The sequence below is a fragment of the Malania oleifera genome, chromosome 6 (assembly GCF_029873635.1).
Source record: "Malania oleifera isolate guangnan ecotype guangnan chromosome 6, ASM2987363v1, whole genome shotgun sequence".
Classification (NCBI taxonomy): domain Eukaryota; kingdom Viridiplantae; phylum Streptophyta; class Magnoliopsida; order Santalales; family Ximeniaceae; genus Malania; species Malania oleifera.
Window position 1 is genome coordinate 95789929 of NC_080422.1, and position 72089 is coordinate 95862017.

The 72089-nt window shown below is 37.2% G+C and overlaps 3 protein-coding genes across 4 annotated transcripts; 1 reads left to right on the top strand and 2 right to left on the bottom strand.

Moving 5' to 3' along the window:
- Window positions 1-14250: 14250 nt before the first annotated feature.
- On the bottom strand, window positions 14251-17468 carry LOC131158840 (rho guanine nucleotide exchange factor 8). Its single transcript, XM_058113747.1, has 7 exons — window positions 16875-17468; window positions 16472-16594; window positions 15987-16141; window positions 15821-15895; window positions 15458-15730; window positions 15055-15375; window positions 14251-14959 (listed from the first exon to the last, which is right to left on the bottom strand). Exons 1-7 carry the CDS (start codon window positions 17158-17160, stop codon window positions 14513-14515), a joined length of 1680 nt encoding a protein of 559 aa, XP_057969730.1. The 5' UTR covers window positions 17161-17468; the 3' UTR covers window positions 14251-14512.
- An 11895-nt stretch (window positions 17469-29363) lies between these two features.
- Window positions 29364-33573, top strand: LOC131158839 (uncharacterized). The gene is made up of 4 exons (XM_058113746.1): window positions 29364-29670; window positions 30083-31873; window positions 32187-32328; window positions 32740-33573. The coding sequence occupies exons 2-4, from the start codon at window positions 30089-30091 to the stop codon at window positions 33369-33371; spliced, it is 2559 nt and encodes an 852-aa protein (XP_057969729.1). The 5' UTR covers window positions 29364-29670; window positions 30083-30088; the 3' UTR covers window positions 33372-33573.
- Window positions 33574-34766: 1193 nt separating this feature from the next.
- Window positions 34767-35680, bottom strand: LOC131158841 (dynein light chain 1, cytoplasmic-like). Of its 2 annotated transcripts, XM_058113749.1 has the most exons (3): window positions 35637-35680; window positions 35211-35489; window positions 34767-35035 (listed from the first exon to the last, which is right to left on the bottom strand). In XM_058113749.1, the coding sequence occupies exons 2-3, from the start codon at window positions 35346-35348 to the stop codon at window positions 34883-34885; spliced, it is 291 nt and encodes a 96-aa protein (XP_057969732.1). In that variant the 5' UTR covers window positions 35349-35489; window positions 35637-35680; the 3' UTR covers window positions 34767-34882. The 2 variants fall into 2 exon arrangements, with proteins under 2 accessions (XP_057969732.1, XP_057969731.1); XM_058113748.1 differs by having other exon boundaries at window positions 35211-35680.
- Window positions 35681-72089: the final 36409 nt, after the last annotated feature.

Here is a 72089-nt window from a genome sequence, read left to right on the forward strand (position 1 = left end):
TTACTACATTAACTCTGAATTGAATCTCTAGTTGACTTTATGTGAGTATATTGTTCGTAATGGCTATATAATGACGAAACTGGCATGAGTAACTTGTTTCAGAGTGCATGAATTGTATGAGTTTGTGTGTAATCTAGTTATATTCATGTATGTGAATTGGTATGGTTGTGTCGCATGTGCATTCATTTTATATTTATTGGAATTAGTGTTGTGGGTACCGCCTTGAAATTCATTCACGTTATTTGCTAGAAACTAGTAAAACGTTAGTTCGGGGGGGTGTGATTACACGCCTAAATTGCGTAATTAGGTGTTTTAATTCATGCATTAAGGACTATATTTTTAATTAAATGTCTAATTATGCTCAATATTTTAACATTACGCTCTATTTATAATATTTTGGTTTTATTGAATAATTTATGAATTTTTGGTATTTCATTTTTGCAGGGTAAGTTATGAACGTTAAAGTCGATGACACTTCGTAATTCAGGCATAATTCCCCCCATCGAAGCTTCGATCGAGGTGATTCGAAATTGTATGGAAAGCCAAGAAAGTGCTCTAACTTTCTTGTTTTGAGCTTTGAAAGTTACAGGCTGTAAGAGGGCCGAATTTGGGCTTGTTCGCTGGGAAACAAATAAAAGAAAAAAAAAAGAAACAAAAAATAATAATAATAATAATAATAATAATAATAATAATAATAATAATAATAATAATAATATTAATATTAATAGTAGTAGAAAAAAGAGTGATTTGACTCGGCCATGCAGCCGGGTCCTTTGGTGTGCGTTGGGTAGGGTTCTCAGAAGGGGGTTCCCCTTATTTTATTTTTGCTCTCCAGCAGCCTCCCTCATTCATTCATTCACACGGCCTCCCCTCTCTTCTCTTCAACGTCACTCTCCCTTCCCTTCCTTTGATTTTTTTTTTTCTTTTGGCTTGCTGCCATACCCGAGAGCAGCCCCCTCTCCATCCTTCCTCTCTTCTCTTTCTCTTTCAATTCTCTTCTTTTCTTGCTCACTTGAACTCCCTCATCTCTTCCAGCTCTCTTCCATCCTTGTCTTGCGCCTTTGTGCCTCTCCCTGCTGCCCCTCCATCTTTTGGCTGCTGTACTAAAAGAGGAAGACTTGAAGCTCCATTGCTGCTGTTGTCTGCTACAAGCCGAAGCCTCCTGCTTCAGCCTATGGTTGCTGTTGTTGCTCTCCTCCACTTTTGCTGCTGCTAGAAGCTCAACCCAAGAAGCCCTTGTTCTCCTGCTACATCCACGACTGTACTACTGTTGTTCATCAACTCACGGTCAACCAGTTTTTTTATTCTTTCTCTCTCTCTCCCTTTATTCTTCCCTTTAAATACTTACTTGAATATTGTTACCTTTCTTTAGAATTTCAATTAAAGTTTTAAGTTTTTAAGTGCATGTTGGGTTATTATTATTAAAGTTAACATATTTTTTTTTCTTATTTACCATCATTGTTAGAGTTAATCGTTGTTGGGTTTTAATTATTTCAATTTCAATTTAAGTAAATTCTGAATGTTTATCGTGTTTCCGCTTATTGATTAGTTGTTAAAAAGTTAAATTGGATTTGCGTTCTGGATTGCATTAAAATTTAGTTTTTGTTCGAGTTTGTGTCTGATTGATTTTTTTTATTTCACGCTTAAGCTACGTAGGAAAGTCATCCTCTTTAGGATTTTTTTTTTCCGAAGTTCAACGTAGGATTTAATTCTTATCTGGTTAATTAAATATAGGGTTGTTTCTTGTTGTAATTTAATTTAGTGCGTGTTAGAATTTAGAATTTAAATTGCATGTTCTTTTAATTAATCAAAAGAAAATTTCAAACATCCCAAAAAAACCGAATCTGAATTGTGTCCAGTAACCTTTTTGTTTCTTATTTTCGGTTGGAATTACGTAAAATTTGATATTAAATTACATTTCTTGAGGAGACGATATGCCCTTTGGGCTAAGTATTACACGACAGAAGTTTTAAACTTGGGATAGCTTTTGAGCTACTTATTTTTCGAGTGAGTAGAGTTTTTGGTTCATGTGCCAAGTACTCAGCGAAAGGTACCAGCGTTCCAAGAAGTGCTTTGATGGTCTAGGGTTTCACGGTGACAGCAGCGATGTACGAAGTGCTCCGACGGCCAAGCACCTGCGACTGAGACGTCCAATAGCTGCAACGGTGATTTCATGAACCGTCGGGAAGAGATTGGAATTTTGGGGGATGCCGCATGCCAAAAGGAGTTTGCAGTCGCCATCACAACTCAGCTCTCTCTCCACAAAAGGTTGGTTTTTTATTTTTAGGTTTTCAATATGGAAAACAGGTAGTTGCTAGCCATGGCCACGCTACCTCTAGTAGCTGCTACCAGAGGGTTGAGGGGAGGTGCTGACGATGGTTCACGGGTTGCAGGGAGTGGTTCAGAGGATGATATGGTCAAAAGGGGGAAGTTTTTGCTAGTGAAAAATCGTTTGTAGAAGCATTGAAGAGGCCAATTCCATCGTCAAAATTCAAAATCCCTTTGAGGAAGACGGAACTGATTAATGGGGAATTAGATTTTGTTTTCTCGGATGTGGAGATGGAAAGGGCTGCAAAGGATTTGAAGTTTGCGTTGGTGCTTAAATTTCTTTCAGTAAGGTCGTCTATCAATGTCCTTTGGAGGCATATTATCCAATCTTGGGGTCTTTCTAAAGTTCCAATGATAAGTTTTATGAACAACTATCATGTTTTGTTGCATTTGGTAAATGAAAAGGATTACATTCATACATGGGCACGAGAAGGAAGATGGGTGGCAGGGTACCAATTTCAGCTATTTAACTGGTCTGTGAATTTTGATGTTAACAAGGAGCCATCGATTGCACCACAATGGATTTTCTTACCAGGGTATCCTTTACATTTATATAGACTTGACTATTTATAGAATTTTGCCACTATATTTGGTAGATTTTTGGGTACGGATAATGCCACATTATATAGAACATGAGCCACTAGTGCAAGATTGTGTGTTGAAGTGGATTTGCAAAAGGATCTTGTGGAGGGTTTTCCATTGGTGGTAGGACAAAAGCATAGTTGGCAAAGGGTAATATACGAAAAGAGGGGTTTCTATCGTAATAAATGTTGTAGGCAAGGTCACACTGATGTGTTATGTCGGTTTGGAGTAAAGCCTAAGTATAAAAGGAAGGTAGGTATGAGGAAGGAGAGAGATGGGATGGTTTGGAAAGAAGTGAGTAGAAAAGGAAATGTGATAGTAGAAGAGGAAGGTCCTGTTTTATAGATTTAAGATCAAAGGATGTAGGAAAAAAAGAATGAAGATATAAGTGGTCCTTTGAATGTGAATGAGAAAAGTAAAGAAGTTGTGAATGAGGTTTGTAATGAGGGTACACATAAAGTGGATCAAGTGAACTTGGTAGAAAAGAATAGTGGAGAGAAAGCTGAATTTTTTCAAGATCATAAGTCAGGGGGTGTTAGGGGTGCAGGTAGAACTGGGTAGTTGTTCTAGGACTGCCCAAGAAATCATAGTTTTTAATGAAAGGGGGGGGGGGGGAGAAGTTGAAAGTGATAAGTATGGGGAGGAGTTTATTGTGGAGGAGGTGGATGAGAGAGAGGGGAAAGAGGAGGGTGTGGTGTGTACGAATAATTATGATGTATTATCTGAGGAAGATATGGAGGTTTGCATTGATACTTAAAAAAAATATTGTTCTGATCCAAGTAATGTATTAGTGGGTGTATCAGAAGGAAGAAATAAAGAAGATGTGCAAGTGAGAAATTCCAAGAGGGTTAAGGCAGTGCCTCAAAAATTGAACTTATGATTGACCAAGTTATGTTTTGGAATATAAGAGGGTTGGGCACATCAAAGAGAAGATTAAAACAAATTGTGAAAGATCAGAAAGTTTCGATTTTGGTTGTTTTTGAACCTTTTCAAGATGTTGAGAAGATATGAAGGTGGGCGGTGTATTTGCAATTTACTAATTTTTGTTCTAATGTAGAGGAAAGTGGGAAGATTTGACTATTATGGAAAGATGATGTTTAGGTTGATTGGGTGGGTGCTTCAAATCAATGTTTGACAGTTTTGTTAACAGAGGATAGAGGCTTTCTGCTTTTTACCTTTGTGTATGCTTAATGTTATCATATTGAGAGAATATAATTATGGGAACAACTTCAGGGGATTTCGCGTTTTGATGTGGCTTGGGTTGTTATGGGAGATTTTAATGTAATTCGGTCAGATGAGGAAAGAGTGGGAGGTCGACCTCGCTTCGGTTCGTCTATTGCTGAATTCAATGGTTGTATTAATAGATGTGGTTTATTAGATCTTAGATTTGAAGGAAGTCAATTTTCCTTGTGTAATGGCCATCAAGGATTGACGAGAAGTTGGGTGAAACTTGACAAGGTGTTGATTAATAATGTTTTTTTCCATAAAATACGATGAAGTTAAGACATCATTGTTGAAAAGAAATACTTTAGATCATTCTCCTATCATATTACAGCTGGGTGCGAGTATGGAGAGGTAAGGGCCAGCGCCTTTTAGATTTCAGAACATGTGGAGGTCGCATGAGGATTTTTTGAAAATGGTTAAAACATCTTGGAGAGAACATATAGTGGTGGATTCAAGATTTTGTAAATTGGCGAGTAAATTGAAAAGGCTAAAACAAAGGCTTAGGGTGTGGAATAAACATAATTTTGGTCGTGTTGGTGGTATCATACAAGATTTGGAGGAAATGGTGGGAAAATATGAGAATTTACTACAGTCAGAGTACTCAGAATTAGTTGAAGAAGAGTTCCTTGTTTCTAAGGTTGAATTAGAGGTATGGTATATAAGGGAAGAGACAAGGCTGGTATAGCAAGCAAAGAAGAAATGACTGTGACGCCCCGATTTTTGTACAATTTTTTTAAAAAACATAAACAATAATAAATAAATTTTCACTCGTCATCCACAACATTCATAAATCGGCCACGTCAACAACCCTATTACCATTCATATGACCCGACCCGTATTGGGTACCAGGTAAAGAGTTATTTCATTTATACAACCTAACAGCGAAAAACAGTGTATACAAATCAGTCAGAATACAATACTCAGAGTATCAACATACATATATATACATCACCCTCACAAACTCAGAAACAACTCAACTCTAGGGGAATTACACCTCCCCTAGTCCAAAAACTCACCCTGTGTGTCAGGGTCCCAGCTCCCTATAGTCACGGAGCTCTATTACCTAGTCTATCACTGTTCCCTGAAAAATTTAGATAATTTGAGTGAGACACATCTCAGTAAGAAGAAATAAATTATTTACAGTGTATAACCATATGAGTTCATTTATAATACACTTTACTTTTCAAACCATTGTTTCATCTGAGAAAATACACTGATATACACATTCTCATAATCATATAGGTATACAACACAAGCTTTTATAAGCTTTAAAACCATTTCTTAAATTCAATAATTTCCAACACATATTTACTGCGAAATTCCTGAGAATAGGGAAGATTACCCACCCATACAGGTAGCTTCCCTCTACCCTAACACGTTATGTAGCCAAGTATGGCCACCTCTAATACCTATCAGGGCACTCACCCTGCTCAGTAAGCTCTCAGGTGGAGAGTTTCACTTCGTCTCAATTATTTATTTTATAAAACACACACTCTTTCATTTCTCATAATCATTTCTCATTCTAACTCATTACATATCTATGTATACATAAATTCACATTTATGTAATTTACATAATACAATAGATCACATAATTCCCACTCTCAACACATTCACGATTTTCATACTGAGCATACCTCCCCAACGACATCAGTAGGAACCTCACAACACAATTTCCATACTGAGCATACCTCCCCAACGGCATCAATAGGAACTTCACCACACAATTTCCATACTGAGCATACCTCCCCAATGACATCAGTAGGAACTTCACCACACAATTTTCATACTGAGCATATCTCCCCAACGGCATCAGTAGGAACTTCACCACACAATTTCCATACTGAGCATACCTCCCCAACGGCATTAGTAGGAACTTTACACACACAATCTCCCTACTGAGCATACCTCCCCAACAACATTAGTAGGAATTTCACACACACAGTCTTCATACTGAGCATACCTCCCCAACGGCATCAGTAGGAAAGGAATACCACCTACCCGCAATTATTATACGGTATTAGTATATCATCAATCATATATCAGTATATCTCAATTCAGTTTAATATAAATATTCTCATCATTTTCTCTATACATTTCATCATCTCATAATAATATATATCGTGTTTCACGTATTTCAACATTTCTCAAAATACTCATATCAGTAATTCGCAAATTCTCAATTGTCATGCAAAATCATTTATACTCACATATAAATATCATATTTCATTATTTTCCACTAATCACAACGATAATTCTCATATCAATATTTTTTTAGAAATTACTTATCGTTATATTTCACATTTTTCAATATAAGTCATATACCACACAGTTTTCATTTAATATTCACAATTTAAAATTACTCACATGCCACACAATTTATCCAATATTTATATCATAATCATTTTCAGGCAAAATACCATATGCTCATTTTCACATATTAATTTAAACAATAATTCTAAAAATGCTGCTATAATTTATTCCCTTTACCTGACTTGTTGAGGATCTCGTTAACACCCAAATCTTACGGCCTTAGCGCCCGAAACCCAACTCTTGCAATTTGCATTTTTTCCAGATTAATTGACCTATTTTTTCAAAATAATACCCATCTAACATTTCCTACACTCCATATACCCCAAATTAACATTTAAAGTAACATTTAACACCCCAACTTAATTTCCTGAATTATGTCTACGGGTCTTGAACTTACACCTGCGGAGCTCACCGGAACCCTAAATTTCAGAAATCCTACTTCAACCCCACATGCTCAATATTTTAGCATTTCTAAATTATTACTAATTAATTAAAAATAAGCCCCCTAGTACGCCCATATCCCAAATTTAGGATTTTACCAATGACGACCTCACAAGAAATCCGTTCTGCTAGACTTGTAGAGAATCATCCCTAAATTCTCGTAGTGCTGTTCGATCTTCGATTGGGCTTATAATTTGCAAGAAATTGAGAAAAAAAATGGAAATTGGCTTACCCCAGGAGATACGCCTACACTACTCCCACCACCAATCTAATCATGTAGATATGACGGCAACGAAAAATGGAGTCTAGAGGTATCTTCCGATTTCCGATCGGGCGAGAATCCGTCACGGAACTGAGGAGAGGGGGAGAGAGAATGAGAGGAGAGAGAGAAAGAGTTCAAGGGCTCCTACGCAACTTTTGTTTTGAAGATAACTCTTGAAGCTTTGAAGCTTCAGGAGTGAATAATAATAATAATAATAATAATAATAATAATAATAATAATAATATTTAATTAATATTAATAATAATATATTTTATTAATAAAAATAAAAATAAATTTTAATTATTTTTTTATTTTTTATTTTGAATTTAATTAATTAATTTATTATTATTATTATTTTGGGAATCACCCCACTAATCTTCTATAATCATTTTTTTAGGGTTATTACAATGACTAATTGATGGTGACCAAAATTCAAAGTTTTTTCATGTAGTGATTGCGCAAAGAAGGTGTAACTCTTGTGTGAATTCAATGGTGCTTCCTGATGGTTTGGTGCTGAAAAATATGCAAATGGTTCATGATGAGACTGTGAATTATTTTGAGCAATTCTTGGGGTAGAATAGTTCAATGCAAAAACCAAATCTGGATAGTATTATCCAATCGGCGGTTTCTGAGGATTCTATAAGACAGCTGAAGGAAGAACCGACTGAGGAGGAGGTATATGCAGTTATATCTTCTATTTCTGTGGACAGTAGCCTAAGACCGAATGGTTTTGGGTCTTTTTTTTATCTTACCTGCTGGAAGATTATTAAAAATAATGTGATGGAAGCAATAAGGGTGTTCTTCAAAGGTGATATGTTGCCTTGGTATTTTTGTTCCTCTTATATAGGTCTTATTCCAAAAGTAAAGGATCCTCAGTATTTTGATAAATTTCGCCCGATAAGCCTTTGTAACGTAATCTATAAAATTTTCTCCAAAATCCTTGTTGGTAAGCTATTGTTGGTGATGGATGTTTTAATATCACTTGAGCAAGGTGCTTTTGCGAAAAGGATGAATATTTTTGAAAATATAACGCTTGCTCAAGAGATGACAAAATTATTATATAGGCGAGTAAGAGGAGGTAATATGATGTTAAAACTTGACCTAAGCAAAGTGTATAATTGAGTGGAGTGGCAGGTGGTAGATCAGATTTTCCATGCTTTTGGTTTTCCAGATTGTTTTTGTAAGTTGATTCAGAATTGTATTTCTACTCCATGGTTTTCTATTATGATGCATGGCACTTACAGAGGTTTCTTCAAGTCAAAAAGTGGTTTGAGGCAGGGGGATCTGTTGTCCTCGTATATTTTCATCATCATGGAAGAAGTTCTTTCTAGATTAATTCAAAAAAAATGACTGAGAAGCGAATTCTACTGTTTGCGCATCCAAGTGCTACTCCTATTATATCGCATTTAATGTACGTGAATGATGTTGTTATACATGCTAATGCTGGTAAAAAAAATTGTTAGACAGTTAATGGAGGTGATCAAGGAGTATGAAAGTTAGACTAGCCAAAGGGTAAATAAAGATAAATTAGCTATGTTTATCTCAAAGAAGTTGGGTGCTTAGAGGAAGGGAGAAATTCTATAAGAGACTAGTTGTAATAACCCGAGAAAAAAAAAATTTAATTAATAAATTAAAATTATTAATCAATTAATTAGTTAAACATTATTAAACTAATGTATTAAATAAACAAATAAAAAGAAATAGTAGGAAAAAATTAAGGGTAATTATTAATTAATTAGTTAGTTAATTAAATATTATTAAATTGAATTAATTAAATTAAGTTAAATGGTGATTATATATATGAATATATAAGGATAAAATATATATATATATATATATATATATATATAAGTTAAGTTAAGTAAGTAAAGAAAAAAAAAAGGAAAAAGAAAAAAAAATGATGAAAGCATCTTCAAGAAGCTGAAGCTTCCTAAACAACAGACGCCTCTCCTTCTCTCTAGCGCTTGTCCGTCACTTCCTCTCCATCTCCTCTCTCCCTTCCCTCATTTTTCGATGGATATTCGACCGATTGGGAAACAGAAGGTGCCGTCGGGTTCCTAACTCCGCCACCAACATTTCTACAGAAGCGGATTTGTCATAGGAAGGCAATTTTTTCTAATTTCTCAATTTCTTATTAAATTTGCTGTTAAATCGATAATTGGGTACCACAACGGGATCCTAGTTGTGATCGTCATCATTTTAGCGTAGGTAATTTTTCAATTGGGGTTTTCTAGACCCCACTCCAAAGCGAGAGTGAGATTTGAAAATTTTGGCAAATTGGTTATATTCGCGGGTATAACTATTTATTTGAAAATTATAGCTCTAGGAAATATTAAAATAATATTTTATTTAGGATTAAATTAATGGAATTAGGATTTTTGATTCAGGATCCGGGTGAGCGCCGCAGGTATTTTTCGGGGTCCCTATTGGCGTAGTTCAAGAAATCAGGTAAGGGGAAAAATATATATTAAATCAGAATTTTTATGAATTTAATGAAAAATGAATTGTGTTATATATACATGTGTATGCTTTGGTATGGGTTTAAAATGCCAACCATTTAAATTATGTTTTACCGAGTTTAGGGTTGTTTATTAGATACGTATATGCGAAAAATAAACTGATGAAAGTAGAAAATATTTTCAAGATAATTATGTAAGAAATGAAAGGTATTTTCAGTATATAAATATTAAATGTTGGTTGGCTTATTTTACAAGCAGTGTATGAATTTTATTACTAAATTGTGTGGCATGAGTAAATGTATGTTTTATGCAAATATATGTTAAATGTATGAGATGCAGATTAAGTAAGTAATACATTGAGAATGAAATATGATATGAACTATGCTGCTTGTGTGTGTTAATGCAACCATGTAAAACAACTAAAAAATGCTGGGTAAAATAGCTGAAAGAAGTTGGGTATGTAATGAAATGATATGAAAATGGAAATAAATGAAACGAAAATGAAATGTGAAATGTGAACAATCTAAAGTGGGAAAGAGTCACTTAAAGTGAAATGAAATTGAATGTTAAAGTTATGAACATGAACATATATGAATGGTTGTGTAATGATAGAAAGAACAATATATTATGATACTAGAAGTATCTATGCTTGTAGAACATGTTACGATTGGGCGGGGCGTACTCTTCACCTGAGGGCTTGCTGAGAAAGGCAAGTGCACTAGTAACTTCAGATGTAGCAGTAGCTGCATAACGTACTAGGGCAAAGGGAACCTACTTATGTGGGCGAGTAGATTTCTCTATCCTTAGGGCCTTTGCCGGTAAGCTATTGTTGAACGGTGTGAGTACGAGATTAATTTATCACTTGAGGGCTTACTGAATAAGGTGAGTATCCTGGTATGCTTTAGTTGTGACCTTTGGGTTGCCTAAGTATCAGAGCAGAGGGATGCTACTTGTATGGGCGAGTAATCACCCCTATCCTCAGGTAATCTCATGGGTTAAATCTTTTGCATGTGTTTGGTTAGGATCAGAAAATGATTTCAGAAATTATGTTATTTTCAAATGTTAAATATTATGTTATTATATAGACTCATGTTGGCCACACACTGTTTTAATATATTGTTTTTTTCCTTACTGAAATGTGTCTCACCCGAATATGATTATTTCTTTTTCAAGACATCCTCGAGGTCGGGCTTAAAGAGCTCGAGGGTTTTTAGACTTTTTGAGAAGTATTAAAAGAAAGGGTATATACTGATAATACTTTGTGGAATGTAAATATTTATGTTTCATGTCTTTATATTTTAAGGCTGTTGAGTAAGGAATGATTGTGAAAATACTGAAATGTTTTGGGAGTTATGTAGATTTATGGAAATGCAGGTGATGGATGATTACTATGGATTATAGATAGGAATTACTAAACTTTGGTATTATGGTATTATATGTACAGAGATTATATTTATGTTTTCACTACGTATATGTTAATTATGGATTATTAGGGATTTTATTAGGTATAATGCATCGGACCCGAGTTTAAGGGTTCAGGGTGTTATACTGGTTTTATTGAAAGTAAATTTTCTTTTACGTATTTGGGAGTGCCGATCGTGGATGGTGAATGAAAGGCTGCTATTTTGACCCTTTAATTCAAAAAATCAATAAGAAAATTTAGGGCTACAAAAGTAGACTGTTGTCTCAAGGAAGTCGTCTGATTTTGTTGAGACATGTGCTTTCGAGCATGTCACTGCATCTGTTAGCTGTTCTAAATGCCCCGAAGTTGGTGATAAAAAAGATTCAAGGTATGCTTACCTTTTTTTTTCTGGGGATTTAAGGATGGGAAAGAAAAAATAAAATGGAGGGCTTGGAAGGAATTGTGTGTTCCTATGGAGGAGGGGGGCATAGGAGTAAGGGACATTTCGGAAGTGCAACTGTCGTTGTTTATGAAATTTGCTTGGTAGTTATTAACACAAAATTCTTTATAGGCTAGATTTTTTAAAGCTAAATATGTTAAAGGACATATTGCTCTTTGCATACCACATGGATCATATTCTTCTTTTTGGAGGAAAATTCTACATATTAAAAGATTTGGTTATTAATAATGTGTGGGATGTGGAAAATTTGCAAAGGATTCTGGGTTTTAATAAAGTGGAAAAAGTGATGGAAAGAGTTGGAAAACTTAGAAACTCTTCAGACATACTGTTATGGCTCCCGAAAAAGAATGGTTGCTTTAATACAAAGTCGGCGTGGAATGTTATCAAAGTTAGAGCTCCAAAGTTTGAGTGGGTAAAGTGGGTTTGAAACAAATGGTTACCGAAGAAAATTGCTATTTGTATTTGGAAGGCTGCTTTTGAGTGCTTAAGCGTTGATGAAAAGGTGAGAAGGGTGGAGGTATCACTGGCTTCAGCATGTTATTGTTGTGAAATAAGGCAATCATAAGATGTGGAGTATGTTTTGAATAAGGGAGATCTTGCTGCTGATGTATGGAGGAAGGTTTCAGTGGAGGTAGGTGTACCTTTCCTTAGGCACCAAAGCTGGAAAGAAAGAGTCCAAATTATTGAGAATTCCACATGTGAGTTTGTCCCACATTGGAAAATTAGAGTGGATGATGGGTGCTTATATACATGGTTGGACCCAAGACCCAATAGGTTTAGCTTTTGGGTCAAGTTGGTATTCACTCATGTGTATCAAACTCACCCATGGGCTCCTCCGGTCCTAACAAGTAGTATCAGAGCCGACGGTTTGTAACTCTGAGTGAGCGACATCATAAAAGTCAAGATGGGAAGCTAATTCTCCTGACGTGCTAATAGTTGGAGGATCAAGTGTGTGGCTGAGACCAATAAAGATCATCTAGGCTGTGGATGGATCCGAATAAGGTCAAGACCGCACGTGGAATGCAATCTGACGCACGTAAGGCGCTAGTGGTAAGGCCCACTTGAGCAACTGTTGGAGAATTGTCCCAAAAGGGAGACGGTTTCCGTTCAAGAGGGAGTAGCTGGAATTCACAAGTGAGGGGGAGATTGTTGAGAATTCCACTTGTGAGTTTGTCCCACATTGGAAAATTAGAGTGGATGATGGGTGCTTATATACATGGTTGGACCCAAGATCCAATAGGTTTAAGCTTTTGGGTCAAGTTGGTGTTCACCCATGTGTATCAAGCTCACCCATGGGCTCCTCCGGTCCTAACACAAATATGGTTTAATAGGGTTTTCCGATACTCTCGATTGAGAACATTGATGGGTTTAATTCCTTATTTAGTAGTTTGAAGGTTGGGGAGAAGAAGATGTGTTGCTAGAATAGAAGGAAAATTAGAGAGTAATACAGATGTGTGGCTGTCCATTAAGAATTGGGTGGAGGTTTTGAGTAAGAACATGACAGTTATGACTCATTTAAATGATATTGATGTTCAAATATTGCAAAATCTGGAAGTGCAAATTATGAATAAAAAGAATAAAGCTATATAAGGTGTGAGATGGCTAAAACCGAGGTAAGGGAGGTTGAACTTAATTTGGATGGGAGCAGCTTGGGGAATCCAGGGTCGGCGGGTGGTGGTGGCATCCTTAAAGACTGTACATGTTCCTTTATTTTTGGTTTTTCAAAATATTTTGGTTCTTGTTCTAATAATGAAATTGAATTGAAAACAGTGATGAAAGGAATAAAGCTTTGCAAACAATTGGGTCATACCAGTATTGACATTGAATGTGATTCGAATATTGTAGTAAATTGGATAAAATCCAGTAAATGCCCTTTATGGTATTTAAGGGATTTTCAGGAGTAGCTCAGTGGTTTATTAGAGGGAGTAGGTTTTTCTATAAATCATTTGTATGGAGAAGGGAATAAAGTGGCAGATGCTTTGACTCGACAAGGTGCCATGGGAAGGAATAGTTTATTTACAAATAATAGTCAACTTCCAAGAGTTATCAAAGGTTTGTATAGATTGGATAAGATGGGAATGGTTTATATGAGGTATATTTAGTTGGTTTCCTTTTGGTTTTGGTATAGGTTTGTTTTCTTCTTTTGTTTGGTTTGATGCATGGGGTATTTTATTAGTTATTATGTAAGCCCCAAGTGTCTTTTTGTTTCCACGGTATTCCTTCGGAATAAGTGAGAGTTATTAATAAACTTGAGACGAGGCCGCTATGTGGGTGGCTTCCGGTTCTTTCATTATAAAAAAAAAAAAAAAAGTACTCATTTAGAAACAATGACGTAGTATTTGGAAGGATGGATTACAAGGTATAGATTTGAATATGCAAATTTAAAGGAAATTTAAAACAATTTAATATTATAATGTGTCCAAATCAACACAAATCCAAATAAAAGGTCCAAATTCCATTCTCCCAAACATAGTGTGATAGACTTCTACTTTTGGTATTTGATGAAAGGGAACATAAAACAATAAAAGGTGCATGTTAACAGATGAAGTATAGAGAGTTCATTCAGAGTCAACCTTTGGTAAAAAGCAGTCCATATAATACCATGACAAATCTAACACTATTTACAACAAAACTGCAGCTATCTTAAGCAATGTGTGTTTAAGTTTGAGAAAGTGCCTTCTCAGTTAGAACTAGTAAAGAAGCAGTGATCTGATCCAGAGAGTAAATTGTTTCTTTACGTAGGACTAGAAAAAACGTTTAAGAATTTTGTGTCATGCAAGAAGTCGGTATAAACACATTACAGTAGCTACAAGAATACAAAGCCAGAGAGCAGTTTTCTTCTGGACTTCACACACTGGTTAGACACACTCATACTTCTCTATCCACATGTGGATGGAAGAACAAGATGAATACACAACCAGTAAAATAACTTGATTCTGAAAATATTTACATTTTGATGTGCATGTGCTGTCTCATCTACACTTGTCTCATTGTCTATTATATTTTTCCTTCTTTTCTTTTTTCCTTCTATGGCTGCTACTGTTAATGTCGCGATGTTGGACTTCTTGGGCAACCTAAGTGATCAAGCTTATCTAAGTATGAAACTTTCAAGTTGGTCACAATATTGGCGGCTTTGGTCATGAGCTTTCCATGCTCATCTTTCAACAGCTCCTCTAAATTGCCCACTGATTTGTTCTTCTTTAAGTCAGCCTCTTTTTGGTCCAGTTGCCACCCCATGTAATCTGATAGTGTCATTGAAGTTGGTGTGTCTACAGAACTCAGCCTCTCTGTCTCTTCCTCAGGGTTTGGGAACTTCGGTGACCCCGTCAACGGTGTGGAATCCATGAAATTTTTTTTTTCAAGTTCTGTTTGTGAGGGGTTTTGAGTGAGAGAGTCAGCATAAAGGACATCTTCAATTCGAGACATTACTGTGAAGGCTAAGCTTTCTATGATCCTTGAATAGCTCTCTAGAATGGACTGCCCAACATCCTGTGTAATTCAAAAATATGATAGCTTAGTTAAGGCTTGGAGCCTTGAATTAGAACTTTAGCTCAAGGGTAGAATGCAATGTTACTCATTGTTACCCGGTTATATTGGATCTTCGATATGTCGAGTGCAGATTGAGGAAGTCCTGGGAACCGCTGTTTGATGAGGAGCAAGATGGTCTCTGCTCTCTCTTCGAAAAGTTCCCTCTTCTCCAGGCTTATTGCCGATCCCCAAGCAGACTTTCCATCCTTATTGTGCATTTTCCTCTTCCAAATAACGATAGATGCTTCGATCCTGTTCTTGAGGTCAAGCACTTTGTGCTCCGTTGACATGTCCATGGTCGAGAGGAATTGCTCGGGGTCAAAAAACTCAACCGTAATGTTCTTATAGATCGAGTCACCAAGGCTTGTTTTGCCATTCTACCAAAACATAAAATCAATCAAAATTACAAAGGAATTCAAATGAATCTAGTTTGTGTGTGAAATATTTTCTGTGCTATACCTTGGGGAGGGATTCGATGTAGCTTTCGGGGATTTCCATCTCCAATAACACTTGGGCATTTATGGCCATTGCTGCTTTTAGTACTTGGTTGACAGATTCCTTCTGAAAGAGTAGCCATTTGCGTGACATATCCGATAGGCCATCTGGGGGAACCTTGACAGTGGGTAGCCACCACTTGTCGTCCTTTCTTTGGTTGCCACCTTCCTCAGACTCCTTATCGTCTCTGGAAGCGTACCAGAATTCATTCTGGTCTCTGAAGTTATCCAAGTAGTCCTGTTCATTGTAGGTTGATTAGAAAAGAGGAACAAAAATTGAAAGCTGTAAACTTCTTAAGAGTGAAAAGCAGGAGCATCAAATACTCACAATTAGCATGGCATCAAGCTTGCGCAAGGCGGGAATGTTCATGTGCAAATCATTTCTTTGCCGCGTTACCATTACCTGTAAAACCAGGAAAACATGCATAATGTGGCAAACTTATATAGTCTCTGTATTTGAATTGTGTGTGAGAGATAGAGAGAGAGTGAGATACCTCTACATCTTTTCCATCACTGGATTTCTGCTGAGAGGCAACAAATTCGACAATGTGATCAGTTACAGATAAAAGCCAACCGATTTCTTTTCTCCATCTTGCTTTCCTCTCTACAGACATCGGCTCTAGCTTCCATTGTTCTCCAAAAACAGAAGCTGCATTGTATCAGAAACAAAGCAAAATCAGCATATATGAATTAGAGCTCCCATTATTTGGCTCTATTCCTGTTATGGTTACCATCATATATGCAATAACGACAGCCACCCCAAAATCTAAACTTAAAAGGCCAAATTAGGACATCATGGAAAGGAGAAATTGTAAATTCCTGGACATTTTGTAAAAACATGCCAATATAATTAATTAAATTTGGAATTATAAGAAAATAAAGCTATTGCACAATTTTTTCTATAATTCATTGTTCTCAATTCCATCATTTTAACACAGACAGAACGGTTCAAACATGAACGAAGAGAGAAACAACATACCGGCGAGATTTGTAATGGCATTTGACAAAGCTAAAGCTGAAGAAACACCCTTTCCGCCACCCGACATGTCCTCCCCCAAAAGCAACTTAGCAAATCTTTCCTTCAATTGTTCCACATCTGAACCTAACAATGCCAAATTAAGAGGACCGTCAATCCTAATTTCCAAAATCGATGCAACGTAGACAGCAAAACGACAATCAATTCCTAGTTTTTCCCATCTCTTAATGAGTTGGCTAAAGCAATGCATTTGGATGTATTGTACTGTTTGTGGTTCTAGCATCATAGAATGAACGTGGATGTCTTTTCTTATATTTTTGTAACTTTTAGGCTAATCCAATCAATATTTGTGTTCTGGAATCTGAAGTACAGATACTTTTTCAGAAAGATGGATTATGAATTTCACCTGCGGGAGGCTTGGCAAGGGGGCTCACCGCAGCCACCCCCGTCCCAATATCGGTCAAGCGCGAAACGGGACTCTTGTCCTGTGACCGATTAAGCGAGCTTGGCATTTGCTGGATATCTGAGAAGGGGCTAGCTTTCGATTGCCCTGCATCATCCTCGGCCCCTTCGTTATCCGAACCGTAAAACACAAGACTCTGCGCTTGCCTTTCGGGGATCTCAAACATCCTTTTGAAGTGAAAAGATTTTGACTTCTGAATGCCATGGTTTCGATCAAAGGCTCGAACCATTTCGAATTCAAACAATGTTAAAATTGTGTTATATTTCTTGTTTGGAACAAAGGAGTGGTATCAATTTGAGAATTGATCGAAGAAGCAAATTAACAACGGTGGGGAGGAGCTAGTAGCCCCGCGGGAATGAGAGCGGGGGAAGGTTTCTCGTTTCCTCTTTCTTATCTCTTCTTTTTTCTTTTTCTTTTTTATTTTGTTGAAGCAGATGATAACTTTATAGGGAGAAAGGGGAAAGAGGAGAAACCCTTCTCCCTGGTGAGGAGTTGGAGATGATCACAGAGATCAAAAGGGTTTTGGTTAATTCGCAGGGGAGGGGGATGAAGAAGAGAAGGCTGGGTTGTTTGTGCAGTTTTCATTTTTGGATGCAAATGGAACGTGGGGTGCATGTTTGAGGAGAAAAAAATTGTGGTTGATTTAGGCAAAAACCAAAATAAACAAGTTAGGACAGAGAGACAGAGTCCCCTGTTTGGTTTGTTTTTGGAGTTTTGATGAATGGATGGTTGGGTTTTCATTTTAAAGGTCAATAAAGCCAAAAAGCCCGGGAAAGACATCCAGTGACAACCAATCTCTCTCTCTCACTCTCTCTCTCTCTCTCTCTCTCTCTGCTTGCCAAATTACAAAAATGACTATGGAAGGACAAAGATGAATATCCACACTTCCTTCTTTGTTGTGATTTCATCTTTAGCCATGGAGGGAAAGCTAGAATTTCAATATCCTCAACTTAGAAGAAGATGGAAACAATTTTTCGTATATTTTCTATGCATATTATGTATAACATTTGTAAATGTAAAACAGAGCACACTGAAAAATTAAAGGGAGAAAATACTATTCAACAAGGAGAGTTTAAAGAAGGAACTGTGGGAAGATATGGGAAGGGACATAATTCCATTTAATAAAATAAATTTTAAACTAAGTTGAAATCGATTAAAGTCATTAACTTTTTGTTATTTAATAATTAGTCAATGAATATTAATTCAGTGCAAAAAAGATCGACCAACTATCACAATTAATTGAGTCTATTTTTGCAACAAAATTTTTTTTTAAATAATAAGTTAAAATCATAAATACCCAAAACTTTTTTATTCAACAATTCAATCCACCAATTTTAATTCAGTGTAAAACAAATATTAAATATCAATAAACACCGAGTTATATTATTTTACTGTTGACTTAATTTTCGTTTCATGTTAATTATTACAATGTTTTTTTTTATAGTTTTATCTTTTTGAAGATGACAACTTTTTTATTTTGTACTATTATGAAATTTATCAGCTAAATATTTAAAAAAAAATTAGTTAAATTTGATAACGCATGTCACCCAGACTGCACGTGTGTGTACATGTATTGTATTTAATTAATAATATTATATTTTATATTTTAGAATGCATATAAAATATTTTTTGTCAAATATAGTTTAAAAATACTCCACCAATTAAAACTTGAATTAAAGAAAGTATAAATTTTTTATTCTCTTTTGGAGATATATTTATTAAAGAAAATTTGATAAAATATTACTTGATATTATTTATGTATCTATAGGAATATTTTTGAATTTTAAAAATTATTATTTAAGTTATTTGAAAATTAATCGATGTTTCCAAATTTATTTTAGTAAAATCTTAAATCTAAATGTAGGAAATATTAAAAAGAAATGGAAGGTATATAATAGCATTTAATAGAGTATTAAAAGTGGGAAACACTGAATCATATTTAATAAAAAGAATTTCAAATTTCAAATTTTTAGCTTTCAAAATCTTTCTACATGGGAGATTGCGAATGAGGAGAAAATTGTCTTAAAAAAATAATAAATAACTTTTCATGAGATTTGACATTAAAAAAACAAAAAAAAAATTCTTGAGGTTTTAAATGACTCTGATATATTTATACCTATTTATAAATTTATACGAAGTAAAAGTTTTTAAAACTAATTTTTAAATTATTTTGACATTGACAAAATTGAATGACATAAAATATTATTTAAATTTAAAAACTCATCAATAGGTATAAATTTCATTCAAATATATATTTTTTTTTAAATCCTTAAAAAAAAAAAAAGCACTATGCTATCCCCCTCCCTAACTAAACTAAGTGCAGTATCCCTAGTTCCTTTTTAGCTGTTGCTATTTTAATTCATGTGTTAGGTGCGAAAATGGTAGAATAATTAATTTTTTAAAATATTATTGGCTACCATTCAAATGAATTGAGGGAGAGGATGTAAGTGTCTCGAATGTCAAAAAATTACATAAAATATTTCAAATCTCAAGAGAAGTTCGTATCTTTTTGTCAGGACTCAAGAAAAATTAATATTTTTATCTTAATAAAAAAATGCAAAAAAAAAAAAAAATACATTCACCTTTCCCAAGACTCGACAAAAAAAAAAAAAAACAGGAGCATTTCATAAGGTTTTAAACTTTTTATTGACCTCTTTTAAGGTTTCAAAAATGTCACTAATTCCCTGATGTTTGTCAAAGATAAAAATCTCCTTTTAAAAAATTTGTCTTTTTTCAAAATATAAGAAGAGGTTAAAAAGAAATCAATTTTGAAATTAAAAGACTCAATTAAAAATAACCAGTACTTGAATTTGAAATAAGATGACTCAATTTTGAAACTCGGGACTCAAGGGCTTAATTTTAAAAAAGGGCCCCATTTTTGAAATAAACTAGGACTCACTTATCAAGACTTAAGACTCGTTCGGATTTTCAAAAAGGGTCCTCCAATTCTCGGGATTCAAAGTCAACTTTTATTACGTCGGGTCTTTTCCAAAAGGGCTGATCAAAATTGGGGTGTCTACATTGACACATTTTAGAAATACACCAACCAATCGGATTGAGAATTCTAAACCTTTGGCCAATGAGATATTATTTTTTTGTTTTTTTGAAAATTTGAGAAAATTAGGATTGAATTTGGAGGCATTTGAAGGCACAACGATGTTCTTTAATACATCAATATAAATTATAAGAACAAAAAAAAAATTTGACAAATTAATTTATGTTAGCAAAAATACTGTTTATGAACAGTATATATCTATTTAATATTTTCTAATAATAATTCGATTACTATCTTTTTACTTATTTACATTTTTTGCTATTTTATAGTTCTTTAGTTACTGAAATTTGCAAGTGCAAAAAAATAATTATAAATGCCAAAAAAATTATTTTAGGTTATTCCATCAAATTTCATATTTTCAAATCCACTTATGAATAGTTTTTTTTTTTTTTTACCCACTATTATATTAGGGTATCTAAAGTTTATTTTTCATTTAAAAAAGCATGAAATCTAGAATATTGTGAGCAATACATCAATATTGCATAGGTCTCTAATGATTATATATATATATATATATATATATATATCAATAGTTAAGTAGTAGAGACATGTGCAATACATACTATTTCTATATATATATCAATAGTTAAGTAGTAGAGACATGTGCAATACATACTATTTCTCTTTGGATTGAAAGGATATTTTGATTTTAAAATTTTAAAATTTTGACAATTGCATCAATTGAATAGTTGGGTCTTTGACTATTTTATCATTTAAATTAAGTATTAAAAATAATTTAATATTTTTTGTCATAAAAAAAAATAGTACCTAAATGATTAATTAAGAAAGAAATAAAATCATTACATTTATTCCCTTTTCTTTACTCATTATAATTCTTAATTCGCATTTACTTAATTATAATGTTTAGTAAGATAGCAAGTGATTCAAAAAAAGAAAAAAAGTTAATAAGTTTAAAATAATAAATTATAAGATGTATATATGTGTGTTCCAAGAATCAAAGAGGATGAATTTGACAAATTTATTATGACTTACCTTTCCCTTAGAGTGATGGCTTTGAGAAAATCATGAACACATGACTTAATACTTTTACTAAAAAAAATTGTAGGCCATTACATTATACTCAAGTTCTTATTATTTAATTGTATTAGCCTCGTTCATATATGGAAATTCCTTTTCATTTTCTATTTTTAAATTTCAAATAGTTATAAAGTACACCTTATTTATTATCCAATATGTATAGGAAAGTTTTCAAATAAGAACTTTTTTTTATTCACTTTCTAAATTTTCTATGTAAATTCTTTTTTTTTCAAAAAAAAAACTGAAAATAAAATGGTATGTTTTAATTATTTAAAAATATAAAATTAGAAAAAGACATTGACAACTCTTTAGGCTCTAAATATTTTTTAATTCATAATAACTAGGAAGCATTTAAAAGCTTTGGAAGGCAAAGACCAAAGTTAGTCGCTTATTTTGCATTCACATATGTAATTGGATGAAGAAAATTGAATAGCGTGCAAAGCAATGGTTGACCTAGAAATTTTCCTTTGGGGGCAAAAAGCATATAGATAAAAAATAAAAAATAAAAAACATATACACTAACATTTAACATTAGGAATAATTGTTTCAAATAAAATTATTTACCAAAAATTCAAGTCTTTTATGTTTGTTATCTTCGAAAATGTCGACAAATGAGTATTTTCAGTATCGAGAAATGAGTATTTTCAAAGGGTGACATGCGCAGACACCAAGAAATGGTCAAAGTCATGAAATTTATTAAGAAATGGTAGGATCATGGCCGGGATACCACTTCCTAAGGTGTCAAAATATTTTCAATTTTTTAAAAAAGAAATTTTAGACATAGGATGAAGAATCAATTTTAATTGCACGAGTTATGCGTAACGCACTCCCACTCAATCACATGTCTAAGATAATAATGTATGCACATCACATGTCTAAGATAATAATGTATGCACCAAATGGCATCTCAAATTAATTGTTCATGAGTAGGTTTTCAAGCATGTACATAAACAATAATTAATGTTAATGCTGATAATATTATTGTTATTATTATTTTTATTGGTATTGTTATTTATTTTGTGGGTCCTTACTGTGGGTAGTGTGCATCAAGTTCAAAAGCCCCACCCCATCTCTTAAATTCATATATTAATGGTTTAATACAGTCAAATGATTTGGCCTACTACTCCAAAGACTTAATGCTAAATCTTTCTTGCCAGATTTTTCCAACCCCACACCCTCTCCTCAGTTAAAAATACATAGATACAATGGACAAAATATTAAAGAAATTAATTGGTGTCTCATAGGACATGGTGCCACATTTTAGTTTTAAACTATGGCAATTGGCATGTCCACAACATTCTCATATTATATTAACTGATGATCCTTCAAAACTGGCAGCAACTAATGAATTGAAAAAGATAAATCAATGTTCATAGTACAAAAAAAATTTAATCTCACATTTGATTCCATTAATTTTGAAATGAAAAATTTTAAAAACAAAGAGGAAAAATGTTTCAGAGGACAAGGTGTTGCTGCAACTCTGTCCTCTCACTTGAGCTATTAGGTGTTCTTTGAATGCTTGGATGGATTAAAAAAAACTTACTTTCAGGGGTTGATTCTTCTTTTAGATTTGTGCTGGGACACTTTGGAGGGAAAATTCTAATCCCCTTTGACAATTGTGAGTCCTCCATTAACCAGTGCATTTTTTCAACTAAAAGATTCTCAGACAGAAGGGTTGGAGCACAACTACATAGGTTCTGCTCAAGTTCTAATCATTTTGAAGGGTAAAAAAAAAAATCATGTAGTTTTGGAAGTTTCCCTGACTACCATTTTGGTATACTTGCCTCCCCTCACATACAGTTGACCTCTACCAACCCAGGGAAAAAAAAATGCAGTTGATTTCAGACACTGGTGTCAAGTAAGGACAACATGTTAACCAGTATTCTTTTCTTTTCCTTTTTTTTTTATTTTATCAACATCATCATGAATTCATGATTATGATTAGTTTTGTGATTGGCAATTTGGGTTTTTTTTTTTTCTTTCAGTTTTTGGGAACAATTGTCAATGTCAATCACCATAGATCATAATGTGGGTGGTTGGTTTCCTTGCAGGAAGGGAAGAGAATGTAGTTTAGGTTTGTGTCTAAAAAGTAAAGGTCTCAACTTGGCAAAGTTCAGTGGCATCAGGCACCCAGTAAGTGAGCTGCATGCCCTCAAAAAGTTTTTGTAGTTAAAAGAACCAGCAGATCACTTGCAGTGGCATTCACTTCCAATCTATGGTTCCAAAACATTACTACAAGGCAATATTGGTTCAACCGAAAGTTGCACCTCAGCAAAGCTCAACATGTGGATGCAATGTTTTCAAAGGTGAAGCCATAAGGTGAGAGGCGTTTTAACCCTTTAAGAGACGAGGCTTTAAGCCATTTGAGAACTTTATTTTCAGATAAAAATATACAAATAAATTACACATATCTTTAAAAATAAAAAAATAAAAAAGGAAAAGCACTAATAACATGTAAAAAACTCCGATATAATTTGCAAACTACTTGATCATTCAAAAGCTGCTAACTTGAATTTATTATATATGTCATGACAAGAGATAGATACAACATTTCAAAATTCAAATTTACTTTCAAGATCTAATATACAACTCTCAACCATTTTGGTAAGTGTTAGAGATGGAGCCAGAGACAGCTGGAGATGATGCGTTGCTGAGTCAAGAAAATGCGTGGAATTTTCTCTTCATTATCATCCCCATTGTAACTCTCATTTGTGATTAATTTTTATCTTAAATGTAATTTATTCCAAGCCACTATAAAAGGAGGGCTGTGGAAGATGTATTATATTGAAGCACAATAGCTCAGAATAGCACAGAGAGTGCAGAGAGAGCTGAGAGGAAGAAGGGAGGAAGAGAGAGAGAGAGAGAGAATTGTAACATTTTTCCGGCGAGTTATTGAATAGTTGGTGTGTGCTCCGTGAACGTAGATCGTTCTTGACCAAACCACGTAAATGCTTGGTGTAATTTTCTTCTGAATGCTCACAGGGTCCTAACAAGTGGTATCAGAGCCCAGTTGGAGCAGAAAATCCAGATCGGAAGTGATCTCAAAATTCAGAGCTCTGTCCAGTAGATCGAAAGTGTGTTTTGAGGCCACCATCGTATTCTTCTCGCCGAGACAAAGAGAAGGGTACCCTATGGAGCTCGAACGGAGTTCAGACAAACCCGCACGCGCCCACACGCGCTTTGCCGGAGCAAGACGTTTCTTCACGTGTCGGCCAACATCTCCTCACGCGCTGCACGCACCGCACGCATCTTCTTCACCCGTTCCGCCTCGACCCGACCCGACCCTGCAGGTGACTCAGATCCGGGTGAACCCGAGATCCAGTTCCTGACCCGGGTCTGTCCTCAGCGCCACGTCAAGCGCACGCGCCAACAGGGCCACGTCAGCAGGCACTGCCACATCATCAGTGGGTCCCACTAACACGCCAGCACCGCGTCAACAAGTGGACCCCATCGCCACGTCAACAGGTAGACCCCACTGCCACGTCTGTATCACGTTGCAGTGCCACGTCAGCAGATGCCACGTCAGCGCCACGTCATCGGTTTGACCAGGTTTGACTGAAAACTTTGACTGAGCTTTTCGGGGTCGTTTTGGGTCCATTTTTCGAGCGACTCGAACCATTTCTAGTGTCTTCGATCGTTTCGGATCCAACCGTGCTATCCATTTGTGCTAATTCCATCTCTAAATTAGTGAATCGAGATGTCGAATGAAAAGAGCTCAAAAATCGAAATGTTTAACGGGAACAATTTCGGTTTCTGGAAGATGCAAATAGAAGACTATTTGTTTGGGAAGGAATTGCACTTATTGTTGAAGGGTAAGCCAACATCTATGAACGAGGACGAGTGGGAGTTGCTTGATTGAAAAGCCCTCGGAGCCATCAGAATGACGTTGTCGAAATCTGTGGCGTTCAATATCAAGCATATAACATCCACCAAGTCTCTGATGGATGCGCTCTCAAATATGTACAAGCAGCCTTCAGCCGCAAATAAGGTATATCTCATGAAAAGACTATTTACCATGAATATGTCTGCAGGTGAGAGTTTCAGCAGGCATCTGAATAACTTCAATGAGTTGTCTGATCAACTCGTCTCAGTCGGGATAACGTTTGATGATGAGATTCGGGCTTTACTGATTCTCAATCAGCTGCCTAAAAATTGGAATGGTGTCGTCACTGCCATCAGTAGTTCCGCAGGAAAATCGAAGCTTGTATACGATGAGGTCGTCAGCATGATTTTGACGGAGGAAATAAGAATGCAGCCGAACCATAGCTCCAATTCGAGTTCAGCCTTGAACATGGATAATCGAGGCAGAGGAAACAGGCATGGACGATCAAACAACCGCGGCAGATCTAGGCCCAGGCGGTCTCAATCCGGAAATCCTAGAGGTACTCAGGACACAAGTTCCCAGAGCACTAAAGCTATTGAGTGCTGGAACTGTGGAAAGACTGGTCATTACAGGAACCAGTGCAAGAGTCAGAAGAAGGAATTCGAGACGAGGGCAAAGACAAAAGCAAATATTGCTTTCGAGAATGATGAGATGTTGATCTGCTCTTCGGAGAGCAAGCAGGAGTCTTGGGTCTTAGACTCTGGAGCCTCATTTCATGCCACATGCTGCATAGATTGCCTAAAGGAGTACACACCAGGTAATTTTGGTAAGGTGTACCTTGGAAACGATCAACCTTACGACATAACCGACAAGGGAGTTGTGAAGATCAGTATAAACAGGTCAGTATGGAAGCTGAAGGATGTCAGGTATATTCCAGACCTGAGAAAGAATTTGATCTCAGTTGGTCAGCTGGCAGATGAGGGATACACGACGAAATTCATTGGCGATGAATGGAAAGTCTCAAAGGGTGTACTAACGATTGTGCGAGGTAAGAAAAGCGGAACACTTTTTCTAACTTCCAATGCCTCCATGTCTATTTCAGTTGCTGTAGGAAATGACGACAGCAACATCTGGCACCAACGACTTGGTCACATGAGCGAGAAGGGACTAGAGGTGATGCACTCAAAGGAAAAATTGAGTAGTCTACAGTCAGTGCAGGTTGACATGTGTGAGGATTGTATAGTCTGGAAACAGAAGAGGGTTAGTTTCCAGATAAACACCCATGAATGTGTTGGGACACATCAACAGAATACCGAGAATCCTCAGGTGGAGGAACCAGTGGAGCAGATTGTCGCACCACCATCTCCTACTCCAGCTCCGGAGTTTAGGAGATCTACTCGGTCTTATATACCAGATAGAAGGTATATTGATACTTACTTCCTACAGATGGAGGAGTGCTCGAATGCTACGATGAAGCATGTCAGGTGGCAGATACGAGCAAGTGGGAGCTTACGATGAAGGATGAGATGAAATCCCTCACCTCCAACAAAATATGGAAGTTGCCCAAAGGCCTTCATAACAAGTGGGTGTACAGAATCGAAGAGGAGCATGACGGCTCCAGAAGGTACAAGCTTCAGTTGGTAGTCAAAGACTTTGAGCAGAAGAAAGGGATTGACTACACCAGCTTTTTTACACCAGTTGTGAAATTGACAGCCATCAGATTAGTCCACAGAAATCGAGCAGACAGAATGGTGGCGACTACAGAGAAGCTGAAGTTGTGTTCAACTTCAGTTGGTCTTCATGCCTAAAGACATGTTATGAGTACATCATTTATTCATGATACTCTGGTTGAGAAGGTGTCTCTGTCTCCAAGTGAGAGATTGTTAGAGATGGAGCCAGAGATAGCTGGAGATGATGCGTTGCTGAGTCAAGAAAACGCGTGGAATTATCTCTTCATTATCATCCTCATTGTAACTCTCATTTGTGATTAATTTTATCTTAAATGTAATTTATTCCAAGCCACTATAAAAGGAGGGTTGTGGAAGATGTATTATATTGAAGCACAATAGCTCAGAATAGCACAGAGAGTGCAGAGAGAGCTGAGAGGAAGAAGGGAGGAAGAGAGAGAGAGAGAGAGAGAATTGTAACATTTTTCTGGCGAGTTATTGAATAGTTAGTATGTGCTCCGTGGACGTAGGTCGTTCTTGACCGAACCACGTAAATTCTTGGTGTAATTTTCTTCTGGATGCTCACAGGATCCTAACAGTAAGCCTGAAATTCAAGAGTTTTAGAAATCAACTCATACTACAACATTCCTTTTGTATAATTATACAGTTAAAATTAACTTGAAAATCACACATCCAAAATGCGTAAGTCTTAAGTGTAAGGCATTTGCCTTTATTGGATTTGGTATTTTAGATTGAATCACAAGACGTTTTAGGCATGCATGCCTCGCCTTGAGGCTCACCCTGACTGAGCCTATTAAAACATTGTGTGGATGCAACCATGATTTTGCATCCACATGTTAAAACAGAAGGAACCAGACACTAACAATAGATTATTTGAAGAGAACAGTGTGGTAGAAATATCATATATGCTTATTAATATCAATGGATTACTACCAAATTAGACATTTGAAGCCTGAGTTTGCAGTGAAGACTACACTTTGAATTTTAGATGCAGTTAATGAGATTTCAGCCAAAAAGGAGAAAAGAAGGGGTGTGGGTTTAATGAATGACATTTAAAGCTGGCACCAGAAAAAGGAATTGCTGCAATCTGCACAGCACAGGGGTTAACTAAGAGCAAGAGTCCTGTGACAGCATTCAAACCTGTTACTAGTTTCTATGGATAGCCTGGCAACTTCTTACTGGGTGGGAAAAACAAATTTCAAGCTAATAGAATGTATTTTCAAAAAAATAATATAAATGATAATTTTTATTTTTTTTGTATGGATAAATGTCTGGAAATATTGCATTTTCAGGCTGCGCTCCTCTCTTTGCATGTGTAAAATTTTATCTTGTAATAGAAAATAAGATCTCATTTGAAACGGCTCTACATCACTTAACTCGCATTAATATCCTGTTATCGTGTGGAGTTATTTAAACATACAAAGTATCGGTGCTATAAATAAGTTCATAAAAGGAGCCATAGTCACATTTTTGTCTTTTGACATAAAAAAATTTAATGATACATGACTAGGAAGGTGTGTATTAATTAACTAAATTTTTGAATGAACAAAGATTAAGGAGGAGCGTGCGCACAGTAGAATTAGAACGTTTCTCTCGGATATATGGCAAGTATGAATGGGTCTTAATTGCTCAAAAATAAGCATTTGAAAGTCAATGCCTTTTTTGGGTTATGACCATTCATAAAAGCCATGTTAAGCCAAATAGAGTACTAGTTTCTTGTCGGTAATTTAAGTTGTGGTAAATTAATCTAGTTGTAAAGTTCATATAACCCTACTTAGGTCTTGATGGAATGTTGCTGCCCACGGTTGAAGGGTATTTATGGTTGTTTGTTGTATTTTGGCACCAATATAAAATCAAATTTGAAAGCTTGTTTTGAAAAAAAGAAAAAAAGCAGACCCACCTCACTTCCCAAATTTGCAATCCCAGTGTTTTCCGCGCACTCACAGAAATGGAACTCACATCTGGATGTGGGGCCACCCCTGTGAGTGCCCAGGACAGTCCCAGGCTTACAAGTTCGGGATGTGAAGCATTTCTAGGGAAAAAGAGAAGTCTTTTGAAAATGTTTACTGTCAAGTGAGCAGGACCGTGTAGATTGCTGGAGTAAACCTGACTTCAAAAAGTTGTGTATTGAAGTGCATAAAGAGCAACACAGACACTAGAAGTTGATGCATAAATTCTTTTCCATCCATTTCAAAAATCAAAATGACCCTAATTTCCCTCTTACAATGTACTGTCCCTGCTAAATTCCTCATGGTGATTTTGAAATGGGACAATTAGTCAAGAAAACATTTTCTATAAACAATGCAGAATACCCAAAGTTACGTACATCTGAACTCAAGCTGGGTTGAACTTTGAACACTGAAATTTTCAAATTCCCAACCCGAATTGGGTCAACTCGAATAACCCATAATCCCAATTTCACATTCCAGCGAGAAACCATATTTTTGCAAACCATAAATTGCTTTCCAGACAGTCTTAACCCCAATTTCACATCCAGCAGGAAACCTCATTTTGCAAGCCATATATTGCCTGCCAAACAGCCCCTTAAGCCGCCCACAAGTAGAGAACTTGAAAAATGATATTGCTTGTTTAATGCATAAGCACGTAGGATTTCACGGTAGTTTCAACTTTCAAAACACACATTAGCCTCACTTTCTGTATTTTTAAACTGTTTGCACTCCGTCATGCTTTTGAAGGGATTTGCGTCTCTAGGACTCTGCAACACGCATACGACAAGAATCAACAATAGCCCATAAATTACATACCAAAAATCATTCACCGATCTCATTGTACTATAAATTATATGCCCAACAAATAAATAAAAAAGCAGCAAACGCGCACTTCTCTTATGATTTTGAAAACAACTGAAGTGGGTACCGACCAGAAAGTCAATTCCCCAGCTGTGTGCTCTTCTTCTTCTTCCAAGCTCACATGGAGGATTTCAGAATTCTCTAAAACTGTCAATGGACTTTGGTCAGCAATACCTCGTGAGCACACGACGAGGCATTTTCTCATCTGTGCTTTCCATTTTCTCCTATCTCCTCATTTCCTTATTTGATTTCTGAAACAGGAGTTGCGGGAGAGCGAGAATTAAGTTGGGTTAATCTCAGGGAAGAACAACCCAAATCCCTCAAGGTAAATGAAATCTTTCATAAAATTCATTAAAAGATTATTATTTTTTTTTTGGTCTTTGAATCTCCCTCTCTCGCTCTCTCTCACACACAAACACGCACACACACGCACACGCACACTACTGTGCATTGACACCAGAATCAACTATAATGAGACTTTAGCCAGAGATGTAGATTATTCTTGGGACATTCTTTCCATTTCCTTTTGGCGGCAAATGGTTCTTTCTTTATGTGGCTTGTGCTTTCCACTGGTAAAGAGACGAACAAGTGAAGTACTTTTCTGTCTCTATATCATTGAAGAAATTGTTTAGAACATCCAAGACCGTTTAAATATTATCTGAGTTTTTCTTTTTTTGAGATTGGTTGATTTTATAAGCATGAGCAGCATCTGACCATGTCAATGGAATTTTCTGCAGTAGAAAATGCCTCAAGACAGCCGGAAATCAGCTGTCTACAGATCACTAGTCAAATGCGATGATCCAAAAGGAGTTGCTGAGGGTGGGACAATCAGAAAATCAAAAACTAGTCATCAAAAATTGAAGAACGAGATGGAGAGCCAAAGAACATCCAAGAACTTGAACATCTCTTCATCATCACACAAGGAAGAGAGAATGGAGATGACTTCCGAAGGGATCAGAGAAAGATCACACAACTCATCATCTTCCATTCAACTCAAGGACGTCCCTAAAGGAGCTCAGAAGCTGAATCATACTATCGACTCGTGGTCTAAAGGGCGGCTGAGCTTTGATGGGCCAACTAAAGATATAGCAAAAGATTTGCTGAGAGGAGCTCTTGATCTGCAGGAGTCCCTCGTCATGCTCGGGAAGTTGCAGAAAGCTTCACAGTATATGGGTGGGTTGAAGAAAAAGAAAAAGCACAAGTCTGAGAGAGAGAGGCTTGAAGAAGATGGGATTGAATTAGGAATGGATTCTAACCAATTCAGTGACCCATATGAGCAAATGGGATTTCAGCGGCCACGGCTTTCTGCTGATGGGTCTTCGAGAAAATCTTTCGAGGAGATCAAGAGAGTGGTCAGAGACAGCCTTGCTCGACAAAACCTGTTGTCAGACACTGCCACCGAAGAAAATGCCTATTTTGATCGGAAAAAACTGGACTTAGATTCAGAAATTGCCACCTCAAGCACAAGCCAGTCTTCTTCAATGGGTTGCTCCAACAATTTCACTTCTACTGAATGTTCTGTTCCATCATTGCCTCCCCTTCCACAGAAGAAGGCTGCAAGAGGCCCAAATTTGATTGCCAAGCTTATGGGTCTAGAAGACATGCCTACGAAACCATTGCAGACTGCTCCACATAAACAATTGGAGGCAAAGAATTTTTCAAATCAGAGGAGACCTTCCTTTGGTATTGATAAGTCTACAACAACGAAGCAGAAGAATGAACCGGAGCGGCAGATACTGGAGGATGTATTCAAAACTGTACAATTGAAAGAACTTCTGGGAAATAATTCTGTTGGAGGGCTTGAACCCAAGTCCCGTCATTATAGACACCGGTCCGTTGATGATATCCCGCCTATAGTGATTATGAAACCAATGAGCTTGCACCATCCAGAACCTTCGAAACTTCCTGCTTCAAGGATTATTGGGGAAGAGGAATCTCTAGTTGCTAAAGAGGTGCTCAGAAAACTGAGATTAAAGAGAGCGTTACCAACCAAAACAGTTTGCTGCAAAGAAGGGGACTTAAACCATGACAGCAGACATGGTAAGCTGGAAGCAGGAGTGACTCCAATAGTTAAAAAGCTTGACCAGGAAAAAGGAACTGAAGACTGTAGAGAGGTTCTTGCAAAGCCAGAACACAAACAAGTCGAGGCTAAGGAAAGAGCTTCGACTAATAAGATCAAGGTTTCTGTTCCTGTAAGCCTCCAACAGCAGAAGAAAGATGCCACTGAGAAGAAACCCAATAAGATTCAGAAGGCAAGACCCATTAATAGAAGGAGAATCTTGCAGGAGGATTTGAAACTTAAAAATGTGCCAAAGACTCAAGATCAAGCCAAGGCAGCCCCTAGAAAGCCGAGAAAGCCTGAAAATCAATCAATGGAGATGAACAATCAGATACCCAGAAAAGATTTTACACCATGTACCATCTCTAAACATGCGACCCAAACTATATTGCATGATTCAAATGATCAGAAAAAGAATCAGATAAAGAAGGAGCAGCCAACCAGGAAGGCGCCAGTAGCTAATGCAGTTGTAAGTATCCTTATGCTTCATCTATATAATACAGCTAAAAGGAATTACTTCACTTTGGTATATCAGTTTTGTACTCTTGACATATGTCTATGTTTTGTTTTTTTAGAATTGTATTAGTTTTTTGCTTCTCTTGCTTAGCTTGTTTGCTGCTGGTATGCTTGCCACCCTTTGTATTTTCTTTCTTGTTTTAATTTGCTTTTTCTTCACCCAATTTAGGGGAAAAGAAAAAACTATACTTTGATGCAACAGTCAACCTGTGGAAGAAGGGAAACTTTTAGTATGAAAAAACTAATGCTGTTGATTCTCTATGCAGATTCAAAACTTAGAGCTCAAAGATGATGCCAAATGGATCGATCTTCCATGTGAAAATAATGTTTTGATTACAACCAACACTACATCTGCAGAACAACTCTGTGCAAAGGAGCAATCAGATGCCGCTAAAATTAAGATTGAAGGTACCCACTTCCTCAAACACTTTTGTCTTTATTACGCAATGGTCAAAATTTGATAATCAATTTAGTACTGTGAAAACACAGAGGTAAACATATATGCATAATTATATGTGCATTTGCATGAATTGTTGCATGTGATCCAATATTGAGATTCATTGATGATCTTAAATGGCTTAAATATCAGCCTCAAAAGAAAAGCATCTACTTGTTGAATTCATGTAATGGAAAGTATCCACTCTCCCTGTTATCACATCATGCATAATTGGTCTTTAGCCGAAAGGCCTAAAATGGCATATCTCCTTGCTATCACCTCGTGATATCCAAAAATACATGGCATTTAACCTAGTAATACCTCCATATATTTTCATGTACACATTAAGACATTTACATAACTTGACATTTCTTAAATTGTAGAAAAATCCGGTAATGGCCAGAGTCATCTTTGTGAAGTTACATCCCTGACCACCCAACATAAAGGGCGAGAGAAACAGAGAGAAGCAGAGAGGAAGCCCTTCAATGTCGGAGCCAATCTGAAAGCTTTTCTTTTGAGCAGTTCATCATTCTTCAATCATGCGGAGGAGCTATTTGACCTCAATGTGAATCAGCCTATAATTTTACAAACATATGACTTCAAGACTTTTGATCCAAGGCTCTCTTTGGACTGCGCAAATGAACTCATGGAAATTAGAAGCCTTCAAGATTCACAAACAGTCCATCCTCTCTTACTCACCTGCAGGGGAAATGTTTCAAGAATCTGCATCTCCCTGGACAAGCTCGTGGAGGAAGTTTGTGATGGGATTGAGAATTTGAGAAGCTATAGTGAGCTTTCTGGTGAAAACCTTCTTGCAGATAATCTCCAAACAATATTGGAGAGAGATATGGGGCGCAAGGGAGTGGGGAGTGGCATCTGGAGTCTGGGTTGGAGGAGTGGATTTTCAGTGGATGATGCTGAGCGAATTGTGGTTGACATAGAAAAGCTAGTTTTAAGTGCCTTGATCGAGGAGTTTCTTGCAGATGGAATGGCTAGTTTTAACTGGTTTGATTGATGAGGTCTTGCAGATTCTTTGCTCTACCATTTTCTTCCTGAATCTGGCTTGTTTGGGCATGCCGGTTTGCTATTTGCTGTAAATATATCTGCTTTGGTTTTGGTTGGCCTAGGGGTCAAGTTTTTGTTGACCATGTTCAAGATTAAGTCACTCATTAGCTTGATGAGTATTTGCTAACTATGAAATTAAATCGCAAATATGTGGAATTCTCACTGTTATTAAGTCATAAATACATTTAGGTCATTTTGGACACAAAACAGTAAGAGCTCTAATTTTGAAGTTGCCTATGCCTATGGGATAGGGCCTAATCAGTTATATAGCATACTAGGAAGTGTTGCCATGGAAGAAGAATGTGAGCACAGTTAAAGGCATGCTCAGCAAAAACTAAAAATTGAAAGTTTTAATTCATCAAGTATTTTCTCTGTTTTTTTTTCAGACTAAACTCAAGGTCACATCTGTGTTGTTACGTATAAATGTGCTCACAAGCCAAATGCTGAAGATTAACAGATTGATGAAAATTTTGAGGGGAAAAACCAAAAACATTCTTTTCAGCGAATGTTGAGTTGGCCCTTTTTCTATTAGCTACATCATCATGAGCAGTGAGAATCAAAACAAAAGATGATGTGTAAAGTAAGATTTAGTTTGAACATTATAGCAGATCCTGTTTTGACAGGAGCTTTGCACTCAGATGCTTTTTTTGTTCTGTTCTGTTTTTCTAAATGGTCCAATATGTGGAAAGGAGAAGCTACGAATGGGACAGGGTGGGGTCTGCTGGCTGGAGGCGAAAGGTTTTTTGTGGGACAGTTCATGCTTCATCCCAACAAAATATCAATGGGTAATGAAGAAAATTTAACACTCTTTTTCAAAGCATAGCTGAAGCATCTTCAATAATTGAACCCTAAAGCCTCAAATGCTTGCAGACTAGCCCACCCAATTAGCAATCTCCATTCAAATGCCATGCCTTAATTAAGTTTCAGATGAGCAGGGGAGCTAATAGTGCCTCAATCCACGGGTTCTCTAATCACTAATGATGAAACCTATGATTCTGACAGCTGCTCAATATTTAGTATTCAATAATGCAGGTGTTCACGTTCTGACATTGCAAGTATACGAGGATGATCTCACATATGAAAGTGATGACTATAGAAATTTAAAAAAAATAATAATAATAGTAAGAGTGAAGAATGGATAGATTTTAAATTATATTTCTTGGGATTTTGCATTTCTGGGGATCTTGTTTTTGTCATACAATCTGAAATTAAAGATGATGTTGAATAATTTCAGGTGCTCTGTATCCATATAGTTCACAATTGTTTATGATAGTGTGAAGCTTCACTGATAAAGTCTGAAGAAGATTAAAAAAAAAAAAATTAACCAGAATCTGCCATCGACATATATAGAACACATTTTAAAATGCTTTGCTGTTAATATTTTGATCATTCAGAAAAATATATCAAACCCATGTAGCTCTCTCTCTCTCTCTCTCTCATGGTCGTGTGTATGATAGCAAGCTAATGGGGGTAAGCAGAGGGTCCCCTGTAGATGAGGAAAGTGAGGGTCTCAAAGGCAAAGTAGATAAAAGTTTCTGGTGAATGAGTGATAAAGCAACCGAAGTTGGAACCCACCACGCATTGCCATCCACGCCCATATACCTTGTCCAATTCCTGCAAATGTAGGTTTTGCCCAGAACCAGAAGAGTAAAAATCCAATAAGCATATGGTTACCATCCATCAAATTAGACTGGCCGCCTTGCGCAGCGGATAGACTCAACAGACAAAAAAAAAATTAACTTCAAGAAAGAGAAAGGAAAATTAAAGAAATTGTTTATATAGCAAGTACCTTCTTGATGTGCGCAGCTATGGAGATGAAGTCAGAAACATCATAGAGGTCAAGAGCTTGAGAAGCAGAAGCCATGGCTTGGATCTGCATCTTCACTGGCATGTCTGTTTCTCTTATCACAGCTTTTCCTTCCAACATCTCTCTCTCTCTCTCTCTCTCTCTCTCTCTCTCTCTCTGTGCAAGAAAAACAGTAGCTCAGACTAGCAGCTGGTAGTAACCTTCCTTTGGTTTCCTGATTCTACCCCCAACTCCACGCCAAGCACTCTCCAACAGTTGAGCCTTCAGAAAAGAAAACAGAGCATCCTCTAATAAAATTGCTCCAAAAGAATATGATTTGAAGCTGAAGTGGGAAAAAGCAAAACGAAAGAAAAGAAAGGAAGACGATGTTTTTGAGTTTGAACTTTGAACTTCCGAATTGTGGCTTACCTTACACGACAACTGATTAATACTGCCCCCACTTTGTGTGTTACAAAATTGGGGTTAGGGCTATATATACCTTTATATACATGAGCGTAGAGATTTTGTAATAATTATTAAATTGTCAATATAGATATATGTGAAGATTTTAATGGAAAGGTTTTACATGTCATGTTGGCACCATATCAATAATATATCATTCTTTAATTACAAAGTAATTATATATATCATATGAATGATGTGGTTTTTTCGTGGCATAATAATTATTTTCAATTTTGATGACTTTATGAGAAAACATAATGATCTAACTAATATTCATATAATTCAATGCACCGTATCATGTCAAATATTGTTGTCTTTAAGTTAAGCACCGACCTACTTGATAATCATAGCTCCTGCTAGAGTAGGTTGCACTTCCAATGAAATGTTTCTCCTTTTTAGGTTTTTTTTTTTCTTTTTGGAATTTGTGTGTTTGAGAGGGGATGGTGAGAATTCAACCCTACTCAAATATAGTTTGAGATGAATCCTTTCCTTCCCTATCCCTTGTGAAGTGGTTAAAATTAAGCATGGTCTTGGGTGTTTACAAAAGTTTAGCTATAACTGATGTAAAATGAAAGAAGGAAACGATAAATTTAAAAACAAGGGAAAACAAAGTTGAATTGAAAACTCTAATACTTCATTGATAAGAAAATGGTCATTATATAGGCACCACTAACATCATGCTAAACAACTCCTAGGTACCACTAACATCATGCTAAATAACTTCCAGGCACCACTAACATCATGCTACCACTAATATCATGCTAAACAACTCCTAGGCACCACTAACATCATGTTAAACAACTTCTAGGCACCACTAACATCATGCTAAGCAACTCCTAGGCACCACTAACATCATGCTAACTAACTCCAACAAACTAGGCAGAAAATAAAACACATTTACTGCTATTAATTTATTCAACAAACCCTCCCTTAAACTGATGTTCCATACATAACATCAGTTTTATAAGACTTAAAACTTTAAAGTGTCATCCCTCAGATAAAGTCCTTTGAACTACAAACACCAAGTAACTCCTTGAGCTTCCTGAAATGCTAGAAATTTGAGAGGCTTTGTTAGAATATCAGCAATCTGGTCTTCACTTCTGCAATAAACCAGATTAATAACTCCATCATTTGTGAGATCTCTCAAGAAATGATACTTCACATCTCTATGCTTGCTTCGACCATGTAGAATAGGATTCTTTAAGAGCTTTATTGTTGAACTATTGTCATAGTAAATGAGAGTAGACCCATCTTCTTTGAACTACAGCTCTTTAAGAATCTTCTTTAGCCAAATAGCTTGACAAGCACAAGTTGTTGCTGCAACAAATTCAGTTTCAGTGGTTGACAATGTGACGATTGGCTGTTTCTTTGATGACCATGAAACAGCTCATGTTCCCAACATGAAAACGTACCTAGATGTGCTTTTACGATCATCAGAATCTCCTGCATAATCACTATCTATAAAGCCAAATAAATCTGACTTTTCTCCCTTTTTGAAGAACAACCCAAACTCCTTAGTACCTTGCAAGTACCTAAGAATTCTTTTTACAGCCAAAAGATGAATCTCTGTTGGACACTCCATGTATCTACTAATGACACTTACAACATGCATTATATCAGGCCTTATTGCAGTTAAATACATTAAACCCCCCACAATCTTCTTGTAAAGAGTATTGTTAACCTTCTTTCCTCCATCATCTTTGTTTAGCTTCAATCCAAACTCAGATGGTGTATTCACAAGATTACAATCCTTCATTTGAAACCTATCCAAGATTTCTCCCACATATTTCTTTTTAGAAATAAGAATGCCGGTACAAGACTGCAACACTTCTATGCCAAGAAAGTAATGCATCATGCCAAGATAAGACATTTCAAATTCAGCCATCATGGATTTCTTAAAGCTTCCGAACATGGTTATATTACTTCCAATATAGATTAGATCATCTACATATAAGCAAACAATAAGCATTTTCCCTCCATCCTCAACTTTTATGAAAAGTGTATATTCATAAGGACATTTTTTAAATCCTTTCTTCAAAAAATAAGTTTCTATATGATTATACCAAGCTCGTAGGGCTTGTTTTAATCCATATAGAGCCTTCTTTAGTCCATACACTTTATCCTCATTTCAAGATTTCACGTAACCAGGAGGTTGATCGATAAATACCAGTTCCTTCAAATCTCCATGGAGGAATGCCGACTTCACGTCCAGCTGAAAGATAGGCCATGAGTTCTGAACTGCTAATACAATCACCATTCTGATTGTGTCATGCCTTGCAACTGGAGCAAAGACTTCTTTATAATCAACATTGCACTCTTGCTTATAGCTTTTGGCCACCAAGCATGCCTTGTACTTGTCTACTTCATCATTCTCCTTCAGCTTTGTCTTGGAAACCCACTTCATGCCAATTGTTTTGTGCCCTTCTGGAAGATTAGATAACTCCCAAGTGTCATTCTTTTTTATGGCTGCAATTTCAGCATCCATAGCCTTCCACCATTTTGATTATTTGACAGCACTTTCAAACATTGTAGGATCATAATTTGAAAATAGAGCAAAATGAGTGATTTGGTCTTCAGATTGATCAATTCTGGTTACCTCATAATCTGACATCCATGCTGGCCTACTTCAAACACGATGAGAACGCGATTCAGCTGCTGCTTCTGGTGCTGTTGGAGTGGCTTCAGAGGCTCTAGGAGTTTCATTTTGAGGATTCTCAAATGCATCAATTGCTAAAGCAAGGTGTTGCTACGGCTGGTTTGCTTCATCACCATCTTCTCCATCAAAACTAGTTGGAATTAGCTCCCCGACTACCTTTTTGCTCCTTTCCCATATTTGATCTTCATCAAAAACAACGTCTCGACTGATAAGTATTTTCTTAGTGTTAGGATTGTAAAGCTTATAAGCTTTTAACTAATCACTAACACCAAGAAAAATACATTTTTCTCCCTTGTCATCCAGCTTCTTCCTTTTCTAATCTGGAATATAGGCATATGCAACACACCCAAAAATTCTGAAATGATCAACAACTGGTTTCTGTCCACTCCATGCTTCCTCTAGTGTCTTATTTTGAACAGCAAGTGTGGGACTTCCATTCAATAAATGAATGCTTCAGTTAACTGCTTCAGGCTAGAAGCTTTTCGGAATACAACTCCTTATTAAAAGACTTCACACCATATTTCGAATCGTACGATTCTTCCTTTCACAAACGCCATTTTGTTGGGGCGTATAAGCTACTATTAGCTGTCTCTTAATTCCAAGAATCTCACAAAAAGTTGCAAATTCATGTGAATTATATTATCCACCACGATATGTGCGAAGAATTTTTATGGGACTGCCAACTTCTTTCTCAACCAGCACGTTATAGCTTTTAAAGGCTAGAAAGGCTTCAAACTTCTCTTGCAAAAAATAAACCCAGCTTTTACGACTAAAATCATCAATGAAAGTAAGTATATATCTCTTACCTCCATTAGAGCATGGAGTTATTGGGCCGCAAATGTCAGAATGAACAAGCTCTAGTGTAGCCTTCACCCTGCATGATTTCCCTTGTGGGAATTGATTACGGTGTTGTTTGCTAACAACGAATTCTTCACAAACTTCAGAAGGAGCTGTAATTTGAGGAAGACCTATCACCATATTCTTCTATTGTAAAGTTTTCAACCCACCAAAGCTAAGATGCCCATAGTGAAAATGCCATAGCCATTCCTTCTCTCCCAATCTTGTAGAAAGACATGAGTGAGCAGTGTCATAGAGATACAATGGAAACATTCGGTTGACTATCATGTTGACTTGAGCTATCAAGCCCAACTTCTCATCTTCAATTTTGTAGAATCCATTTTTGATAGAGATTCCATATCCCTTTTCTTGTAGCTGACCAACACTGAGTAAGTTTGTTCTCAAATCTGGAACAAAGAGAATGTTAGAAATAGTTTGAATAAAATTTTTGTTGGTTTGAATTGCTACCTTTCCCATAACAGAGACTGTAGAGCCATCATCAAACTTCACAACATCACGAAAAGCTTCATCCAATTCAGAGAATGTAGACTTCTCTCCACTCATATGGTTGTTGCAGCCAGTGTCTAAGTACCACAAGAATTTCTTGTGGGTTTCCTCTTTCACATGACAAGCTATCAACAAAGACACTTCTTCTTCCTTCTGAGAAAAATTGGACTTTCCACTATCTCTCCTTAGATTAGTACGACACTCTAACTTGTAGTGGCCAAACTTGTGACACATGTAGCATTCAACTCTTGATTTGTCTACTAACTTTGACTTGGAAGGCATTGGATGATTGTTGTTGTTGTCATGGCTTTTTCCTCTCCCTTGAGAATCAAAATCTTCATATTTCTGATTTGAGTGTCTACCATCATTGCTGCCTCTGCCTCTTCTTTGTCCATGACCTCCTCCTTTTGATGCCGAGACTTGTAACACTTGCTCCTCCTTGTCTTGCTGATTCATTTTCTGCTCATGAACCAACAAAGAACTATGCAATTCATCAATGGACATGCTGTCAATGTCTTTAGATTCCTCAATCGAACAAACAAAATAGTTGAATTTTGTTGTCATTGGATGAAGAATCTTCTCAATGATAGTGATATCTATCATTTGGTCGCCATGGATTCTCATATTTTTTGTGATTGCCATCATCCTGGAGAAGTAATCTGTCACCAATTCTCTAGACTTCATGCATAAAGTTTCGAAATCGCCTCGAAGTACTTGCAGTTGTGCCCTCTTTGCCTTTGTTGTCCCCTCATACTTCTTTTTCATAGATTTCCATATCTGCTTGGAAGTTTCTTTACAAAGAATGGTTTCTAGGATGGAACGATCAATTTCTTGGAAGAGATAATTCTTTGCTTTGAGATCCTTCAACTTTTGCCCTACAAGCTCCACCTTCTGTGCATCTATCAGCACAACACCTGCTGCTGGTTCTGCTACTCCAAAAACAACAATTGTCTAATATTCTTTGGACATCAAAAAAATTTCCATGAGCATGCTCCAATGATCATAGTGACCATCAAAGCGTGGAATGGCTAGCATCACAAAAGTTTCAGTCAAAACAAACGGTTACAAGCACAAAAATAGGGTCCACTAACATCATGCTAACAACTCCTAGGCACCCCTAACATCATGCTAAATAACTTCTAGGCATCATTAACATCATGCTAAACAACTCCTAGGCACCACTAACATCATGCTAAACAACTCCTAGGCACCACTAACATCATGCTAAACAACTTCTAGGCACCACTAACATCACACTACCACTAACATCATGCTAAACAACTCCTAGGCACCACTAACATCATGCTAAACAACTTCTAGGCACCACTAACATCATGCTACCACTAACATCATGCTAAACAACTCTTAGGCACCACTAACATCATGCTAAACAACTTCTAGGTACCACTAACATCATGCTAACTAACTCTTATTGTAGAGACACGAAAAATTTAATTAATGAAAGTAATAAAAGAAAAGAAATGAAAGAGAATAAAAAAGGAAAAAAGGGATCTGCATGGGTTCATCGAGGAACCAATGGTATTCATCAATGAATGTCCCTCTACATTACGAATTACACGTGTCTCATCAATGAGAAGATACCGAGAGTCAGGGAATTTTAGAGAATTTAAGGTTCGTCGAAAAACCATCCTCCTCATCGGCGAAGTGTCTCCATTGGCTCGTCAATGACTCACTTTAACTCGTTGACGAAGCCTGGCCTATAAATAGGCCCTTCGTTTTTTTTTAGCGTGATTTCTCTCTCTCTCTCTCTCTCTCTCTCTCTCTCTCTCTCTCTCTCTCTCTCTACCCTACGGCCCTAACTCCCTCTCTCTTCGATTTTTGCTCCGTCTAAACTTGTTTTGACGATCATAAGTTACCACGAAGTTTGTAGGGAGATTCTCTACAACTTAGTTGGAGCAGATTATTGATTTGGAGTTCTTGGAAACCACTCCAAAATCAGGGTAAGTAAGGTATTTTAAGATTTAAGTATTTATTTGGAGTATATAGGGCCTAGGAAGTGTTAAATGAGAATTATTTTGGGAGATGAGTTGATTGATCTGGGAAAAATGTGAATTTTAGGGATTTGAGTTTCGGACGCCGCAGGCATAGGATTTGGGCTTTTAATGGACCTCTCAGTAAGTTAGGTAAAGGGAATAAATTATAACAGTTATTTTAAGAACTACTGGTTGAATTAATACGTGCAAATGAGAATATGATATCTTGCCTGAAATTATTATGATGCAAATATTAGATAAAATTGTGTGGCATATGAGTAATACTGAATTGTGATGTTTTGGGATTTGAATATATGAAATGTTGAATTATGTTTTATCAACGTGTACTTTGCTAGGAAGTGATGGAACATGAAATATGAATATAGAAATGTTTTCTATGATAAATGGGGAAATATGAATGATGATATGTTTTACTGAGAAATGATGAGAATATTGACATGTGATATATACTATTATGAGAAGAGATATGAATACTGAAATGTGAATATGAAAATGTGAATATTGTAATGTGAATACTACAATGTGAATGTTGAAATGTGAATATAGGAATGTGAATATGGAAATGTGAATATTGCAATGTGAATACTATAATGTGAATACAGAAATGTGAATACGAAATATGAATAATGAAATGTGAAAATGAGAACCCTGATGGATGGCTGTGGATAAAGAGCATGGTACCATTGCTAGTGAGGTGTTAGTGCAACCACACGGTCTCGTGGAGAGTGTGGCGTGACAATCAATTGAGCCAGTGAGAAGGGTAGTTTTGCCCCTTGGGTCTGGACCAGGGATAGGTAGGTCAATCGTACTACAAATGGACAGGTAGAGTTCTTATTTTGATCTAATCGAGTAGGCCAACCGTGGTTTAGATCCAGCCTTCGGGCCACACAACCTTGACCATGGGGGGAAGCATGGTGTGGAGAATATCCTCAGGGCAGCCATGAGTTACAGACGACACATGGATTGGTTACCGAGGACAATTATGAGCTAAATGTGAAATGAAAATGAGAAATGAAAGAGCGTGAGTTTAATAACATAAATAATTGGGGCGAAGTAAAACTCTCCGCCTGAGAGCTTACTGAATAAGGTGAGTACCTTGATAAGTATCAGTTGCAGCCTCACCTATAGTGACCCGAAGAATAATGATATTTAAATAATAAAAAGGGATAGAAATGGAAAAAGAAACAAAAGGAGAAGGCATAAGCGTTCGTCGACGACATTGCACTTTGAGAATAATAACCAAAAAATTTTCCTTAGTCCTCGTTGACAAATACAGGGGATTCGTCGACGAGGGTATAGCAGGACCTCATCGATGAGGGCGAGCTTCATCAACGAGAAAATACTGAGAGGATGTTTGGGCGACTCTAAATTTCGTCGACAAAGGGCAGGGTTTGTCGACGAATTGTCTTTTGACCTCGTCGACGACGTGACATGGCTCGTCAACGAAGCCCGCAGTATAAATAGCCTAAACTTGGTTTATACGCATAATTCTCGGTGTAAATCTCTTCTCTCTCTCTCCTAGACGGTTCTTCCTCCCTTTTTCTTCGATTTCGGTTCCGTCAGTCGCCGGATTGACGATTTGAGGCCACCACGACACTCCTGGCAAAGTTCTCTTCAAGTCTACTGGGGCGGATCGTCAGTGGAATTAAGTCGAATTTCTCCCCAGAATCAAGGTAAGGTCTTTTATTCAGTTTTTGACCTTCTGGCAATTGTAGGAAATGATGTAGGCGAAGAAATATTAATATTCTGTTATGAAAAATGTGGTTTTCAGGGTATGGAATAGGAAGCCTTGCAAGTGTAGGATCAGTATACGATAGGGGTTTTTCGATAGTTTGGTAAGGGATACATGCTGTGCTAGGAAAACCTACTATGATTTCAGTATGAAGTTTATGTTTCTACCAGATTATTATTCAGAGCAGAAATTTATGCAATTTATTATTGATATTAAAATATTTTAAATTATTGTGTGGCATGAGAGTATGAATACAGTATAGAAACTTGTTTTTTTTTCAGTATTTTCAAGAATATGTTTTACAAAATATACAGACAGTGAAATGCATTTACAGTATTTTTCAGAATACCATGATTTTATAATTTTGCAGCACCATAACAAGTAGATTTACAATTTATCTTAGAAAAATACAGTTGATATAGTTACAGATTATCACAGTGTCATGGTTTATACAGTTATTACAGAATCATGGTAAAACAGTTAGTTGTATATAGAAACGTATTATATAGTATCACACCCTGATGGATTAGACAGCACAGCACAATACCGTAGCTACAGATATACAGATATTCAGTTTAGAGTGCAACCACTTAACAGATAGTAAGTGGTATGAGGTCGATCATGCCTGTGGACAGGCTCCCCATTAGATATGGGTTGAGGAGGGCTGATCTAACCGAGGAGTAGAGTGGTTTACCCTGGCAAACCAACCAGGATAGATCCAGCCTTCGAGCCGCACAACCCTGTCATGAGGGGTTAAATCATGACATACAACCATCCAGGAAAATATTCTCAAATATTATAGTATTACCAGACTTTTCGAAATAATAGTATTATTATGAAAAGTAATTTCATACAGTTTGACATGTTAAATTATGTAGTTAAAGGTTTTATAATAGGTTATGTAGTATCAGCATTTTCAGATTTAGTTATTTGTACTACTCTTAACTCAGATTAATTTTTACATATCCATATCTCAGTAGCCACACACTAGTGATAGCATGTTTCATCTTACTGAGCTTTGGCTCATTCCAGTGTTGAATTATTTTTCAGGTGAGCCAGTTGGGGGAGCGGAGCAGGCTCGCAAATAGAGGATCTATTAGTCTGTCCTTTTTGAGGGTGAGTGTTTTGGGGTACAATTTTGTTAGCCCTGGTATTAGTAAGGGTAGTTCTTAAGAGTACAGTGAAATATGTAATATTTGTGGAATATTTAGACACTCTAGTATTGTGTATATATATATAAGGTTGTGTTTCATGTTAGTTTCCTTCTGCTGTGTAGGAAATTGTTTTAATTTAAATTAGTAGAAAATTAAATTTATAAGGAGGTTGTTACATCACCCGAACTATTCGGATAAGGTTACAAACGATATCAGAGCAGAGGGGAGCTACATGTGTAACGACCTGCCTAACATACCATATTTTTTTTTAAAACATAATAGCATGCCAATAATCATGATAACCATAAACATAATTCACCCAGACCCGTGGGTACTAGGGAAAATCCCTATTATATATCACTGACACCCTAGCAACGGAAAACATACATCATATACATAACAAACCAACCGTCTAAATACAATACCAGAGTTTTAGAAACCCATCATCTAAATATACACACATCCCAAAATGATCATAAAGTTCCCTAGGGTCACTACCCAAAAACCCATCTGACCCTAGCATAGCGACTTACCCTTCTAGCAGGGTAGATTAGGCGACCACTAGCGTTGCGAAGCTCTATCTGCTCCTCTACCTGGATTCCCTGAAATGTTTTAAAGATAGGGTGAGACACCTCCCAGTAAGGGAAATAAACTAATATTAGTGTGTGGCAACATGGGTATTTTCATGTGTCATAAGCATATACTGTATATAAATCGTATCTGTGAAAACTGTCTGATAATTTACTGAATAAACATATTTAAAAATAGCATACATGTCATGCTATATATTTGTACATGTAAAACATCTTATATCATTGTATAATGCATGAAATAAATCTCAAGATGGATAGTTAGCTGATGTCATGTATTACCCCCACATGACTGGGATATGCGGCCCGAAGGCGAGACCTAGTACTAGCTGGCCGACCATGCTAGATCAATATAACTCTGTAAATACGATAGACCCGCCCCACCCTAGTACGGACCGCCAGGGGAACGTCTACCACTCTGCATTAAAGCCACATCAACTGCCAATCCCACAGCCCTTTGCAGCATATGGTAGCACGAACATAATCTGAATACCTATATAGCTACGATACCGTGCTGCTAAACTGAACTAAACTAAGTCATCCGGGTACTGATATCATATAATGTATTTCATATGCTGAATATAACCGTTTCACCATAATAAATATTTTCATAAAAATAACATATCTTTCATTACGACCCTTGCTCCGACATTTCAAATCATATCATATAAATTAATGGCCCTTACGTCCTTTTATATAAACTATGGCCCTTGCAACATTTCACATAAATTATGGCCCTTGCGCCGTTTCATAAATTACGACCCTTGTGCCATTTTATAAATTACAACCCTTGCGTCGTTTCACATAAATTACGAAAAATATAATTCCTATACTGTTTTAACCATTTCCCGAAAACAATAATAGCATGAAGGTTCTGAAAATATAACATTTTTCCATCACATAAATCATAAGATTTTATACCCATGCCACACAAATTAAACCATTTTCCCTGACAATATATATAAACATTCCCTATAACAGCAGTAATTTTTCCAAATATAATTTTATATCATACATAATTTCTAAAATAAAATGCGGTAGAATAATAAGTATTTCCATGAAAATTCTTACTTAATTTATTCCCTTACCTGATTTCTTGAACTATGCCAATAAGAATCCCAAACTGATGCATGCGATGCTCACCCGAACCCTGAATCAAAAATCATAATTCCATTAAATCAATCCTAAATAAAAGAATTAAAACTATGCAATGTGTGAGATGGCTAAAATCGAGGCAAGGGAGGTTGAAACTAAATTTGGACGGGAGCAACTTGGGGAACCCAAGGCCGGCGGGTGGTGGTGGCATCCTTAGAGATCATACAGGTTCTTTTGTTTTTGGTTTTTCAAAATATTTTGGTTCTTGTTCAAATAATGAAGCTGAATTGAGAGCTGTATTGGAGGGAATAAAGATTTGCAAACATTTGGGTCATACTAGTTTGATATTGAATGTGATTCGAATATTGTAATAAATTGGATAAGATCCAGTAGGTAATCCTTGTGGTATTTGTGGGATTTTTGGGAGCAGCTTATTGGTTTATTAGAGGGAGTGGACTTTTCAATAAATCATTGGTATAGAGAAGGGAACAAAGTGGCATATGCCTTGGCTCGACAAGGTGCTATGGGGAGGAAGAGTTTGTTTACAAATAGTAGTCAACTCCCTAGAGTTATCAATGGTTTGTATAAACTGGAGAAGATGGGTACAGCTTATATGAGATATGTTTAGCTGATTTCCTGTTGGTTTTGATTTATGATTTATGTTGTTTATATTTTGTTTGTTTTGTTGCGTGAGGTTTGTTTTGTAGGTCCTTGTTTTGTTTTTTTTTTTTGTTTGGACTTGTAACTCTATTTTTGGCTGGATGTTGGTGTTGTTTTTTGGGAGACCTTTAAAGTTTTGTCTTTTGTTTCTCCCAATGATTGTCTTATAACCACGTTATTCCTCCGCCAAAAGTGAGGGTTTATCAATAAATAAATGGAGGTGTCGCTCTTCTTTTTAAAAAAAATCCTAAATAAAATACTATTTTAATATTTTCTAAGCCCATAAATTCCAAATGAATAATTATACCCTCAAATATAACCAATTTATTTAATTCCCAAAATCTCACTCTCGCTTTGGAATGGTGCCTAGGAAACCCAAATTGAAAATTTACTCCAGCTAAAATGATGACGATTGCGACTAGGACCCTGTAGTGGTGCCCAATCGTTGGTTTGACTGAAGATCTAAGGAGAAATTGAGAAAATAGGAAAAAATTACCTTACCCCAGGAATGGTGCCTACCTCCTATGACACATCTGCTCTAGTAGAAATGTCAGTGGAGAAACTAGGAACCCAACGGTATTTTTGGTTTTCCTATCAACCAAATATTTGCCGAGAAATTGATGTGACAGAGGAGGAGCAACAAAGAGAGAGAAAGACATGAGGCGCCCAGGGGAGTGTGAGCTCTCTGTTTTGAGGGTGCCTTCCCAATTTCAATTTGAAATTGGATTTGTCCAGGAGAGTGGCAAGCTTACTCATTAAGCTTTCTTTCATTTATCATTATATATATACTTTAATCCTTATATATATATATCTTATAATATTATTTATTTAATTAATTCAGTTTAATAATATTTAATTAATTAATTAATAATTATTAATATTTTTTTTTTTTTGGCATTAAATTCTTTCCTCCTTATAGGAATTTCGTCCTCAAAATTTACTTACTTATAACCCTAAGTAAAATCCATCGTTAACCTCAATAAGTTTTGAATTAATCTTTTAAACAAGTCCATTAGAACTGATAACTAATATAAATTGATGAATTATACATCTTGTTCTAAAACACCTTGCTTCAGTACTAACACTCAACAACTTCAATGTTTACCTCAAGTCTTCCAAAGATCTAACGCTAACATAACCTTAGAAGAATCAATAAATAACCATCCTTTGATTATGACATGACCCAAAAATTTTGTATTAGTTGTCCAGAACCCACATTTCCTATTTAGCATGTAATTGATGATCTCATAGTGTTTGTAAAATTAATCACAAATGTTGTTCATGCTCTTTTTATGTCTTTGAATACCTAAAAAAAAAATCATCCATAAAAAATTACAATGCATTGATCTAAGTATGGTTGAATGACTTGATTCATTATATCTATGAAAATGTAAGGTGCATTGATAACCCTCAATTGGTAACACCAGAAACTTATAGTGATCTTACTGTGTACTCAATTATGTCGTTGGGGTGTATAATTTCCAATTCTTAATTAGTGATAATTTAATTGCAAATCAATCTTCAAAAATTTTGGGATTTATCAATTATTCAATAATCCCCCAATTCCTGGATGTCGATATCAATTCCTACTGTAACATGATTCAACTTCCAATGATTAATGCATAACCTCAAGGCCCCATTATGTCTCTTAGTGAATAACACAGGTGCAACCTATAATGATATACTAGGTCGAACAGATTCTTTGTTAAGGAAATCTTCTAGTTGCACTATAATGAACCGAAAAATAATCGTATTTAAATAATAAAGAGAGAGGGAAATGGAAACAAAAATGGAAGGAGGTAGCAGGCTTTGTAGATGAACGCTTTGCGATTTCGTCGACGACATTGCACTTTGGACGTAATAACCCAGAAGTTTTACACAAGGCCTCGTCGACGAACACTAGGAGTTCGTCAATGAGCTCATAAGTAGGCCTCATCGACGAAGCCAAGCCTCGTCGACGAGAAGATACCGAGAGGGGATTTTGGGACAGTCTGAAATTCGTCGACGAGGGAGGAAGTTCATCGACGAAATTATTAAAGGACTCGTCGACAAGGTGACGTGTATCGTCGACGAATTCGGCTCTACAAATAGTGAAAACCAAGATTTTAGACGAATTTTCAGCGCAGAAGGGTCTTTCTCTCTCTAAAAACGTCACCCCCTCCTTCTCTTTTCGATTCCGGCCCCGTTTCACACCGAATTGATGATTTGAAGCCACCACAACACTCCTGGCGAAGTTCACTGCAAGTCTGCTGGAACTGGTTGTTGGTGGAGTTTGTTTGGATTTCGTCCCAATCTCAAGGTAAGGCATTTTATTCAGTATTTGTCTTTTCCTCAATTATAAGAAATAATATACACGAAGAAATATTGATATTTTGTTCTAAGGGATGTGGTCTTTAGGGTGTTGAGTGGAGAATCCTGCGAGTATCTGGCTAGAGTATAGTAGGGGCTTTTCAGAGATAAGGTAAAAGAAATATGTTATGTTAGGAATTTTTATAATGTTAACAGAGATTTTACACAAATGTATATACTAGCGTATTACCAGTTTTACAAAATATGAGTTTTAAATGCTTGTGTGGCCTGAGTAGATTTTTATGTGATGAAGAACTTATATAGTTTTACAGTATATTATACTATACTGATTGCACAGATATAGACAGTATATTACAGATATTTTATCCAGAACAGTATATTACAGTTTTACTCAGATCAGTATGTTATAGTTTTATACAGATCAATATATCACAGATATTTATCCAGAATAAGTATATTACAGTTTTACTCATATCAGTATATATTACAACTTTATACAGAACTGCATATTCAACATTTATAGTTTGCCATGTTTCCTATTACCATAACATATAGAGTATATAGACATAGTACATACACAAAGTATACAGACAGATATACAGAGATAGCATCAAGATGCCATAGATACAGTATACAGAGATTACAGTATTTACAGTACAAAAAGATAGTATTATGGTAATTTTGGAAACATGATGAAAATAGTAAAAGAGTATATATATATAGTATCAGATCCCTGAGGAAGATTACAGACAGATACAGTACAGATAAAGAATACAGAGCACGGTACCGTTGCTAGATATAGATAGAGTGCAACCACATATCTTAGATAGTATGTGGGTACCGTCGACCGTGCTCGAAGAGTATGTAGCTCCCTAGTTCGCTGGGTGGAGGGGGTTGATTTGATGAGGTAGCAACTAGTTCCGAGCCTAGGAGTGGATGCAGTTTGGCCGAGCTGAGGTAGTGTAGAGTATATTGACTTATCTGGAGGGCCGACCAGAATAAGTCCCGCCTACGGGCCGCACAACCCTGTCATGAGGGGTCAAATCATGACATACAGAGTCTCAGGGATAAAGCATAGTTATGTATATGTATACAGTTTTACAGTATCTGATGAGTATAGCATGATATTAGCAGTATGAAAAGTAGAAAATACAGAAGATACAATTATATTTTAAATTGCGAAAAGAAAGATATGCTTTACAGATTTACTACTGTATTATAGTTCAATTGTTATTTAAACAGTATTTCTAACTTAGTTGTCACACACTAGTAATAGCATATTTCCACTTACTGAGCGTCAACTCACCCCATGACTTTAACAATTTTCAGGTGATCCAGTTAGGCGAGCAGATCAGGCTCGCAGATAGAAAGTTTATTTGATTACCCTGGATTAGAGGGTAAGTTTGTGCGGGGTTTTGTATTTTGGGACAGATATTTTGGAGAGAGAGATGTTTTATATAGTATGGTTTAGAAATACAGATTCCTGGTATTATATGATGTGTATGGATGTATGAATTACGTTTCTGCTGCATAGGTATGATTTTATATTCAGATTTACCTTGGTGCCTTCTGAGGCTCGAGTTTCATAGCAAGGGGTATCAGAGTAGTTCATATATATATATATATATATATATATATATATGTAAATTTTGAGGTCGCAACATGCACCTTAAGTTGCCTTAGTTCAGTTGATGTTATTCTATAGGAAGCAATTGACATAGGCTCCGCTCCTAGCACCAAATCAATATTAAATTCAATCTCCTCTTGAAGGCCCCGATAAGTCATCTGGAAAGAATATCTACAAATTCATCACCTATGGGTAAAGAAGTTAGGGATTCGTTAACTCATATATTTCTTTCATTACTACTACAAACCCTAAACATGTGCCCGAATTCTATCCTTCCCTAAGCACTCAAGACCTCAAGTATGAAAGCTTATTAGTTAGAAAGAAAACCCTCACTCCATTTGGATTTCTAAATACTATTTTCTTTTAAAAACAAACAACTAAGTGTATGATCAATAGATGGCCACCAATGGTTAGCCTCATTTTAACCAGAGAACTTGCAATAATGATTCATACTCATGAAGGATCATACTTTCTAGGACATCTCAGACCAGGATGCATAATCATTTGTCTATTAGATCAAATGTATAAAAGTACTTCAAAACTCTCATCATAACTTTGTAATTCATTTGAGTAAAAATTATGTGAACTTCCGAATATTCCCTGGAATTCTAATCACCCAATTTCTTTTCAATGTCAATCTAATACATAGGCTTATACTTTTAAATCAGGATAAAGTATCATTTTCCTGCCAAATTGGATCTAAATTTTTTTTGCTTCCAACAGTTTTAGGATTCCACTTCCAGCCTATGCTAGCAAACGTTGAATATCAAAATATAGTTGGAAAATATCCTCAATAAAAAACAAGGATTGCAATTATGGCAATTCCAAGTCCTGGTATACTAACTCAAGCCTACCCTGATCTTGCTCCAGTGACTCGAAAAATATGCAATAAACATGTATCTTGGTTTTTGGTACAGAATACAATACTAATGAAGTTGTTTAGTCAGCTATGATCACTGATCGAACATTATCTGGCAGCATGAATCTTATGTGAAATGGACCAGGAAGGAAAGGGTTACATTTATTTGTACTAGAGAGTTGCTAACGGTAGAAAGATTAGATTATGAAGATGGCTTCAAAAGTTACAATCAACTACAAATCACCACAAAAAATTTCACATTAAGTTGTATACGAATCAAATCCCAACCGAGCCAATGCCTAAGCGGTTAAATTAGTGTCCCATTGCCAAGTAGGATTCGCATAGGATAGAGCAAAAAGATAAAGCTTGATGTCCTAGCATGTATGATTTTCCTTCTAGATGGTAGATTGCTAAGGTTCCAAATATAATTATGATTTTTCTTTTAGGTAAGTTGCTAAAGATGATTTGGTTAGGTGTTATTTGATTCACAAGATCCTTCAGGTTACTTGGCAATGTGATGTCCATGACATCTTATTCTCAGGTTTGTTTTCAGGTTATGGTGATAACATCACTTACCAAGGAATAAAGAATTTTCACATAACATAAAAGTCAAATTGTTGCCCTCTTAGTATCTTACATTCTTATGGCATCTTAATTTCAGGATTAAACTATCTCCACTATTTTGGCCGACTTATGGAAATATGCAAATATGTAGCTAATACACATTCTCATCGACCCATCTTTCTTTTTATCAACCAATACCGGTGCTCCCCAGGGTGACACACTAGGTCTGAAAAACTCCTCATCCAACAATTCCTACAATTGTTCCTTTAACTCTTTTAACTCTGTCAGTGCCATTTTGTACGGCGCCTTCGAAATTGGCGTTGTCCCCGGAATTAGATCAATAGCAAATTCTACCTCACGTTAAGGAGGTAGTCCGGGCAAATCCTCAGGAAATACATTAGGAAAATCCCTCACTACCGAGATATCCTCTAATCTCAACTCCCCTTCTGGTACCTCCTTCACACAATCCACAAATCCCTAACAACCCTCCAACAACAACCTCCTCACCTGAATGACAAATAACAACTGTGGTGGGGCGCGCACACATGGCCCCACAAATCTGTACTTCTGTCCTCTTAGAGGTCCGAACACTACTTTTTTCTGATAATAGTTAATACTAGCCTAACTGACAGGTAGTCAATCCATTACCAAGATCAAAATAAACCAGTGCCTATAAAGCACTACAAGACCAACAAACAATATCCTTCCCTGAATATCCGCTGAACCATCCTTAAACACCCTTCTACATTTTACCATTGTTCCTATTGGTGTGGCCACAAATAATTTGATGTCTAACAATTAAGTTCCCATTTTACACAGTTTGATATATTCCCAAGAAATAAATGAACACATTGCTTCTAAATCACATAAAACAATAACTTTAACTAAAATTATAACTTTACTACATGTCACCATGTCTCCTCCTGCCTCAGCATCTCTCGGTGTCAGTGCATAAACTTGCACCAGAGTAGTATTCATCTGCTTTCAGCCTTGAGGTGCCTGATAGCCTCCTCTATATGGTCAAGGAGCAGTTGCTATCGCTGGAGGTGCCTAACAGTTTCTCAAAATATGTCCAGGTTGATAGCACCGATAATAGACAACCTCTCTCACTTGGCACCCTCCCGAGTGTCTTCTATAGCATCTGGGACAAGGAGGGGGCATCAGTCTATCTAGTACCACTCAACCTCCTATCCCCTATCTCTGACCTCCTCTACTATCCTACCTCCTTCATAGCCCCCGGCTGAACCCTACCTGAAAATATAGAGGTGCGGGCCTCTTCCTCTAACTTTGCGCCGCAGCACCTCTCTAAAGGCCACTCTCAATCATTGTGGCTCTACCAACTATCTCCAAAAATTCTGGGCCTGGAAACCTACAACCTGCTCATAAATTCCCTAACTCAAGCCTTCCCCAAATATTCTCGCCTTCTTTCCTTATCTAACACTAAGTGTGGAGCAAACCGAAACAACTCGATAAATCTAGATGCATGCTGTTGTACCGTCATATGCCCCTGCGTCAAATACAAAACTCTGCCGCCTTCGCATTTCTAATGGTAGCGGGGAAGTATCGCTTAAAGAACAACTCCCTGAAGCGACTCCAAGTCACCATTACAGGCTTAGGTCTCGTTGATCTCCACTAGTCTCGCTGATCTCCACTAGCATTTGCTTCCCTAGTCAACTTGAATGCAGCAAAGGACACTTTATGCTCCTTAATACAAGAAAGCTCTGCCAATATGTCCTCAATATCCTAAACCCAATTCTAAGCCACTAATGGGTCGGCCCCTCCGAAAAACAACGGGGCTTCATACGCATGAACTGCTCAATCATGCAGCTCTGTTCCCCGAAACTCCTAGTCATTTTTTTCATCACCTATTAGGTGACGCTACGTAATACCACTAATACACTTAACACACTAAGATCCAAAAATAATCTTCTATAACCATTCATTTTATCATCCTCAATCTCAATTTAGGTTTCAATCCTACCACTCAGAAACAAGAACCGGCAATAGTATCCATGGTTTTCCTAAAATCGTCACCCTAGGAAAAATACAGAAACAACCACGGAACTCCTGCCTCCAAGCCGCAAGATAGAACCCCAAATTCCCAATCTCATCCTCTAAAAATAATTTACTTATATTTCAATTTACCCATCTCCTACTCTCATCAAAATCCATTCCTATACTCTGGTATTGTTTTCGCTGCGCTCTAAAGTCTACAGAACTTAGCAACCTAGGCTCTAATACCAAACTGTAATGACTTGCCTAACTTACCATATATTTTTAAAAAAACATAATAGCATGCCAATAATCATGATAACTATAAACATAATCCACCTAGACCCGTGGGTACTGGGGAAAAACCCTGTCATATATCACTGACACCCTAGCAGCGGAAAACATACATCCTATACATAACAAACCCATCGTCCAAATACAATACCAGAGTTTTACAAACCCGTCATCTAAATATACACACATCCCAAAATGATCATAAAGTTCCCTAGGGTCACTACCCAAAAACCCATCTGACCCTAGCATAGCGACTTACCCTTTTGGCAGGGTAGATCGGGCGACCACTAACGCTGCGGAGCTCTATCGGCTCCTCTACCTGGATTCCCTGAAATGTTTTAGAACTGTGGTGAGACACCTCTTAGTAGGGGAAATAAACTAATATCAGTGTGTGGCAATATGAGTATTTTCATGTGTTATAAGCATATATTGTATATAAATCGTATCTGTGAAAACTGTCTGATAATTTACTGAACAAACATATTTGAAAGTAGCATACGTGTCATGCTATATATATGTACATATAAAACATATTATATCATTGTATAATACGTGAAATAAATCCTAGGATGGATACCTAGCTGATGCCATGTATTACCCCGACATGACTGGGTTGTGCGGCACAAAGACGGGACCTAGCACTGGGTGGCCGACCATGCTAGATCAATATAAGTATGTAAGTACGATGGGCCCGCCCCATCCTTGTTTGGACTGCTAGAGGGACATCTACAACTCTACACGGAAACCACATCGACTGTCAATCTCCCACAGCCCCTTGCGGCATGTGGTAGCACTAACATAATCTGAATACATATATAGCTATGGTACAATGTTGCTGAACTAAACTAAACTAAGTCATCCGGGTACTGATATCATATACTGTATTTCATATGCTGAATATAACTGTTTCACCATAATATCTAACATAATAATATTTTCATAAAAATAGCATATCTTTCATTACGACGCTTACGCCGACATTTCAAAACATATCATATAAATTAATGGCCTTTATGCCATTTTATATAAACTATGGCCCTTGTGCCATTTCACATAAATTATGGCCCTTGTGCCGTTTCATAAATTACGGCCTTTGCGCCGTTTCACATAAATTACGAAAAATATAATTCCTGTACTGTTTTAACCATTTCTCGAAAATAATAATAGCATTAAGGTTCTAAAAACATAACATTTTTCCATCACGTAAATCATAATATTTTATACCCATGCCACACAAATTAAACCATTTTCCCTAAAAATATATATAAATATTCCCTATAAATAGCAGTAATTTTTTCAAAGATAATTTTATATCATACATAATTTCTAAAATAAAATGTTGTAGAATAATAAGTATTTCCATGAAAATTCTGACTTAATTTATTCCCTTACCTAGTTTCTTGAACTATGCCAATAGGAATCCCAAACTGATGCCTGCGGCACTCACTCGGAACTTGAATAAAAAATCCTAATTCCATTAAATGAATCCTAAATAAAATACTATTTGAATATTTTCTAGGCCCATAAATTCCAAATAAATAATTATATCCTTAAATATAATCAATTTACTTAATTCCCCAAATCTCACTCTCGCTTTGGAATGTTGCCTAGGAAACCCAAATTGAAAATTTACTCCAGTTAAAATGATGACGATCGTAACTAGGACCCCGTAGTGGTTTCCGATCGTCAGTTTGGCAAAAGATCTAAGGAGAAATTGAGAAAATAGGGAAAGATTACCTTACCCCAAGAATGGTGCCTACACCGCTCCTATGACGAATCCGTTTCGGTAGTATTGTCGGTGGCAAAACTAGAAACCCAACGATATTTTCAGTTTTTCGATCGACCGAATATTTGCCAAGAAATTGATGTGAGAGAGGAGGAGCAACGAAGAAAGAGAGGGAGACATGAGGCACCCAGGGGAGCGTGAGCTCTCTGTTCTGAGGGTGCCTTCCCAATTTCAATTTGAAATTGGATTTTTCCAAGAGAGTGGCAAGCATACTCATTAAGCTTTCTTTCATTTATCATTTTATATATATATATATATATATATATATATCTTATAATATTATTTATTTAATTAATTCAGTTTAATAATATTTAATTAATTAATAATTAATAATAATATTTTTTTTGGGGCGTTACAACATGTATGGGCATGTAATCTCTCTTATTCTCAGGTACTTTCTATAACAACCTGCTATTTAACTGGGGTTTTTTTTTGTTCCAACCATCAACCTAAGCAGCGAGAAGCAAAAGTCAAATAAACATAACCATATATAATTATACAATACCAGAGTGTCTAAATATTTACAAATATTACATATTTCACTGTACTCTTAAAAACTACTCTTACTACTACCAGGACTAACAAAATTGAATCCCAAAAACACTCACCCTCAAAAGGGGCAGACTAATAGCTCCTCTATCTGCGAGTCTGCTCCGCTCGCCCAACCGGCTCACTTGAAAAATAATTCAACACTGGGATGAGCCAAAGTTCAGAAAGACGAAACATGCTATCACTAGTGCGTGGCTACTGAGATGTGGATCTGTAAAATTAATCCGAGTTAAGAGCAGTACAAATAACTAAAACTGAAAATGCTGATACTACATAACATATTATAAAACCTTTAGCTACATAATTTAACATGTCAAACTGTATGAAATTACTTTTCATAATAATAATACTATTTTGAAAAAATTTGATAATACCATAATATCTGAGAATATTTCCCTGGATGGTTGTATGTCATGATTTAACCCCTCATGACAAGGTTGTGCAACCCGAAGGCTGGATCTATCCTAGCTGGCCGACCAAGGTAAACCACTCTACTCCTCGGTCAGATCGGCCCTCCTCAACCCATATATGATGGGGAGCCTATCCACAGCTAGGCACGATTGACCTCATACCACTTACTATCTGAGTTAAGTGGTTGCACTCTGAACTGAATATCTGTATATCTGTAACTACGGTACCGTGCTCTACTGTCTGATCTATCAGGGTCTGATACCATATAATACGTTTCTATATACACTAATTGTTTTACCATGATTCTGTAATAACTGTATAAACCATGATGCTGTAATATTCTGTAACTATATCAATAGTTATGATGCTGTAAAACTGTAAAATCATGGTATTCTGAAAGATACTGTAAACGTATTTCACTGTCTGTATATTCTGTAAAGCATATTCCTGAAAATACTATAAAAACATGTTTTTATACTATTTTCATACTCTCATGCCACACCATAATTTAAAATATTTTAACGTCAATAATAAATTGCATAAATTTCTACTCTAAATAATAATCTGGTAAAACATAAACTTCATACTGAAATCATACTAGGCTTTCCTAGCATAGCATGTTTCCCTTACCAAACTGTCGAAAAGCCCCTATCGTATACTAGTCCTACACCCACAGGGCTTCCTATTCCACACCCTGAAAATCACATTTGTCAAAACCAAATATCAATATTTCCTGGCCTACATCATTTCCTACAACTGCCAGAAGGTCAAAAATTGAATAAAAAACCTTACCCTGATTCTAGGGAAAAACTCGACTCAATCCCACTGACGATCTACCCTAGTAGACTTAAAGAGAACTTCGCTAAGAGCGTCGTGGTGGCCTCAGATCGTCGATCCGGCAACTAACGAGGCCAAAATCGAAGAGAAATGGAGGGGGGTGAGAGAGAGAGAGAGAGGAGAAGGTTTTCCGTCGTTTTTTCTGCGATTAACCGAGTTTAGGGGTATTTATACTGTGGGATTCGTCGACGAACCTGCCCCCTCGTCGACGAATTTCAAACATCCCAATAATCCTTTCTCGGTATCTTGTCTCGTTGACGAGGTCCTAAAGAACCCTCATCGACGAAACCCCTGTATTCGTCGACGAGTGCTTGGAAAATTTTTGGGGTTATTATATCTTTGAATTTGTCGACAAAGTCTGCTGCCTCCTTCTGTTACTGCTTCCATTTCTCTCCCACTTAATTATTTGAATAACATTATTCTTCGGGTCACTACACTTTCACTGATAAATATGGATTTCATGTGAATGAGTTTGAAAAATGGAATTAAAGCTTATAAAAGCTTATGCTATATGTTTATGAGTATAATTGGTATATTTTTCTCAAATGGTATTATCATTGAAATGAGTACATTATGATATAACGTAACTTATACTGCCACACACTGTAAATAATTTATTCCGTCTTACTAAGATATGTCTCACCCAAATATCTAAATATTTTAAGGAACTGTGACAGGCCAGGAGATAGAGCTCCGAGATAGAGGGGAGCTGGTACCCTGATAGACAGGGTGAGTGTTTTGAACTTGGGATGTATGATTCTCTTAGAGTTTTTAGTTGATTTTTGGGGATGTGTTAGATATGTATATATATGGATGTTTAGAACTCTGGTTATTTGTATTCTGAATGGTTTATAAATATAGACTTCCGTTGTTAGGGTTGTTTGTATGACTGTTTATCCAGCACCCACTTCGGGTCGAGTTATTTTTATATGGTATCAGAGTTTTTGACGTAGCCTATGTTTGATTAATATTTATTATTTACTAGATAAAAAAAATGGTATGAAAATCGGGGAGTCACAATTGTGTATCAGAGCCTAGGTTGCTAGATTCTGTAGACTTTAATAAACAATGGAATATAATACCAGAGTATGAGAATGGATTTTGATAAGAGTAGAGGATGGGTAGACTGGGATATGAGTCAGTCATTGTGGAGGATAAGACTGAAATTTAGGGTTCTATCTTGTGACTCGAAGGCAGGAAATTTCGTGATTGTTTCTGTAGTTTTCCTAGGGTGATGATCTCAGAAAAGCCATAGTAAATTATCGCCAATTCTTGTTTATGAGTGGTAGGACTGGATCTTAAATTTGGATTGAGGATGTTAAATGGTTATAGAAGATTATTTTAAGAGTCTTAGTTTGCTGAGTGTATTAGTTATGTTATGATGATAGAGTTCTAAGACCAGTTTATATCATTTTCAGGATGGATCCAAGGAGTAGTAGTGCACATGCTAAGACCTCGATGTAGTGTTACGTAGCGTCACCCAGCAGGTGATGGTAGAGATGGCTAGAGGTTCAGGGGAGCGGAGCTGCACGATTGAGCAGTTCATGCGTATGAAGCCCCCGTCATTTTCTGGAGGGACTAACCCACGTAGCTGAGAATTGAGTCCAAGATATAGAGGATATGTTGGCAGTTCTTTTGTATAGATTAGCAGAAGGTACTATTTATAACATTTAAGTTTACTGGGGAAGCTAAACGCTGGTGGAGATTAGCGAGACTGTTAGAAGAGCAGAGACCTGAGCCTATAGCGATTACCTGGAGCTGCTTCAAGGAATTATTTTTCAAGCGGTACTTTCCCGCTACTGTTAGAAGTGTGAAGGCAGTGGAGTTTTTGCACTTGACGGAGGGGCAGATGACAGTACAACAGCATGCAACTAGATTTATTGAGTTGTCCCAATTTGCCCTGTACTTAGTGCCAGACAAGGAGAAAAAGGTGAGGAAGTTTGAGAAGGGCCCGAGTCAGGGATTGTATAAGCAGGTTGTAGGCTTTCGGGCCCAGAATTTTTTAGAGATAATGGATAGAGCTGCAGTGATTGAGAGTGGCCTACAGAGAGGCGCTGTGGCACAGAGTCAAAGAAAGAGGCCCACGCTTTCAGATTTTCAGGCAGGGTCCAGCCGGAGGCCATGGAGGAAGCAAGATAATAGAGAAGGTTAGAGACAGGGGATAGGACATCGAGCAGTACAGGACAAACCAATGCCCCCTCTCTATCCTATATGCTACAGAAGACACCTAGAAGAGTGTCGGGTTATAGATGGCATGTTACCGATGCCATCAGACTTGCTATATGGCAAGTGATTTCCAAGCACCGCCAATGAATGCGCCTCCTCCTAAACCATACTAAGGAGGTTACCAAGCACCCCGAGGCAGACAGCAGAGAAATAATACTACCCCGGCACAAGTTTATGCGCTGACACTGGGAGATGTTGAGGTGGCAGGAGATGTCGTGATAGGTACTGTTTCAATACTGTCATATAAAACTACTACCTTGTTTGATTCAAGGGCGACTCATTCTTTTATCGCTCGGGAATTTGTTCAATTATGTGGGATAGAAACTCAGCAATTAGACATTAGTTTGTCCATTTCTATACCGACTGGGGCAATAGTGTTGTGTAAAAAGGTACTCAGGAACTGTCCAGTATATATTCAGGGGAGGTCTTTACTAGTTAATTTGGTGGTTTTAGAGATGCATGGGTTCAAGGTAATTCTGAGGATGGATTGGCTAGCTGCCCGTTATGCCAGTATTGACTGTCATCAAAGAGAGGTAGTGTCCAGACTGATCATGTGTGCGCACCCCAACACAGTTTCTATCCGCCATTAAGGCGAGGAGATTGTTGCTGGAAGGCTGTCAGGGATATTTGGCCTGTGTGAAAGAGGTGTTGGAAGGGAGTTGAGGTTAGAGGATATCCTGATAGTGAGAGATTTTTTAGATGTATTTCCCAAGGATTTACCGGGACTACCTTTTGATCGTGAGGTAGACTTCACAATTGATCTAATTCTAGGGACAGTGCCGATTTCGAAAGTGCCGTACAGAATGGCACCGGCGAAATTAAAAGAATTGAGGAACAGTTGTAGGAACTGTTAGACAAGGGGTTTATTTGGCCCAACGTGTCGCCCTAGGGAGCACCGGTATTTTTTGTAAAGAAGAAATATGAGTTGATGAGAATGTGCATCAACTACAGAGAAATTAATAAAGTGACCATCAAGAATAAGTACCCGCTTCCTTGCATTGATGATTTTTTTTATCATTTACAGGGGACACAGATTTTCTCGAAGATTGATTTGCGGTCTGGGTACTATCAAGTGAAATTCAGTGCGGAAGATGTTTCGATGATAGCATTTAGGACTTTGTATGACCATTATGAATTTTTGGTTATGCCATTTGGATTGACAAATGCTCCTGCAATGTTTATGGATCTGGTGAACAGGGTTTTTCACCAGTATTTGGACCAGTTTGTGGTAGTATTCATTAACGACATACTGGTGTATTCAAAGATCCCATAGGAGCACGAGAAACATCTAAGGATAATGCTTCAGGTGTTGAGAGAAAGGAGGATGTATGCAAAATTCAAGAAGTGCGAGTTCTAGCTAAGGCAAGTTACCTTCCTTGGACATGTGGTATCCTGGCATGGTATTTTGGTGGATCCGAGTAAGATCAAGGCGGTGGTGGACTGGGTACAACTGAAGAATGTGTAAAAAATCATAAGCTTCTTGGGTTTGGCTGGGTACTACCGTAGATTTGTTGAGGGCTTCTCCAAATTGTCGGGTCCTTTGACGAGATTAACCAGGAAAGGTGTGAAATTCGAGTGGACCGATGAATGTGAATGGAGCTTTCAGGGGTTAATGTAACGACCTGGCCCTTTTATGGACCCAGGTGTCACTCACTTATATCGAATACCTATACCTGTTCAAGATATGGAAACAACCCGCCTTAAAAAGGGACATACGGGGTATAAATCATATATAATCATGATATAAATGTCGCGGAAAAACATAAACATCAATTGGGATTTCTACTAGACCTGTACCAGAGCTTACTAATACATCCATAATTTACATAAATTTGGACTTAAAATAATTTTCATTATTACAACCCTCCAAAAAGGAACTTCATCCAAGTTTAATACAAAATTCGTATGCTTACGTAAACTAACCAAAATAATCTCCCCAATCCCTTTAGCTACTAGGACCGACGCACTGATGGACCTGAAAACAAAGGTTGTAAGATAGGGTGAGACACTTCTCAGTAAGGAAGAAAGTGTTACAACAGTGTGTGACTGTATATATGCATATTTTCATACAAACTCATACGTTTGAAACATTTTTTTATATTACTGTATCATATAACATTTATCAGCACATCAAATATATAAATCATGCATATGATTATTAGAACAACTACCAGCTTGTCATAAATGTTTTGCCTATTTACCCATTGGCACGGGTTGTGCACTAATATCTCCAACAATGCTCTGTTCGTGCAGGCATATGTCAAGTATCTATATATAGTCCGACTGCCCCCATCTAGTTTATTATTTTACCAATGGTTTTCATTTCACCTGCTAGCCGACTATCTATGTACCCAAACTGATTTTAAACATGAATGGTTGCATTGTACCCTTCCAGCTGAGGAATATTCCCTGCCATTTGGAGTATCTTTCAACCCCTATTACTAAAGCTTTTTCAACTTCTTACGTTGGAGTATCTTTCAACCCCTATTACCGGAGTATCTTTCAACTCATTTAGTAGCAAGTTGTGGTTCCATTTATCCTATATACAATTTATAATAAAATATAGTAACCTGTGCAATTCCAGTATTTTCACAAATTCAATTAATCATATCGGGTTCAAACCGGCGCCTATCCACTCGATTTACCCCTTTTCAAAAATACAGCTCGGTGTATCACCGGCCTCTGTTTTCCACATACTCAATATAACAAATTGGAACTTCGTTCCCATAATCTATATCAATATTATAGAAAATTCATACGTATTCATTTCAACATATATCACACAATTTTAATCCAAAAATTCGATAAATGATATAAATCCAGTAAACATCATTTGAAATGAAAAGTAAAGGATTCAAGCATCTTTTATTACAATATAAATGCAAATAAGTGATTTTTCGTAAGATTTGGAGATCATACGCCAAAATCCTCGTTTTTACTAAAAATCGTAAAATCGTAAAACCGGCATTTCTACTCGATAAAATTTAGCAACTAAGTAGTTAAATCATACATCTAAGTATAAACTAGCTTTTTAGCGGTTTAGTTTTTCCAAAAATGTTGTTGTAATCAAATTCCCCTTACCTTATACTCGAAATGAAACTTCGTACGAACACGGTCCAAATTGACAACCCGGGATCCTGAAAACCTAAAACCACATAACAAAATCTTACTACAACTTCGACTACTAACCAAATATCTAATCAAAACTAAGATCAGATCCCTACCTCGACTTTTGGGAAAAACCCGAAAATCTCTGAAACGACGATCTGATCCACTAAACTTGTAGAGTTTTCTCTTCTGATCCACACAATACCCTCCGTTTATGGAAACGGACAACGAACGACGAAGAATCCTAGAGAGAAAGAGAGAGAGATTCGTAGCTTAGAGAGAGAGAGAGAGAGAGAGAGAGAGAGCTTTTGGGAGAAGCTTAGCTCCTAAGCAACTCAAATGGGATATTTATAGGGCCTTTGACCTGGTCCAATTCGTCGACGAGGCGGCATCTTCGTCGACGAATCCACCACATAAATCATCGACGAGGCGCTGAATTTTGTCGACGAGGATTTCCTGAGAACCTCCCAAAACCCCTCAGCATTCTCTCGTCGACGAGGCTCTGAAGGACTTCATCGACGAATGTGATCCTTCGTCAACGAATCCAGTTTTTAAAGGTTTGGGTCTCTACAATCTCCCCTCCTTATAAGAATTTCGTCCTCAAAATTTACTACTAATTACTAACATAATCTTTTCTTATAATTTTGCTTTCAAAAGAGTCGACCGTCACCTACAAAGTGACTTTGGCCTAAATTCATTACATGCCCTCACATATGGCGACGGAATACCGTGGTTACACAAGAGATACATCGGAAAATTACATAAATAAACAAAACTCTCCCAAAGGCTATACCATTTAACCTTTATCATCTACTACATATTCATATACTATCAAATAACTATGGGTGCTTCTGGCGTATCTCAGATTCTAATTCCCATAAAGCTTCTTCTACTATATGGTTATGCCATAATACTTTCACAAGAGGTATTTCCTTAGTCCGTAACTGCTGTACTTTTCGATCTAATATCTGCACTGGTACTTCCTCATACGATAAGGTACCACTGATCTCTAGAGGTTTGTAACTCAGTACGTGCAATGGATCTGGTACGTACTTCCTCAGTACAGACACATGAAATACATCATGAACTCTGGATAATGTTGGAGGTAAAGCCACTTGATAAGCAACTGAACCTATCCTTTCAAGGATTTCAAAAGGCCCGACATACCGAGGACTTAGCTTCCCCTTCTTCCCGAATCTCATCACCCCTTTCATCGGAGCAATTCTCAAGAATACCATATCTCCTACCCAAAATTCCAACTCTCGTCGACGAGTATCAACATAACTCTTATGTCAACTTTGAGCTGCTTTAAATCTTTCTTTGATCAATGCGACCTTGGCAGAGGTCTGCTGAACCATTTCTGGACCTAGTATCTGCCGCTCACCTACTTGATCCTAGTACAACGGAGATCGACACTGATGACCATACAAAGCCTTATAAGGTGCCATCTCTATGCTCACCTGGTAACTATTGTTATATGCAAATTCAACAAGCGGTAGATATCGCATCCAAATATTACCAAAATCTAGTATACAAGCCCGCAACATATCCTCTAACGTCTGAATAGTCCTCTCCGATTATCCATCCGTCTGTGGGTGAAAAGACGTACTGAACGTCAATCGCGATCCCAAGGCATCCTGTAAACTCTTCCAGAAACAAAATGTAAAACGCGGATCCCAATCTGAAACAATAGATATAGGAGCACCATGGAGTCGTACCACCTCCTGCACATAAAGTTCTGCCAGCCTATTCAGAGAGTAGTTGACTCTGATTGGAATGAAATGTGCAGTCTTCATTAACCGATCTACTATAACCCATATGGCATTTTGCCCATGCACTGCCACAAGCAAACCCGTCACAAAATCCATCGAGATGTGTTCCCACTTCCACTCAAGAATGTCAAGTGGCTGAAGTGGTCCTTCCGGCCTCTGATGTTCCGCTTTAATCCAGTGACATGTCAGGCACTGCTCAACAAAATGGGCGATCTCCCTTTTCATATTAGACTACCAGAAAGATTCTCTCAAATCCCGATACATTTTCGTACTACCAGGATGAACAGTATAAAGTGAACAATGTGCCTCCTCTAGAATGACCCGTTTTATCACAACATCATTCGATACACAAACCCTGCCGTGAAATCTCAATACCCTATCACCAGAGATACTGAAATCCAGCTTTAACCCCTTCTGGATTCCTTCCGTAATCTCAACCAACTCGGGATCCTCCTTTTGCGCCACACGGATCCTCTCCTGCAAAGTCGGTTGTACCACCAAGCTAGCAAGGATAGCTCCTACTACTTCCAAACTCAACCTCTCAAGATCCATACAAATCTGATGCTGAACCTACACTGCTGAGACTGTCGCATCAACTGATTTATAACTCAGAGCATCAGCTACCACATTAGTTTTTCCTGAGTGATAACTTATAACACAGTCATAGTCTTTAATCAATTCAAGCCACCTACGCTGTCTCATATTGAGCTCCTTCTGGGTAAAAAAGTATTTAAGACTTTTATGGTCGATAAAAATCTCACACCTTTCACCGTATAAGTAGTGCCTCCAAATTTTCAGTGCAAACACTACCGCTGCTAATTCTAAATCATGCGTCAGGTAGTTCTTCTTGTATTCTTTGATTTGATGAGAAGCGTAAGCCACTACTTTGCCCTGCTGCATTAGAACACAACCATGACCCTTTTTTTGAAGCATCACTGTATATAACAAAACCACCATCACTGGATGGAAGAGTTAGAACTGAAGCAGTGACCAGTCGCCGCTTCAGATCCTGGAAACTCAGCTCACACTCATCCATCCAATCATACCTCACGTTCTTCCATGTGAGTTTCGTTAAAGGACCTACTAAACTGGAGAACCCTTTAACAAACTGACGGTAGTAACCTGCAAGACCCAGAAAACTTCTGACCTCCTGCACATTCTTTGGTCTCGCCCAGTCCACTACTACTTCTATCTTACTCGGGTCTACTAATATACCTTCTTTAGACACTATGTGCCCTAGAAATGCAATTTGTTCCAGCCAGAACTCGCACTTCTTCAGTTTAGCATATAACCTCTTATCCCTAACCATTTGCAATACTAGCCTCAAATGAACTTCATGTTCTGCAACACTCCTAGAATACACTAGGATATCATCAATAAATATCACAACGAATCGGTCTAGATATTCGTGGAAGACCTTGTTCATTAAATCCATAAATGCTGCAGGTGCATTAGTCAACCCAAAAGGCATAACCATAAATTCAAAATGGCTGTACCAGGTTCGAAATGCAGTTTTCGAGATGTCCTCCGCTTTCACCTTCAGCTGGTGATACCTAGACCGTAGGTCAATTTTAGAGAAGACCTGCGTGCCCCGAAGTTGATCAAATAAATCATCGATCCTGGGTAGCGAATATTTGTTCTTTATCGTTACCTTATTCAGTTCTCGATAGTCAATGCACATCCTCATCGACTCATCCTTCTTCTTCACAAATAACACAGATGCTCCCCAAGGAGAAACACTAGGTCGAATGTAACCCTTATCAAGCAGCTCTTGAAGTTGTTCCTTTAACTCTCTTAGCTCAGCTGGAGCCATACGATACGGAGCTTTCGATATCGATGCCGTACCTGGAGCTAATCCTATGGCAAATTCCACCTCACGGTCCGGAGGTAATCCTGGTAAGTCCTCTGGAAACACGTTAGGGAATTCGCGTACCACAGTAATCATTTCCATTTCTCGTTCTCCTACTGGTGTGTCTTTCACAATTCCCAAATATCCTTGGAACCCCCTATAAAGTAGCCTTCTAGCTTGCATAGCAGAAAGGATACATGGTGTAGAACGCACACACGATCCAAGGAACTGAAATTCCTACTTTTTTGGTGGTTTAAACAACACCTCTCTCCTATGTCAATCAATACTGGCATAACTGGCAAACAACCAATCCATCCCTAAGATGATATCAAAGCCATACATGTCGTACACCACAAAATTAATTGGTAGTATCCTCCCCTGTATTTCAATTGGGAAGTCCCGAACTACCTTGCTACACCCAACCATAGATCCAGACGGTGTAGCCACCACTAGTTCATCATCTAATAATTGCACTTCTAATCCACACAATTTAACAAAGCCTCGGGAAATAAAAGAATGTGTTGCCCCGGAATCAAATAATACTACATATTTATGAGGAAGCATGTAAATGATACCTGTGACTACGTCACCAGCGTTCTCAGCGTCACCAGGAGTCAAATAATACACCCTAGCCTAGGTCGTACCCCCATGCTGACCGCCATGCTATGTCACAACATTCCCTCTATATTGCTGCTGCGAGGCTTTACTATTTCCCTGCATCGGGACAATCTCTCATCTAGTGCCCTTGCCTACCACACCGTATACATGCCCCAGTAGACAACCGACACTGCCCCGAGTGTCCCTTTCCACATAAAGGGCAACGCTGAAAACGTGCGGTGTTTTGAGACATACCCCCACTATTCTTCTTCCACTTACCCTACTTTGCCCCAAACGAAGAATTAGGAGGCGCTGGCCTCTTCTTTGTGACCTGAACCTCTGTGTCCTCCAGTAAACACTCCTCTACTACCGTGGTTTTATCAACCAACAAAGCAAAGTCCTGCAGCTGCAAGATCGCCGTCTGCTTACGGATCTCGCTCCTCAAACCCCTCTGAAACTTCCAAGCCTTCTTCGCTTCATCAGGAATCACGAATGGAGCAAATCGAGACAGCTCCTGGAATTTGACAGCGTACTGCTGCACTATCAGCGATCCCTGCGTCAGGTTCATAAATTCTTCCATCTTCGCGTTTCTAATTGTGGCCGAAAAATATCGTTCAAAGAAGAGTTCTTTGAATCGGGCCCATGTCAACGCTATTGGTATCGATCGATGCTCTTCCATCTGCTTTACCAAACCCCACCATCTCTCAGCCTCCCCTGCCAACTTGAATGTGGCGAAGGCGACCTTCTATCTCTCGGTGCAGTTCAACACATCCAGGATCTTCTCGATCTCCTAGATCCAATTCTCAGCACGAACTGGATCTGCACTGCCCACAAAAGTAGAGGGCTTCAATATGGTGAACTGCTCAATGGAGCAACCTAACTCAGTTGTAGGACGATGTTGCCCCCTATTCGTCCGCACTACCTTAGTCATAAGCTGCTGTGCGAAGTCACATAACACAATAGTGGAGTCGTTACCAGCCTCAAGGCCGGCACCCTCACTACTACTGCCACCCACATTGGCAGTGATATCCCTGGATTCCATCCTGAAAACATTTACGAGAACCCATTAGAAAGGTAATAACCTACCCATCAACTATTACTATCACAATATAAGATCAATTCTCCAAATTCACATTCTCAACATTGACATACTCCATAGATTTGACATCCTCATTCTAACTCAAATTTCACCCTTCTACTAGGAAACAAAATCCTCAATGGATTGCCGTGATTTTCTGAACCTTTCGACTGATCCAGAAAAACACAGAAGTCTATCAATGAATTTTCATCTCTAGATATATAAAGCAAAATCCAAGGTCTTATCCTTGTCCTATACTTTGGTATATTCTATACTATCACAACTAACAACTTCTAAGTTTAGCACATATCCCTAACCAGACAGCATGAAACAAATCATACTTCCGACTGGCTTTGGGCTCTAATACCAACTGTAACGACCTGACCCTTTTTATAGACCCAGGTGTCAGTCACTTATATCGAATACCTATACTTATTCAAGATATGGAAACAGCCCGCCCTAAAAAGGGACATACGGGTATAAATCATACATAATCATGATGTAAATGTCGCGAAAAAATATAAACATCCATTGGGATTTCTACTAGACTTGTACCACAACTTACTAATACATCCATAATTTACATAAATTCGGACTTAAAATAATTTTCATTATTACAACCCTCCAAAAAGGAACTTCATCCAAGTTTAATACAAAATTCGTATGCTTACGTAAGCTAACCAAAATAATCTCCCCAGTCCCTTTAGCTACTAAGACCGACACACTAATGGACCTGAAAACAAAGGTTGTAAGATAGGGTGAGACACCTCTCAGTAAGGAAGAAAGTGTTACAACAGTGTGTGACTGCATATATGCACATTTTCATACAAACTCATACGTTTGAAACATTTTTTTATAATACTGTATCGTATAACATTTATCAGCACATCAAATATTTAAATCATCCATATGAATATTAGAACAACTACCAACTTGTCATACATGTTTCGCCTATTTACCCCGTGGCACGGGTTGTGCACTGATATCTCCAACAATGCCCTCTTCGTGCAGGCATATGTCAAGTATCTATATATAGTCCGACTGCCCCCATATGGTTTATTATTTTACCAGTGGTTTTCATTTCACCTGCTAGCCGACTATCTATGTACCCAAATTGATTTTAAACATGAATGGTTGCATTGTACCCTTCCAGTTGAGGAATATTCCCTGCCATTTGGAGTATCTTTCAACCCCTATTACTAAAGCTTTTTCGACTTCTTACGTTGGAGTATCTTTCAACCCCTATTACTGGAGTATCTTTCAACTCCTTTAGTAGCAAGTTGTGATTCCATTTATCATATATACAACTTATAATAAAATATAGTAACCTGTGCAATTCCAGTATTTTCACAAATTCAATTAATCATATCGGGTTCAAACCGGCGCCTATCCACTCGGTTTACCCCTTTTCACAAATATAGCTCAGTTATCACCGGCCTCTGTTTTCCACATACTCAATATAAAAAATTGGAACTTCGTTCCAATAATCTATATCAATATTATAGAAAATTCATGTGTATCCATTTCAACATATATCACACGAGTTTAATCCAAAAATTCGCTAAATAATATAAATTCAGTAAACATCATTTGAAAGGAAAAGTAAAGGATTCAAGCATCTCTTATTACAATATAAATGCAATTAAGTGATTTTCGTAAGATTTGGAGATCATACGCCAAAATCCTTGTTTTTACCAAAAATCATAAAATCATAAAATCGGTATTTCTACTCGGTAGAATTTAGCAACTAAGCAGTTAAATCATACATATAAGTATAAACTAGTTTTTTAGTGGTTTTGTTTTTCCAAAAATGATGTTGTATTCAAATTTCTCTTACCTTATACTCGAAATGAAACTTCGTACGAACACGGTTCAAATCGACAACCCGGGATCCCAAAAACCTACAACCACAGGACAAAATCTTACTACAACTTCGACTACTATCCAAATATCTAATCAAAACTAAGATCAGATCCCTGCCTAGACTTTTGGGAAAAACCTGAAAATCTCTCAAACGACGATCCGATCTGCTAAATTTGTAGAGTTTTCTCTTTTGATCCATGCAGTACCCTCCGTTTTTGGAAATGGACAACGAACGGCGAAGAATCCTAGAGAGAGAGAGAGATTCACAGCTTAGAGAGAGAGAGCTTTTAGGAGAAGCTTAGCTCCTAAGCAACTCAAATGGGATATTTATAGGGCCTTTGACCCGATCCAATTTGTCGACGAGGCAGCGTCTTCGTTGACGAATCCACTACATAAACCATCGACAAGGCCCTAAAAATTTCGTCGATGAGGATTTCCTGAGAACCTCCCAAAACCCCTCGGCATTCTATCGTCGACAAGGCTTTGAATTTCATCGACGAGGCTCTGAAGGACTTCTTCAATGAATGTGATCCTTCGTTGATGAATCCAGTTTTTAAAGGTTTGGGTCTCTACAGTTATAGCAGCGGCTCATCACTACACCAGTGTTGACGATTCCTTCAGGAGAAGAGGGTTTCTTAATTTATAGTGATGCGTCACATAAAGGGCTCGGATGTGTACAGATGCAGTAGAGGAAAGTTGTAGCATATGTCTTTCGACAGTTGAGAGAATATGAGAAGAATTACCCTACCCATGATTTGGGGGTAGGTGTGAAATTTTTACTGATCATAGGAGCCCAAAGTACTTCTTCACATAGAAAAATTAAACATATAGTAGAGGAGATGGTTAGAACTGATAAAAGATTACGACTGCACCATTAGTTACCACCTGGGAAAGGCTAATGTGGTAGTTGATGCTCTGAACTGAAAATTAATGGGAGCACCAATGTTAGTAAGGATGATTTAACATCCGATTCAGATGGATTTGGAAAGACTTGGGGTGGAACTTGTAGATGGCGATCACCGGGCATTTATTGCCAATCTAGTACTACAGCCGACCCTATAGGAAAGAATTAAAGTTCCTCAGCTGAAAGACGCGGAATTACAAAAATTATGGAAAAAGTACAAGATGGTTAAGAGGCAGATTTCAGTATCTTAGATGATGGAGCCTTGAGGTTCCGTACCAGGCTTTTTGTACCTACCGACCCTGACATTAAGAAAGTTATTGTGGAAGAAGCACACGGATCCCTGTATACTGTACACCTTGGTAGCACTAAAATGTACAGGGATCTTTGGGAGTCATTTCGGTAGAACAATATAAAAAAAGAGATCGCTGAGTTTGTAGAGCAGTGTTTGACATGCCAGCAGGTGAAAGATGAGCATCAGAGACTGGCAGGATCATTGCAGCCACTCCATATCCTTAAATGGAAATGAAAGCGTATATCAATGGATTTTG

Excerpts from the sequence above, each read along its gene's own strand:
- LOC131158840 (XM_058113747.1), bottom strand. The coding sequence starts at position 17,160 with ATGGTTCGAGCCTTTGATCGAAACCATGGCATTCAGAAGTCAAAATCT. Across the intron at positions 15,376-15,457 it reads ACATCGAATCCCTCCCCAAG|AATGGCAAAACAAGCCTTGG; the intron begins GTATAGCACAGA and ends ATGTTTTGGTAG. Across the intron at positions 14,960-15,054 it reads CGAAGATCCAATATAACCGG|GATGTTGGGCAGTCCATTCT; the intron begins GTAACAATGAGT and ends TGAATTACACAG.
- LOC131158839 (XM_058113746.1), top strand. The coding sequence starts at position 30,089 with ATGCCTCAAGACAGCCGGAAATCAGCTGTCTACAGATCACTAGTCAAA. Across the intron at positions 31,874-32,186 it reads CGCCAGTAGCTAATGCAGTT|ATTCAAAACTTAGAGCTCAA; the intron begins GTAAGTATCCTT and ends TTCTCTATGCAG. Across the intron at positions 32,329-32,739 it reads CGCTAAAATTAAGATTGAAG|AAAAATCCGGTAATGGCCAG; the intron begins GTACCCACTTCC and ends CTTAAATTGTAG.
- LOC131158841 (XM_058113749.1), bottom strand. The coding sequence starts at position 35,348 with ATGTTGGAAGGAAAAGCTGTGATAAGAGAAACAGACATGCCAGTGAAG. Across the intron at positions 35,036-35,210 it reads TAGCTGCGCACATCAAGAAG|GAATTGGACAAGGTATATGG; the intron begins GTACTTGCTATA and ends CTACATTTGCAG.